The following is a 72089-nucleotide window of genomic DNA, read 5'->3' on the forward strand; positions in this document are numbered from 1 at the left end:
GGAGTAAGTTTTAAATCCCCCTTTTACATCCCGAGTCATTGTATTTCATTCTGTTGCATGGAGTGTAGTTCTCGCTTCCGCATGTGCTTATCATTTTAGGCTTAAGTTCGTTGCCGTTGGATCCTTGGGAAGTTTATAAATTTACGGCCCGTGCGGGGTGTTGGCGTGCTCGTAAGGTTCGGGGAGTGACAGGCTGGCTAAGCAAATTCTTGGTATGAGGATCACTCATGATAGATAGGCAAAGAGGTTATGGTTATTTCAAGAGAAGTACATAGAGACAATACTTCAAAGGTTCAAAATGGATAAAACTAAAGTGGTGAGTATGCCTCTTGCTATACACTATAAGCTTAGTCATAAATAATGTCCGTCTAGTGAGAAAGTTCTGAAAGACATGGAAAAAGTTCCTTACGCTTCTAAAATGGATAGTTTGATGTATACAATGGTTTGTACAAGGCCAAATATAGCTCGCACAGTTGGAGTAGTTAGCCTTTTTATGTCAAATCCAAATGGAGAGCATTGGAATGCATTGAAGTGGATCCTAAGGTATCTCCGAGGCACTTCCAGTTTGAGACTTTCATTTGGGAGTGAGAAGCTTATTCTTGTTAGGTATACTGATTCGGACATGGCAAGAGATGTTGACACATTGAAATGTACTTCAGGTTATTTGATTACTTTTTCAGAGGGAGCTATAGTGTGGCAATCAAGGTTGTAAAAATGTATTGCCTTGTCGACGACAGAGGCAAAATTCATCGCAGCATTCGAAGCATGCAAGGAATTGCTTTGGATGAAAGAGTTCACACGGGAACTTGGTTTCACTCAAGAAAGGTATATTTTACTTTGTGATAATCTAAGTACTATACATCTTACGAAGAATTTCATTTTTTATGCCAATTCAAAGCACATTGATGTGAGGTATCATTGGATACGAGAAACTTTAGAATCCAAAGGGTTAGGACTTAAGAAAGTACACACAGAAGATAATGCTTCAGATATGATGACAAAGGCTCTCACTAGAGAGAAGTATGAGTTTTTCCAGTTCCAGGCCAGCATGGATTTTTGTTGAGTTTCTTTTTGTATCAAAATCTCCCTCAATGGGCTGGAGGGGTGATTTGTTGGGCCGTTTAGGCCGGGCCAACCTATTTGAGTCTCTTTCTCCTTATTATTTTAGAAGTTGTGAGCTTGGTTTTGAAGCTCTCAGCTTCTTATTATATTGGAGAGTGGCTATCATACCTAGGGGTAGCAAAAGTGTGAAAAAGGCAGTAGTTTAAGCGTGAGAAAGCAGGATTTTTTTGGGAAAAATGAATCTGTCCAGCGATGATCAACTCGACGATCGGAAGGCCATCCATGATTTGATCGGGCTGAAATTTTATCAGCGGCTTCGAGACTTATTGGTCTTAATTCCGAATGGTTGGATCGTGTTTTGAAGGTGTCTACTGCATTTTTTGTGGGTGATTCATACCACGTTTTTGGAATTTTTTTTTTTCATCCATTTTCTCTCGTTAAATGTGATGTTGATGCTTGCTCTTCACTTATAGTTTTGGGATTTTAGTATTGTTAAAATCGGTGAGGTTTTGTACCTAAATTATCAATAGTGGAAATTTGGGTAGACTTCGTGAATAGTCCCGTGGTTTTATCATTCAAATTGGAGGAGTTTTCCACATAGAAAATTATTGTGTTATTTTTCTTTTGGTTCGTATATTTTCATTGGTTGTGCTCATTTACTCACTGGTTTAGTTAAAGAAGGAAATTTATCCACTATTTTTCCCAACAAGAAGGAGTTCCACATCGAATGCCTAGCATGGATAAAAAGTAAAATGGCATTTTAAGATACCAAGGATGAGACATGGATGGTTACTTCTCTTGGCTATTTGGCTAAAGATGAAGTGAAAAGTTAGTTTTTTTTAGTGAAAGGCTTTTTAAAATGGCCGTCACGTGTGTCGCCCATGTGTCGCATGTGTCTCGTGTCCGCGCCTGTCGAGTGCATCGGTGACTCTTAGGTTATAGGTGATTTTACCAATATGATGTATTTCAATTTCCTCTTTGATGGAAATACTCCTTTTGGTAACTAATGGATATCTCAATACTTAGATTATTATAGATAATTATGATATTTTCCTATGTTAAAGATAAATATGATATTTGATTTGATTCTCCATATCTCTCGGATTACACATACGTCAGCGTCAGTTGGTTTTCTCTAGTTAGCTCTATTCAAGTCAATATAAACTTTTAACTGATGTATGAGATTATCCGAGTAGCGGCCAATGTACACAAAAGGCCTCGTGCCTCAAATGTTTGTTTCTGAGCTATTCCCTACGTTTCGCCTCTCTTTGCCGGGAAATCGAGGACGTGGCAGTCAAATCCGAGCAACGGAGTGCGATCTAACTCGTGATCGTTTCTATACTTTCCACTTTGCTCCCATTGCGGATCATTTGAGCCTTTGGTTGAGGGAACTCATCTTGTGGCTTCTCGACTGGTCACGTCTGTAGACTCATCTTTTTTGCAAAATTGATGCAATCAATCGCAGCTCATTGAGAGGAAAGCTAATATTTGTAACCTCACGAATCATTTTGTATCTTTTCAAATCGACGGGAATGCAGATCTCTTAAATATTTCACGCGTAGATCTCTTTATCTTTTTATTTTTTTTGTTTTTTTTTTTTTTTGGTGGAAGCGTAGATCTCTTATCAAGATCACATTTTTATTCATCATCTCCTCCTTCTCTTTACGTCATTCTCATTACCGTTCATCGAGTTCTCTCGAGCAGCAATCCTTTCATGAGTTCATGTCGTTCTCGAAGCTCGATCTCATATTTTTCCTCGAAATAATGTCGGACCTGTTCCTCATAAACTAATATTCCTTCTTTCTCTCCCTTTAACTTTTGGAAACACGGCTCGAAATCCTGAACTTTTCAACCTATGTCCGAGACCTTAATTACTCTGATTAAGCCATCCTCGAACTGAGGTCGTTGAGAGCATATATCAAAGTTACCCCTTTCTAAATTGAGAAGATATTCGTCCGACGAAAATTGGCATTGATTGCTATGGGAAAAACAGCTCAACCCTTTGCAGAGGAAAATGGAGTTTCTAAACTTGCAGGGACCACACTCCGTTTGGCGGTGCACACCTCACATAGGATCATTGCACATGTTCCTTCCATGTTTCGTGCCTTGTGTTCGGGTTTCTACGTTGCTCCTTAGTTAGTTGTTTAGTACGGGACGAGACCTATAAGAATTTTAAGCAAGTCAGCAGGTCAAATTAGAGAATTGTAAAGCCATGGACATTTCTCTCCCCGAGAGAATATGCACAACTCAGCCTTAGCGATTCTTTCTTCTTCCTCATTAGGGATCAACTTCTTCCGGTGATATTACGGGTGGTGTGATGGTTACATGGAGAGCCATTTTATGAAAATCTCTCGTGAAATGTCCTAAATTGCAAGATATACTTTCTAAAATTACTCAAAACACCCAAGTGTCGGTCCCTACTGGCCCCTCTTCTTGCATTATGACCCTAGGATGAGTTCGTCGATAAGTGGGGATATGCCCGGTACACGTGTACCATGAATTAGTGGAACCAACTGTCTTATAAAATTCGAAATAGTTAGGTGGCACTTCAATTGGAGTGCTTAGTTTACAACAATCCCGAAATAAGCCTTCGATAATTAGCTCAACGAGAAAGAGCTCCAACATCTTCCCTTCATCTCCTGCGATACGGTCAGACCCTGCCGGTTAATTTCCATTGCACCTGTTGACTTTTTCTCCCTTGAGGCAGCTCTATACCTTCTCCTAAAGTGGCGTAGGAACAACCAAAACACATGATTGCCAAATGATTGGCCTTCTCGTGTTTCAGTGCAGGCATCAAATCGCGTTGACCTTGTACCCCCCACCACAGAAGAATTGGAAAAATAGAGAAAAAAAAAATCATTGGAACGCCAAAAATGTGCAATGAGAAATTTCTTTCGCGAGAGATTACAATTCGTGTAGGATGAAAGGTTGCGTTATTCCCAAGCTTCACAAGTGGAAAATGAAAGAAAGAAAACCCCCCAAAATGTCTAAGTTTTGATAGAATGGAATGAGGATAAATAGCCAGCTTTGCCCTTGCATCTGCTCTCTCTCTCTCTCTCTTTCTCTGTGGACTGCACCAAACGAATGACTGTAGTCTGTGGCTAGGCTTCATGAATGATGATGGCAACGAAAGACTAGGTCGACGAACTTACTTCTCTTTTTGTTCTTTTGCCCTTTTTTTTGGTAAAATTTAGGACGACGATGGAGTCTACGATGAAGCTGTCCGATTGTGGCCACAGAACTGGAAGCTATTGGCGTCCATCCTCTCCAGCACGAAATGGCCGATCATGTCCGTTGATCCGACCCTGTTCTCTCTGCACAAGAACTCGTCCCCGCAGATCTTCTCCACGTTCCTGTAATAGTCGTGCAGGATCACGTGGGTCTTCGGGTTCCCGCCCTTCTTGCTCCGGGCCAACACCCCGGCCGTGAATATTGCCGACATCCTCCCCGGTGCCTCCGGCCAGTCCCCACGCGGCCCGTCTACCAGGATCACATCCCAGCTGACCTCGTACACGTGGTTCGGGAGGTCGTTGATCCCAAGCCGGCACTCCGAGAAGAGCAGGTTCTGCACGGGCCGGCACTCGCCCCTGACCTGCTCCTTGGCCGACGCGATCAGCTCCTTCATCTCGCTCATCTTTGTCGTGTACTGCACGTCGTACGCGTCAATCTCCGGGTGCCGCTCCTCGACATAGGCCGCATAGTACCGGTTCTCGTCGACGAACACGGTGCGGCCGCCATGGTTCAGGGCTTTCCACAGGAGGGTCTCGTGGGTGAGGCCAAAGACGAGGAGGTTGCACGGGGCGGCGCACTTCCGGAGCACGTCCGATATGACTTTGACGTCCTTGTGGGACATGTGGTAGGTGTCATTCGATCTTGAGGCATAGTGGACGAGGGCGTTGATGACCGTGGTCGGCAAGGGCACATTGGCAGCGGTGGCGGAGGCAACGGAGGAGCCGGCCTGGTTGTTAACCGAGGCAACTCGTGAGGCGGCGCCGGCAACGATGGATTCCCGGGAGTAGATTAGGGTTCCAAGGAAGGCGAGCGTGAAGAAGGAGATGAGGGCGAGGAGCCATAGCCGGTTGGAGCCGCCTTGCTTTTGGATGTAGGGATGGAGGAGGATGAGCTTTGTGTTGTTGGTGTGGTTGCTCTTCATTCTTGCACAGAGAGAGAGAGAGAGAGAGAGAGAGAGAGAGAGAGAGGCGACAAGGTTGATAGAACACTATGCGATAGCTCTGGAGGACTCAGGATGGAGATTCTTGAATCCTGGGGGAGAGGTAAAGGCTGAAGAAGGTTGGGGTTTGTGAATTTAAAGAATAGGGGGGAAAGCTAAGAAACCGAAGAAAGTGTGGAAGCAATGTGGAAATGAAAACATATGTTGGAGGTGACACCACAATCAACTTCCATATTATATTCTTCATGAATGAACATGGCCCTTTTAATATATGATTGGAATAGTCAAGATTGGCTTGGCAGGGCCGGATTTTACAATAAAATAAAATAAAATAAAGACAAAAAAATTTTTAAAATTAAATTGGTGTTTGCATTTATGTGTAGAACAGGGGGAATTAATATAATCTTTGCCCTAGAAAATTTGAGAAGGGAATACTCTTTTTTTTTTTTTTTTTTTGGGGGTGGGGCCAAAAGGGGTGGGTTGGGAGAAGACCAACAAAGGGGTGGTTGGACAGGAGCTGGTGTTGGCATATGCGCTCGAGCGACCCGATAACTAATTACAGGCCACGGGTCGCTTTTCCTTTTGTCCATTCGAGCTTTATTACACGCCAAAACCAAATGGAAACATTTCCTACTTTTTCGACCGAAAAATAATATATGTATGAGGAATTTTTTCCCAATTTCTTATTTCGAGTGGTTGCATTCGAAGAGGGACAAGCCACCTACAGCTTGATTCCAATTGGCAGAGCCCGGATTGACTGGGGTCATTATTACGGCGATAACTTAGCAATCGCATGGACTTTTTCTAGAAAGAAAATTGGCAGGGTTGCTTTTGTTACGATTCGGCGCACAATCACAATAAAATAGAGCGTAAAAGCTAGAAATGGAAACGGAAACGCAAAATCTTATCCCAATTCACCCTTAAATTAGAATCGTATCCAGCAGATAATTAATACCCTGCCACTTACATCTCTTTGTTACATTATAATTATAAACGAAAAAGAGTACATATAACAATAATTATTTATGGGTTCAAGCACAAACTATCAATAAAATATGAACTTAAACTACAAAAATTATCTGGTGGCTCGAAGGCTCTGCCCCCATGACCATGCTGGGGTTGCCCCTGGACCGAGTGGAATCCCATATTTTCTTGTCGATGGAGAATATGAAAACGCCTTATCAGCTTTGGGAGTTAAAGAGTCCGACCAGGTCTCAAGATCAAGACCTACAAATTATCTATTTCGTTTGTCGTAAGTTGTGGTAGTAATTGGCGATGTGTCGGCTTGATTTTGGCTCCTTGTTGTTGAAGGCAAGACCCGTTCCTCGGATGCCTTTTTACAGCTCATGGTGAAACTTGATCTTTGCAGATTCATTTGTTAGAGATGAAATCAGCAGAATTTAACAGTGTTGAGGTGACTTTCGATTTACTTAATTTGTTTAGTTCCGTAAGCATCTTGTGTAAGTTCGATTGACATCCTTAAAGTTTAAGCAACCCAATTCAAAGCTTCGGACGCTTATCGTTATAGGACCAGTTAATTGTTTTAGCTTCTCTAGGGTGGGGCACATAAATAGCTCAGCCCCCCAAATGTTTTTTTTTTTAATCATTTTAGGATTTATTGTTTTCTTCTTACTTCTTTTTAACTCATTTCATTATTTGTTGGTTCCTAATGAACACAAGTAAATAAAATGATTAATTAATTTTTCGCAATGAGGAATAGAGAGAGAACAATCGTAAATATAATCGGCATCGAGAAGATGTCAAGGCATGTAATGAATTAATTTCTCATTTTTCAAGTTAAATAGTACAATCAAAAATATTTTTTTGAAGTCCTTAAAAGAATAAAATTCACAAGACTCCATCTAAGAGCTCCGTTTCCTTATTGCAGTAATACTCTTTATTACATGTGTCTTGGTAAAAATTTATCATAGTGTTCTTCGTTTCACTTTTTTGTATGATTTGAAGTAATGCTTATTTCATACATATGTATAACAAGAACACGATATTAGTTAAATTTTTAAGGGGAGAAGAATACAAGGAGTGTCGACAGTTGCATACAGCACTCACTTTAGTCCAAAAGTTTACTTTCGGTTCACTTAAATGCCAAATTTTTTTTTTTAAAAGATCACTTAAGTGACAACTTCAATCTGCTTGACCACAAAATTGATGTGGCCTTTGTTTATTAATATTTGATGCTGATATGAGTGGCTGGAGGTCCTGTCGCCTATTAAAAAAAAAGCTAAAAGTTGAAAAAAGTAGAATAAAAATTAAAAAAAATGCAATCTTAATTAGGTTAAAAGAATAAAAAAAGATAAAATTCCAAAAAAAGGACATATATATTAAAGGTCCTAAAACTTATTACGGAAGTGCGATTGAATTCTAAAAATATAAAACCGCATTTAAGTCCTAAACCTTGTCAAATTAATGCAATTGAGTCTTTCATTTAACTCGGCCAATATGGAATAAGGGAAAATACCTATTTTTTTGTAATTCAAATTCTAAAACTTGTCAAATTAGTGTTAAGAACACGTCATTTTTGTTCAAATTCAATTTGCAATACAAAATTTATTTAAAATAAATTTAAAATAAGCTCAAAATTTAATTAAAAAAAACATAATGTTGGAAATCAAGCGCCGAGGGTCGCCGGGCACCTACCGGTGGCCGATGACCCCCGCCGAAGTAGGCAAGGGCCTTGCCGGTGGGGGCCCTCGACCCAAGCTAGGTGATCGGCCAAGGCTGGGGAGTCGCTATGCCCCTCCCTCGTTGCCTGGTTCTCCACCCCCCCCACAAGAAAACTCCAACCCCACTTTAAATTTTAAGCATTTTTTTTTTAAATGTAAGCTTGATTTTAAATTTATTTTGAATAAATTTATATTTTAAAAATTTTAGTTTTTAGATTATTTTTAAATCTATTTTATTTTTTTTAAGAGTAGAAGTCCACGTTGACTTAATTTTTTTTTTAAAGTGTCACTTTATATTAAAAATTCAATTATTAATAGCACATATTATTTTTGGCCGGAATACCTCACCGAAAGCACTTAAGTGATTGTTTTTATCTGATTTCGCACCTAAGTGATTTGCCAAAAATTTTTGACACTAAAGTGAGCGTCGTACATAACTTTTTGCATTTTTGATGTTTTCTCCTAATTTTTAAGTGTTGTGCCTTGAAAATGCTGCTCCTCCTCCTTTGAAATTCATCAGTAGCTCTCTTAGTGAGGGATAAGACACATAAAACACTCAAAGGAAGAATAAATAAGAATTTTAAGGCCATACTATCTTCTTCACAATGATGAATTTAAAGGGAAAAATATCTTGCACGGTGTAGTAGTTAGCCCACATGATCTCGCTTCGCGCCCATTAGATTATGCGAGCTCCACAAGGTGTGCGTGATTCAACAGTCAATACAAGTTCAAGCTCAAGTGCACCAGGCGCGCGCGTGAACTTCTCATTAGATTGTATTAATTTATGTAAGATTTATCATCATGTGAGAAGAAAGGGTCAAGTCGCAAAGCACACGGTAGTTTTATTCCACAATTAGGAAGATGGACGATTTAGACGGGGTGATTTTAAGGATCCACAGAGAACGGATATCCAATCCCTTGATGTCTGTCACATAAAAAGACGAGAAAATCTTGTTCGGACCACAAAATCAAGTTTTCGTGTGCCATGGCATTTCGTATAGGAGTTACGAAAAAACTGGCAGGAGTTACAACACATTACGATTAGACGATCCGTCCCACCGAGACCGTGGAATTGCCCACTGAGACAAGAAAACAGCAATGCATTTGAGTGCGTGATCTAGAGTTTGAGTCGGTCTATAGATCTCGAAGGAGGAAAGAGAATGTTTATTTAAAAAAAAATTGAAATCAGCAAGGCCTAGAGTGATCCATAGAGCGTATGCAACACAACCTCAATTCACCATAGCGTCGCACCGACGGAGGATGACAGAGAAAGTAGAGAAGTTGATCACCATCACAAGTCAAAGCACACACCAAACGTGAGAAAACAACCACCCCGGGCTCGATTAGTCAGCAAGAAGCAGACACGTGCGCTCGGTTTGCAAAGGATGACGTCGTATTTCTGAATTATTACAGGGTGGTTTGGTAACTTGTCCTTCTCATCAATGTCGACCCTTCGAAGAAGCAGGTTTTAACCGAGAGATAAACAGTTTTTTTTTTTTTTTCCTTATTTTGTTCTTTGAAAGTGAAAGTCTCGGGATTACCTGCCCCCAATAGCAGAAGTCAAGAATTCTTATCCGGCAGTTATCCAAAGACTTTTTCTAACGACAAGGAACATCAATCCGTCACAATTTGCCCTAAGTGCATTAAGGTTTTATGACAATAATTGGAGGGCTCTGTTCAATGGACAAACTACAAAGTTTTGTCAATTTATTTAGTTCGTAATAACAATCGCAACGCATGGTCAAATTAGTATATAGGCTCAAGCTCAAGCACAAGCTCGAACTAGAGGCCCAACCTCGACTTCTTCGTAATTTGATCGCATAAACTCTAAAACTTAGAGCACTAAAAGTTTACGAGTTTTTACTACACAAGTGAAAACCCTAAGTACTACAGGTTGTAATTTTGGTTTCCAAGTCGACCTTTTTATTTACGTGGACAAAGTATTCCAACCCGGTATTTCAAGTTTATTTTTTAATGCAGTACATGCCTAAACTATATATTGTTTTGTTTGAGCGGGTACTTCTATCGAAGTTTATGGATGGAAATGCTGACGTGGCAGACCACGTCAGCGCCCCATCAGCATATTCTACAGCGTCACCCAAGTAGATTTTTTTATAAGAAAAACAAGATAAAAGAAATATCTACAGCAACCCACCATCATGCTTTCATGAATTAATCTGAACCAAAATTGTACGGGCACAAGAGTCGGAAAATCAGAAAGAAATAACTCTAGGACTGGCGAGACCCAACGCTGCGGCTTCCGTCTATGTGACTGGAGATAGAGCTGACCACCACCGTGGAGGACTGGCGAGGCCAAAGATGGTCTTTGCATCGCCTGCCTCGATCGGTTGGCCGCCGAGAATCCCCTTCTCTCATTGGTTGTGTTTGAGAACGGCGGCGGCAGCGACGGCAGCTCATTAGTGTTGCCGCCTTACCTGCAGTACTTCTCCCCTCTTGTGATCTTTTTTTGTTACTTTTGTCCAAATTGTTATCTTCAAAAGTTGGAAGAACAATTTTTAAAATTTTAGGTGTTACATATGATGATATGTCAATATCGAGTTACAACTTAATGGTCACCTCACGAAATCTTTTTTTTTTATTTAATGGCTAACTTGAATATATAAAAAAAAGTACATAATTTAAAGATACAATTGCACGAAAACATCAAGGGATCTTATTTAACATTCCGCAATAACTCTAGGACTTGGTGCGTGTTTAAAACTCTACTAGTGAATGTGGACTGAGTTCGCACCGTGAATGTCCATCGTACGAATCGGCAGAGGCACGTCTATGATCTCTTTAATTCCACCTTTACCAGATTCTCTTTATGCAACTAAACTTCAACGAATTCGAGACACCAAAGAGATAAAGAAAGACGATGACTCCAAGATCCGAGAGAATCTTGAAGGGCGACCAACTCTTTAACGAACATTTGGAGGGATGGTGTTGAGCTACTACCGACTTCCGGCACTTTTCTGTGGATTAATTCCCTAAACAACCCAAGAAAGTAAACCGAAAAATAGTTTGCAAAATGTACTGTCAAACGAATGGATCAGGTCAAAGTGGTTAGATACAAATAGACTCATTTAACCATCTTTTGGCTTTTTTTTTGCAATGTAAATTCAGTGACTCATACCCGATCCGACATATGTTCCTAAAATATTTTCATATTTAGCCATATCTAAGGAAACTCATACCTAAACTGATATGACAGTGCGGAGTACGTGAACACGAGATCAAGTGAGGGCGGAAGAAAATGAAGAGAAAATCATGGAGATGGGTTGGGTCTAAGTAAATTATAAACGCATTTGTGACTCATTTATGACCCATTATGGCCCATTCAACACTCATATAATATTTATAACTTATTTATTGAATATGACTAACCTATTATAACAATGCACCATCTCATGTATGAGTTAGGAAATGATTTATGACCCATTTTGCATGTCTAATATTGACATGACACAAGTTTATAATGATTTTTCGGCCAAGTAGCCACAATTTTGCATAAATGACGAGAAATCTAAATGTATTAAAACTGTCGACGGCCATGTAGTACAAGAAATGTGAAGACAAATTGAAAGTGGCAAAAGTACACTTTTAGTGTCAAAAGTTGTGCACAAAGATCATTTTAGTGTCAAAAGTTTCAAACGGATCACTTTAGTGCCAAGTTTTTTTTTTTTAAATGATCGGTTTAGTGTTAAGTCTGATTTGGTCCGCCGGAAAACCGATGCGGCCTTATTTTATGAATAAAATATGTCGATGTAGCCGCCGAAGAGTCCAGTCAACAGCCGCAACCATAACGACATCATTTTGGAGATGGTTCTTCAAATAAGAACCCTAAATCAGCCGATTAAATAGCAAATCCCAAAATTTCGAACCTTAGCCCCCAATTTCGGTTTGGCTGAAGAAATCACTCCTCACACTTGCAAATGGAGGGCTTCACTAGCGGCTTCAACAGTGCCACAAACCCTAAATCAGCCAATTTAAGAAAATCCTCAATTTCAAAGCCTAACCACAATTTCGGTTTGCCCAAAAGAAATGACAGGTCAAACTTGGAAATAGGGGCTTCACGAGCAGCACCAGCGGCTTCAGAAGTGCCTCAAACCCTAGCCACAATTCTTCTTGACGCGGAGAAGGCGAGTTTATTGTTATTGTGGGTTACCGAATCCAATAAGAACATCTTGGACTTGGTTGAATCTGGGTAGACGATTCAATAGATGCGCCAGGTATAGAGAAGGCTTGAAGTGCAAATATTTCAAATGGGTCGATGCGAAATTCTCCGAACAAGTGACTGAGGTGATATTATAGCTTCTTGAATGATGACATCAATCTTTACAGACATTACTAGAAGAGTTGGAGGACGTCAATGTTCAAACAATGCAACTGAAAATAAGGCTTTAGCATCTTTGGCCAACCATTTGAAGAAGGAAGTTTTAAGCATGAAAATTGAAAGAATTTGTTCTCGAGCGTTGATTATGTTATTGTTTTGTTGTGTAGCCTATTTCATAGGCAAATGTAAAGGGACCAATGAGAATATGTTTATCAATTTACCATAGTTGAACATGAATGAAATGTGTAGTTGTAAAGGGTAATTTGTAGCTGTGTTATTGGTTTGATGTTTGCCAAGAGTTTGCTACCTACTTTTGGTTGAAGTCGAGGTTGGAATTCATTGAGTGTGCACATTTACATGTTTTGTTGAGATTAGTTGTTATGCATTGTCAACTTCATTTGCTTTGTTTGTGAATGAAATATTAGTTGTTGGTGATTGAGTTTGCTGCAAACGTAGTGAAATGAAAGAGTAGTGGTCCGCTAAAGGTGATCACTTCAGTGCCGATCAAGGTTAAAAAAATTATACTTCAGTGCCAACTTTTTACTAAAGTGATCGATTAAGTGTCAATTTTTGTTAAAATGATCACTTCATTACCAAGTTTAAGTGAAAATGGCCATTTCGGTGCCGGTAGTGGTTAGATTATGACAACTTCAGTGCCGGTCGAACCTGGTACAATAGCAACAACTCGGACCTAGCAGCAGCTACTGGTGGTGCAAGCTAGTGCACGCTTGCACCAGCAGCGGCTCGTGCACGCTTGCACCACATACAACAACTACTGCTGGTGCACAAGCAACTTGCACCACATGCGACTACAGCAGCAGCTTCAAGTGCTGCTGCTCACACCTTCTAACTTGTGCTTACTCTGAGCGGTTATTGGTGCATGTGCAGCTTGCACCAGCAATCGCTTAGAGTAAGTATAACCCAACATGCACAAACAAATACTCTAGTAACATCGTCCCAATGACATAACACCAGCAACCTCATATCATCCAATAACAACACGACAACGAAAAAGGTAAGGTAACGATGAAAATATCATTGCCATTGACATTCAACCGATAATTCCAAAACAAAAACTTCCATCAGTCATGCTAAATGATTCTTCACAAACAAAAACATCCATCAGAAATACTTTCCATCATCATTGTTCATCTCCCACTATACATGTGAAAAAGCAACAAAAAAAAAAAAACATAACAACATCAAACTCGGTCGACATCCACTCCCTAGATTTTTTTCCCTTTCGATGACTTTTTCACTTAATTCATAATCCTTGCACTCGTTCTAACCCATCATTGAGGCTCTTCGGTTGGGCTTGCGGGTGGTTCATCATCATCATGTGGAGGTTCTTCAACTGGTGTAGGTACTTGAACTGCTGTTGGTGTTCCATGCACCTTCTTCGTACGAACTCTAGTAGTTGGTGGCTGTTTTGGAGCTACGGTAGCTTTTTTCTCCTTTAGAACACTCTTCCTTTGCACAAGACTGGACACTTGAGTTAGGCTGCGTTGAGTGATAAGAAGCTCGGTACTCAGCCCAAGCTACAACAACAATGACATGGTGAACAATATGAAATACAATTGACAATAATTGAAATTCATGAATCCTACAAAACTTACATTCAATATAATTAATCCAATATGTTTGTATACATAGATACCATAACCGCATTGCTTGATCCTTTTCCCGAGAGCTCCTCTTATCCGTTGTGGTACCTCACTTTCAGGAATTTCAGTAGTTTGTCCTCTTCTCACCTAAGAAATACATCAAAAAGTAACAAATTCAATGTCACGTCTCGATCCCCGGGTACGCAACATCCTACCAAATTACCTCAAGTCATAAAAGCACCACATCACAGGCATATCATCGATACATTAATTTTATCTTTTTATTAGGCGTATGCGGAACGTACTGCCCCTAGACATCAAATCAAATAGCAAGAATAGAATAGTAGGCTATTAAATCACACATCAACAGAAGATTACTTTTATTTATTTATATCGTTAACCTTGGAAAGTATATATGTACACAAGCATTACCTCGGGACCACTTCCTACGACCAAACAAAAAATACCAAGTCGGAGTTTGGGTTAACACTATTTCAAGCTACCTCAAAAAGAAACCAACATCCACGTGCTCCACTCAAATTCAGTAAACCGCTACTCCAAAGCTAAGGACCCGAAAAGGGGTTAACAATGACAAATGAGATATAAAATTTTCGTGAGTCAACGCATAAGTCCAAGTAAGGCACTAATTCGCTCGGATGGCCTAAACACACGAGGTAACTGTCGATAACAAACCAATAGCGTGCGACTAGCACCACGCTCTAACTACAATAGGTTCGGGCACAAACCTCACAATCAATTATTAATTGCATACAATCTTACCTCACCTTGGCTCACACATTGAACAGTCTAGCATGGCAATCCATTGCACACAATCCAAGGCACACTACCATAACACTTATCACGGTTTGCATGCACAATGTACCACACGTGTTTCGGCAATAAAAAACTCACCCACGGGACACCTCCGAGTGATATATTACCCTCGAGACACCATCAAGTGATGTTTCGCCTACGGGACACCCCCGAGTGACGTTTTACCCCAGGATACCCCCGAGTGATGTTTCGCCTACAAGACACCCCCAACTAACGTTTTACCCCCGGGACATCCCCTAGCGACGTTTTCTCCCCCATGTGACCACCCAAGCACACCAGGCGACCAACCCATTTTTATATCATTGCATTTAATTCAATACTCACACGGTCGTGCTCAAAACTCGGCCCCATGCCATTTTTCATGCTCAAATAAGCTCTTTGATTCCATAAATGGTCACATGAATATACAATTTATCCACCAAACTTTGTATTTGATACAGAGTGATTAATTCTCACATATATATACAAATATATATACACACATCCAATGCACACGACAGTCAACCAATAATCACCCAATAGCCACTCAGTAATAATAATTAATTATCCCGATCATGGTTAACTAGCCCGACTGTAATTAATTAATATGATTATAGTTAATTTAGCTCATTTTAATTAATCGGCAAGACAATTCATAGTTCACTCGGCATCGGCTAATTAACTCGATTGCGATCAATCAAACACGGTCCATCAAACAAACACAGTATACCATCAACTAACCACAGTCCACTTAAAGCTAACCAGGGTTAACTTAACTAACTGTGGTCATTTAACCTAACCAGGGTTAATAACCTAACCTAGCCTAACCACAGTTAACTAATTAATCTATAATTAACACTAATTAAACTAATCCTAAGCGCAATTAACAACCTAATTAGAGATTAAGGGTTAACTCACAAGGTAAACGAGTTCGGTGATGACTCGGGTATGTCAACGATGATCCCGACAAACGCACGGTTACGAGCAATTCGGAGCGACCACAAGGGTTGTGGGTCCTCGGCGACACCCGGATGACGGCGGCTCGTGACAACGCACGACAGATAGGCTCGGTGGGGTGGCGGACCACGGCGCTCAATTGGAGGGGCTCTCGGCTACCCTTGCTATCGGCTCAACACGATGTAGCTGGACTGCGCGGTTAAAGGGAAAGTTCAAGCTATCGGCGCAGTTGGAGGCTGTCCGCAAGTCTCTCCGGTCACTAACTAGCGGCCAACAAAGGCGCGTGAGGGTGGAGTAGCTCATACCTGGAGGTCGCGGGTCCGGCGAAGGGGTTGGCGACGAGTTGGCTGAAGTGGTTCGGTCTCACGGGTGGCGGCTGGAACATAGCTAGCGGAGGAAGGGGCCGTGGGTTATCGGGTCCGGGGCTACTAGGTCACGAGGATAGGGTAGAGGCCATGGGTCACGGAGCTCGGGATTATAGGTCAGGTGAGCTCTCGCGGTCTCAACCGTGGGCGATAAGACGACGGCTGGCGAGCTCGGCTATTGACGGGCTATGGCAAGGTGGAGGACAGCGGGGCCGTGGGTCTCTGGTGCTGGGGGTGGCTGCCGGGTCATGAGTTACTTGCTGGAGGTCGAAAGCGTAACGACATCGGGGGGTGGGTGGCCAGCATAGCGCAAGCCGAGGACCGGTGGGCGATGTGGCGGAGCGGCGATGGAGGATGGAGGTGGCTGGTGGTGGTTGGATGAACAGAGGGGAGGAGAGATAGGGGTGTTGTCGGGTTGAAGGGGGTACAGCAGGAGAGAGAGAAGAGAGAGAGAGAGAGAAAAAAAAAGAAAGTGAAAAAGAAAAGAGAGAGAGAGAGAGAGAGAGAGAGAGAGAGAGAGAGAGAGAAATGACATGATGGGGAGCCGGCTGACAAGATAAGAGGGGCCCACCACTAGTTAACTCAAAATTTTAAATTTCGCCATGTAGTATATAATATCTAGGGGCAAAACGATCATTGATAAATAGGTACCGGTTAATCATTTGGCTCAACCAACTAAGGGTAAATTTGAAATTTTCACATTTAGGGCTCTGTCAAGGCTAGGTTCAAGCGCGAAGGTCTTGTTATAATGACGTGATGGCTCGACTAATCTAGCTTTACTTTCTCCGATCGAGGTATCAGAACAATCCAATGATTGTCTCTTAAATCCTCAAAAATTCAAATTTATTTTTCAGACTAAAATTCATGATTTAAAATTTATCGAATTCAGTTTTCTTACAAATGTCAAAATTCCAAAACGTCACGGTCAAAGTGAAGTCCAGCAAATAAAACTAACACAAATAATTGTACAACTTCTTGGATATTTTTACCTGTCGTGCGTTGAACTGTTAACTCGGTGGTTGAACACATAAATGCTCTCCATTAGGCCTACCAATAGGCGCAATAGTAGACCCCTCAATAGACCCAAGTATTGACCCATGAGTAGGCCCAACTATTGGCCCTACGGCTAGCCCATCAATAGGCCCTTCAGCTACTGTTGCCCGTACACTTGCTCCATTACTAGGCTGTTCTTGATGTTGCTTCTTCAATTGACAATCTTTCTTATTGTGCCCTTCTATATGGCAATATAAGCACTTCATCTTTGCACTAGTTCTACTCATCCTCTTACTTAACACCTTCCCCGTGTCTATTCCTTGTTTCTGTTTTGCCCAACCTCCCCCATTAGTTATCTCAAGATCGGTGATCAAATTCTTTAAGAACCAAGACCAAGTGTCCTTATTCTCTACCTTGACAATAACCCAAGCTATGAGATACATTTGATTATTGGCATCTCTTCCAATGGCAGTCAACAACTTCCCCTTATATAACCCCTTCAAAAAACATCAATCCAATCTAACTACTCTTCTACAACCAGCCAAAAATTTTCGTTTGCATGCATCAAAGTAAACATAAAATCTATCAAACTTGGTCCCGAGTCGAGCAAGTGGCCTCTCGACAACATCTACATAAATTCTAATGGGTGAATTTTGAAGCCTACACTCAGGCATACTCTTCCTTGTACCAACCCATCAATGCCTTCATCACTTTCTTCTTGGCTCTTTTGCATTGATTACTAGACACATTAACCCCTACCTGCTCCTTCACTAACAGTTTCAACTTAGGACTCTTCATCTCGAGCATCGCCTTAATAGTGTCGAAAAAAGGCTTCAACAATCATGCACTTGTTATCATTTTGTTATCAAATATAATGGGACAATTATGTTCTTCCTGTAATGACCTAATTTGGAATAACCCGGTCCTCTTACTCAATGCGCCATAAATCTTCCAAGGACAATTTAATTGCGAACACTTAGCTCTGAAAAAGTCCTTAGTGTGTCCATAAAATTCCACACACCTTTGTTCAGAAATTGAGCTCTTGACAATACCTTCTTTTAACTGCTTGACATTATCAAACCTCAATCCTATAGACAAAATTGGACATGCAACAGTAGGATCATAACGATAGTACTTACTTTTCCTTCTTCTACATAAGGGTACTTGATCACCTTCAAGTTCACTCCCAAAACTAGCATTGATGTCGTCACCGCCACTTTCTTCATATTCAGTTTTATTACTAGCAGCTGCACCTCCTACGTTCCTATTTTCTGCTTGAAGCCGATGCGACTTTCCAAATGCTGCAACTTTGTTTCTCGGAAAATCCATTTGCCTTTGCTTTGAACATGCAAGTTCATCATCATCATCATCACTTGCATCATTGGCAATGCCAAAGCTTCATCTTCTTCTGATTCGCTGCCTTCCGCAAATTTCCAAGCTAATATAGTCAATCTTTCATCATCTATGTCTTCCCGAGATACTTCCGGACATCTACCCTTTTGCTGAGCTTTGTCAACATTACTTGCTCCCCGCTTTTGCCTTTCAAATTGCCCTTGGTCTAAAATAGATTCTTCTCTTACTTCTACTATTTGCATGCCTTCATCATTGTCACGCCCCGGACCGCCGGGCGCTTGAGCATCCCGTGTGGGTTGCCGTTTCGGTGCAAATATCTCCTAGGATCAACGGCATCAACTTACGTGTGGATATGAAACATACATGCAGAAGTGAGAAGTAAAACTCCACTTACACACATAAATAAGATGACTTGGGACAACAACCTCACATACATACATACATACATACATACATACATACATACATACATACATACATACATACATACATACATACATACATACACGATATAATATAACAACTTAGTCGGCTACAACATAGGTTTTAACATCATAGAGACGATGACATAAAAGGATAGGTTTCAAAAGACAACCTACTTATCCTACTACATAATCAAAGGACATCACATAGACAGGTGACGACTACTACTAAACATCGGACTCATCACTCTCGTCTTCGTCATTCTTGTCTCCTGGCTCGTATAGGGAATGAGTAACTAAATCTTTGGCATCCATCATGTCCTCATCATCGAGTTGGATTCGAGAGATCTCGATAACCTCTATCTCCTTCTCTTCCTCTTTTACGATCGGAGACTTAGGTGGGGTATTCTTCTACTCGGCGGCGGGGGTACTACCTTCACCCTCAACAGGTCTAGGGTAACACCAAGTCAAGATCTCATCCCTAGGAACTCGGTCGGGTTTTAGAGGACCGGAAGTCTCACCCTCTTGACGGACATACGATGACTTAAAAAGATGGGGTATCCAGCTATCATTTCCCTCATCGACCCAAACCGTACTCCCGTACCTAATATATATTGTACCCTGCCCTACGGGAAACTCCTTAATGGATGTGTCAATATCCTTGGGGATACCAAAATGCTTAGGCAACATTCTTCAAGGTTTATGATCTAAAAAAGTAAACCCACGATGGGGTGAGATATAATATCAGCAAGTTGAACCTAAACCTAACCTAGGCCATTAGTACGTCCGGACAATTTTTTTTTTTTTTTTAAACAAAGTCCACAATGAAGTAAACAAGTCCAGTATAAAACAAAATAGAAACCAACTGAATCTCAAGGCATTGGCATAACAAGAAATCACAAATTCATTCGGACTTGGCAATCGGACTAAGCTTATATTCTATCAATTTTAACCTTTCTCCATTCCATAACTCATAGATCTAGCTTGGTCCGGGCTCGGACAATTAATGAACACAACCCCAACTAATCGCGGTCTCGGACAATCAATGAACACAACCCGATTTAGTCTCGGACAATTAAACGAACACGGCATACATATAGCATCGGACGAATTAATTGAACACGACTTTCAATGAGAATTATAACTGAAACAAATATAGGACAAACGTGCCCTTGTCGTAACACTTCACAACTTCAAAGCTAACAAGCAATCAAGGTTATCTAACCTTTAACCATCTCAAACCATGATTAATCGATTCGAGTACAACTTTTGCATTCGATTAGAGCATCTATTAGGCCATTCAAAATAGTGAATTCAATCCACGAATCCCAAGCATTCGTTTGAACATCAAGGCCCTCAATTAAACGAAAATTAGTTCATCATGGCCTAATATCTCACACGACGCACCATCCTCATTTCATCACCACTTTGGACTAACATAAGTCAAGCACAAGAGCATGGTCTTCGAGTCAAGGGCAATCAAGCAAACACAACTTTACCAAAGACAGATTTGGGTTTCACAAGTATTGGGCCAAAACAACCCCCAAAATAACATCAATCAAGTCATAGCATGATCTCTTAGTAGCCTAACCTCCTAGTAAGGGTTTAGGAGCAACTTACCATATGATTGGACTAAGGAAAACCACGAAACAAGCGATGCAAGCCTTTCTCTTAATCTGGTCGTCGATGGTGCCGGGAGCGACATCGGTTTTCTAGTAAGTTTCACCCATAATCAACCATGAAAATCCATTATAGTCTAATCTCAAGCTCATACATAAGTTGTTAAACATCTTAACTAGGTCTAGGAGGAGTCTTACCGAAGATTGGAGCCAAAACAAGCCCCCAAAAGCTTAAGTCATTCTCGGACTCAAACTAGTCAGCAATGACCTTTGTTGCTTAAAAAGGCTCTACATGACAAATGACTGGGCGGATATGGACTCACGAATACACGTTGGAAAGCCAAGACGATAAGCTTTCCAACGGTATGTGCCTCGCTGGAATCCGATAACGGAGGACGGAGTTAAGGGCAATACAACGAGACCGGGTTCGAGTTATCTGCATAGAGAGAGAGAGAGAGAGAGAGAGAGAGAGAGAGAGAGAGAGAACGAGCGAGTGAGGGAGATGGAGAGAGAGAGCTGGTCGGCCGAAGAAGATGAAGTGGAGAGAGAAATGTCATTCCATAAAGATCTTCCAAGATCAAGGTAAAAGGATGAGATCTTGGGGACAAGAGTACAAGTCTAGGAAGGCTAGAAAAGGCTAGTTTGTTAAGTCAAAAAGGGCCCCCTACCCCAAATCTCTCTCTTGTCTCATTTCAAATAATTGAATACAACAAAGAACAATATTGCCCCTCCAAGAATTCGGCCAACTAGGGGTTAGGGAGCCCTAATCGCACTTTAATCTAATCCCAAGCGGTTAAGCGCTAAAGAGCGAAATTAAGGAAACGCTAATTTCTAACCCTAATATTAAAATATTATGAACATTTAGGAAAACTTAACAACCTATTAGACCACAACGAGGGGACGTCCAAACTCAACTATTGGAATTCTCGAATCCCAATTCCCAATTTCAAATTCTAATTCACGTCTGAATTCCGTCGATCTTGATTCCGGTTTATCTCAAACTAGCGGGCGGCTCATTAGACATTACGCGTATCGACTTCGTGATTCTCACCACATTTAGGATTACTCAAGTAGCGGCGACTTTGGTTGGCATGTAATTGCAAGGGCTTATCACTAGTTTCGACGGTCACGATCGTCAGAATTCGATTTAGGAAAGGTTCACAAATCATACGTTGGTTAACGGAATCACCTGCGATCCAATCGTATAATGCTAGCAACACATTCCACCATTGCTCTTAGATCAGCCTTTAATGGCCCAAGATAATCCCTCGACAATCTTTATGGTCAAAGCACCATTTCTTATTCGAGTTCCTAAATTCACGTATCGGTTTCCTTGTCATCCTTATCCCTTCGGTTAGTTAACCCATGAGTCATCAATTCGGGTGAGATATAACTGAAATATATCGTTGGACATTTATTCATTTATAAGTCTCGAATTGGGTCGAAATTTAGAATGTCACAATCATCATCTTCATCTTCATCACTATTGTCATGCTCAACATACACCGTCGCTTCCCACCATGTAGATAATGGTAAATAATATCCCTAAGACCATTATCATCCTCCAAGAATCGTAACTAGCCAAACAAGGCCTTCCCAAGAACATAGTAATGCAACTTATCTACTTTGCATCTATAGTAATTGAATATAAGATGCCTTGCTTGCATCGACAAAGATGGTATCTTCAAGCCTACCTTCATATCCTAACTCATTGGTGCCAGTAACAAATTCCCCACCATACCATACAATGATGGCTACAAAATGTTGCTTGTCCCCTATGCTAATACTACAACCAAGGAAGACAAAATTTATTGTGTGTTGGGACCACAATGCAACATCTCTAAGCAATAGACAACAAAGCAAACAAAGACGAAAGGAATTATAACATGCGGGTCCCCACCGAGTAACTTCTATGAACCAATGCACTTGTCGAGGTCCCCACCGATCCTTTTTTATACACAACAGAGACCAAATGCAAGAGACACTCAATTTTTTTTACATAGAGGTCCCTACCAAGTAGAAAATCCCCAATAATTTATCACAAAAGCAACAAAATTCATCTTGAGGCCCCACTGCATCCTATTATTTTGACATTGATGTCCTACCAACCCCAAACAGCGTCCAAATACAAAAAACACCCACTTTTTTTTCACATGGAGGTCCCTACCGAGTAGCAAATCCCCAATAATTTATCACAAATGCCACAAAAGTTATGTTGAGGTCCCGATTGGGCCCTATCTTTTCTACGCAATAGCTTGGGGTACCATCGAGCCCCTTTTTTTGCATCAAGGTCCTACCGAGCCCTACTTTTATGCGCAATTCCCCTAGCGCCCAATCATTCCCTCTCAATCTATCACAGAGATGGAGAAAGCCATACGGGGCCCTAATTTTGCTCTATTTCTGAAAGCCCTCATTTTTCAATTCAATCGGAGCCCCAATTTTCCATTTCCAATGAAATTTGCGAGCAATGGAGGTAGCTACATACCGACGATGGAGTGCAACTGAGTGATACGCCCAGCAACGGCTAGTAACGGCGGCGATGGCTGGCTTGGCAACGAAACTGTGAAGGGGAACCTTGCGAGCGAAATGGAACTGTGAAGTGTGCATGCCCAAATGTTTTGTGATGGAGAAGATGGCTACAAGATGAAGCGACATCGTTTGATGTAAAATTTTCTCTTTTTTTTTTAATCTGCTCATGAAACGACGCTGTTTTTTAATGTCGCGCCACGTCGGATGAAACGGTGTCATTTCTTAATGTCCACATGGATTGGGCATTTCCACTATTTGACAGGTCAGCAATTATTTTTAATTCAAAAAGCCATGTATTTTTTTTTTTTTGCTGGAAATTCTTGCCAGAGGCACCAAAGTAATTCTTTTTTCTCCAAATTGGCACCAAAGTAATCTGTTTGAAACTTTTAGCACCAAAGTGATCTCCGTACATAACTTTTGGCACTAAAATTGTACTTTTTCCAATTTAAAGTACATATGGACAGCGTGTATTCATGGATAGATTGGCGGTCATTTAAGAAGAGGATACTTGGGGTTCTTGTAACTCACAATCAACAGTTCAACAAATATTTACTAAATTTAAATCTAGGAATAATTCCATAATCCTATATGCGGTTACAAGAAGTTGCAATATATCCACTATCTTAAAGGTTATGTCAACTTCGGTACCCTAATGATTGCATGTCTTTGTGGATGTCCCGGCTTTGCTTCTAATCAATAGGTTTGCAAGCTCAAACTTGGTCGAAATCTTGGACAGCTTGTTGTCGATGGCTTCATCGATCAATTTCTAGTCCGATGCGTGGACTCATATTGATAATTTCCACTCTATCTTGATGGTTTCCTTTGCTATCGATAAGATCAACTTGATTTTTGCCTAACTAAATTTCCTTCTTGTTGATTGAGTGTGACATTCTGAAATCCGACTCTTTTGAAGTAATGAAATGTCATCGATGTATTTCGGTGAGTCTCGCTCGGAATTGATCACTCTTGAGTTAACTAACCAAAGGGGAATGGCTAATTGGGAAATTGGTACGTGGACCTAAGAACTTGATCATGGATCGACAATTTGGCCATAAGGGTTGTCGAGGGAAGGTTTAGAACTATTATAGGCCGATCCAAGAACGACTAAGGAACAAATTGCTAACGTTATATAATTGGGTCGCGGGTGATTCCGTTTGACCACAGTATAATTTGTGAACGTTCCTAAACCGTTTCCTGACGATCGCGTCCTTTAGAACTAATGATCGACCCTCGCAATCACATGACAACCAAGGTTGCCATAGCTTGAGTATGATACGAATCATAAGGTCGATACGCGTAACTCCTAAAGAGCCGCCCGTTAGTTTGAGATAAACCGAGTTGCAATCGATTGGGATTAGCCATTAAATTGGACTTTGAACTTGGGCATCGGACTTTTAAGGATCACAATATGAATATTTTGGATGTCGCCTCACCAAAGTCAATTAAGTTTACGGTTCGTCCCAAAATGATTAGAAAAGTGAGATATTGATGGAATTAGAAATTACTCTTTTACCGTTAGATTAGAGCTCATTCCTCAAGTTAGATTAATGGCAAAGTAGTTTTTAGACTTGAGTTGGATTTACAAGATTGCCCCTCTTGTTGTTATTTGCAAAAAGCCAAAAGTTTGAATTATTGATGTGACTCCCTAGACAACTCTCCTTAAAAGCCTCAACCACCTAGTCTACTAAGCCCCCTCAAGTCAAAAGCTTAATCTAAGACAACCCATCACCTCAATCTCTCACTCTTTCTCTTGGCTTTGGGAACAAGCTCTTGAGAAGCAAGAGCTCATTTTCACTCTCCCTTTCTCACCACCATCTCCTTCTTGTTACCTTGTCCATTGGTCATCGGGATGCCTCACCACCACCACCATCGACCACCCTCCTCCGCAAGAGCACCGTGAGCCTTGAACCGCCGTCCGCGAGCCGTTGAGAGCCCCCAAAGCCAAGCCAAAACAACTGCTACCCTTCATTGGAACTGTGGACTTGTAGGGCTGTTCTAAGGAGTTTCTTGAGTGGTTTCAAGGTAAGAAACTCCATATACCTCGCTTAGTATGTTAGACAAGTTGTGGAAGAAGTTTGGAGTGGATTAAGAGGATTTAAGTGGCTGACTTCAAGCGTTTTCCTTGGACTGAATCAGCCCTCAAATCTGCTCCAGATCTGATCGTGAAGTCTTGCCGCCCCTTGGTTGGCTTTTCAAGCTTGAATCTTGTGGTAAGTTACTCTTAAACTTAGTCTAGGACTCTAGGTTACTAATGGATGGTTTAGAATTGGATTGGTAGGATTTTAGGGTAGTTTTGTATGAAGAATGTGTGAAACCCGAGAGACCCGTTAATCCCGTTTTTCAGCGCGCGTCGAAATTGAAATGGCTCGTTCGAGGTCGTCTGGAGTCTGAATTGAGCTCCATTTTCTCCCACACGACCGTAAGATCATGAGAAACATGATTCTGAGTTTAGATTGCTCAAAAAGAAATTAGAAAGATGTCAGTTTTTTTCTGAGAGTAGGTCTAGATATAGAAATCAGTAAGTGGATACCGCCGAGGATGCATGGACGCGGCTAAATTAACTTGTTTGCCCTATATGTGTTTGGTCTTGAGGTGCCCTTGTGGATTGATTACTTATCGTTATTATGTTTGGCTATGGTTTGCCAATGTGAATTGAGCATTTGGAATTGGCTAGCTAAGTACCTTGTATTCGGTCATGAGGGATTGAAATGATCGATTGGCTAAATGGATAAATTGCTCCTAGTATGTTTGACCTTATGATGAGGAACATGAATGAATTGATGTGTTTGGGGCATAGTAGATGAACCATGAGATGTCCTTTGTGATTGTATAATTCATGCTTGCTCGAACAAGTGCTATGGTTAGTTGGCATGGCTTGTGTTGTTTAGGTCATGATTGACCTTGAATTCAAATTTGGCTAAGCGAACGAATTGATTATATATATGAGATCACATAATACCCTGAAGCGTGATACGCGGGGAATTGAATTTATCTTGAGGCGTTAAACGCGAGATAACGACTTGATGCGTGTTTACGCGAGTCTTAATATTTATAATGACTTGATGCGTGATTACGCGAGTCTTAATGCTTAAAATGGCCTAAAGCGTTATGACGCGAGCACTTGGCAATCCGATATCAATGATTGGTATGTGATTGAAATATGCGATAGGAAACACCCTTTATGATTCTGTGATTTGTGAAATGTCCAAGTACGAAGCTCGACCTTAAAGCTGTAAAGCATGACTTGAATTGTGAACTTCTATCTTATGTTTGTAGTGTGCTTTTGTCGTTTTGCTTGCTGAGCAATTGTCCCTTTGAGTAGAATTACATGTTTTAGGAATTGTCTGGAGGTACTACTGGCCTGGTCTAGGTTTAGGAACAACTTGCTGAGATTTATTCTCACCCCGTCATGGGATAACAATTTTCGGGTCCCAAATGATGAAGTCCCATGATCGCCATGGATTGGCTTTTGAAGATGCCCTTTTGAAGTAGATGAACCGTTAACCTTACTTGACTATACTTCTTTTTGTAGTCTTAGAGAGCTATTTTTATATTTAGGGTTGTGTTCGCCCGTATAGCTCTGTAAGGTTAAACTTCATCTACCTTGTTTTATTAAGAGAAGTTGTATTTTGAAAATTATCAAGTAGTAACTTTTGAAGTCAATTTGACGTTTTTAAGAAATGTATGGAGTAAGTTTTAAATCTCTCTTTTACATTCTAGGTCATTGTATTTAATTCTGTTGTATGGAGTGTAGTTCTCGCTTCCGCATGTGCTTATCATTTCATGCTTAAGTTCGTTGCCGTTGGATCCCCGGGAAGTTTATAAACTTACGGCCTGTGCGGGGTGTTGGCGTGCTCGTAAGGTTTGGCGCATGACATTGAGCCAAGTACTTGTCGATTCCAAAAGTTTGTCATTTCTTTTTTTTTGTAAAGGTAAGACATGTATTGAGTAAAGTGCAGATTACAAACAAACCTCCACCGTACACTACCGAAGTGTCGCTAACAGCGTAAGCGTAGCTCGGGTAGAAAAGGTGTAACTAAACAAAAACCACAGAGAGGCCAGCAACTAGACCAAGCTGTGGAACTATAGAAGGACCTGTACAAGATTAACGCACCATGTAAGGAGCGATGCAAGATAAAGCAGACCAAACACGACGGTCCAAAATGAAAATGGGAAGGTCAAACCTCCACCAAAATCAATCAAAACTCATCGAGGAGATGTCCCAAGAAATTTGCATTCTTCGGTTTCTGGGGGTGTCGTCAACAAGTGTCACACCTCGCGTCCTTGTGAGCACGTGAACATCCCTTGGGTCACCATTTTAATCTCGAATAATTCCCAAGAACAATTGACGAACAATAAGTACGCGAGATGTAATACACATGCAGAAGATGATAAATAATAAACCTCATACAATAAAATAAGAGGACTCAGAAGGCATAAACAACCACACACACTTAATCATCACATAGCATAATACTTAATTTTACACATAGGTATAAAAACACAAAATACATTAGTGGGTCCGGACTAAGGCGATACATGACATCAAAAGAAGACAACGACTATCCCTAGTCAAACTCCCCCGTATCTAAGAGGGTACCAAAAGGTGGATGTCTAAACTACATCTAAGGGTTCGACTCGTCATCAGTAGAGTCGTCAATAGAGGGAGCGCACATAGGACAAACGCTCATCTCATGAAAATCCTCAACCTATTCGGTTTCCAACTCATCGACCTCCTCGGGCTCCAATTCCTCGAGATCCTCAAGCTCTAGCTCCTCGGCCTCCACGGGCTCTATCTCGGCCTCTAACTTATGGTCTAGTTAGTCGGCATCCATAGGGTCCTCTATGGCGGCTCCCGGCTCCTCAAGTCCTCTGTCCATATCAAGATGTCCGACTACGGGAATCTCTAGTCCAGGTATCGGCTCGACTACAAGCTCCGCCTCGATAGCTCCTACGGCGGAGGCATCGGGTCCCATGAGTCCGACGGCTTTGAGTACATCGTCAAGAATGACCTCATCCCTAAGGGGTCCAAAATATGTGGCTCTGTCTCTATATGTCCACGACACAAAGGTAAAGAGTTTCCAATGCTTGCCTCCGTCATCGACCCGGAAAGTACTTGCTCTCCGACAATATGTCTGATTCGGTCCTACTCGGTACTCAGTAATGACAGGCTCAAACTCCTTCGGGAACCCAAAAATCTTCGGCATCTTAACAAGTCAAGGTTTAGGGTCCGGGGAAAAAAAAAAATGGATCCCGCGATGGAGTGAAATTTACATCTCAGTGAATCAAACCCAACCATAACCTAGTCCATTATTACCTCCGAACAATTCTAATCATGCCAAGCGAGGTAATGCAACACATGTGATGAACAAGGCAATTATCATGGCAAATACAATAACGGAGCATGGCATGGCACTCAAGCGTTTTAACTTCAATTCAAGTCAAACACAATTCATAATTAAGGCAAAGCTTCGTACTAAGGTATACCAATAAACAATTTGGGCATTACAAGCCCATTCGTTCAACTGTCTTGATTTCACATATTAAAGCGAAATGATTCGGTCAAATATCGACTCTCGACCCTTCAACTCCTTCGAGATGATTCGGTCGATATAAGATTCTCGCGTCCAAACCTCGAGATGATTCGGTCAATGTAGTGACTCTCAACTCTCCAACTTCTCGAGATGATTCGATCGACTACAAGACTCTCGAGCTGCAAGACCTCATCAAGTCAATCGGGATCAAATACCCTCAACGCAATACATTGGCCATTTAATCATGTTTTTCCCTTAATGGTCGAACACACACAAGTCACTAGCCAAACAACCATTCGATTCACAATCACTAATTCGCGCCGCACACAACTAGTACACATTCAAGTCGATTGGTTTATTTAACCTCATTACGAAACAAGCAAGATATTTTTGGTTCATAGAAGTTCATGGTGCTCTAAATGCCAATTTACGCCATTACCACTTTTAATCCAAAATCAAACATTACAAACTCAAGCTTCAATCGAGGCAAGCCTACACATATTAAGCATCAACTCGGCCTTAGCATATCACGCATAACCGACCACATTTCATCACGTAAGGACCATTGAACCAACACACAAGCTCGAGCACAAGTTCATCATATCCATCCCCCAAAAATCAGATTTTTGGCACCATCAAATCCTCCATAAAAACAGCCCACAATCTCTAGTTAAACTAATCCTAAATGAACTCTAGTAACCTAACGTACTAGGGAAAGGTTAGGAACAACTCACCGAAGCTTGAGCTAGCCAAAATCAGTCCAAAGAGGGCAGCAAGGCTTGTGGTTCGACTTGGTCCGACGGTGGGCAAATTCGGTTCTAGGGAGAGCATGCCGAAGTCAGTCAACAAAACCCACTAAAATTCATCTTCAACCTTAAATACATGTTGCCCCATGTCTAAATTAGGTTCAAGGAGTGTCTTACCAAAGAATAAAGCCAAGACAAGCTCCCAAATAGCCTAAAATCTCTTCGAGTTCGAACCAGATCTGGGTAGTGACCTTTGTTGCTTGAAGAGGCTCTACAGGACAAACGGTTAAGCGAATTTGGGCGTGTAATATATCATTAGAATGGCAAGAGAGAGAGCTTTCCAATGAGTGGTGGTTCGCCAGAATCGGACAACAGACGACGGAGATATGGCCGAAACAATGGGCAGCGACGGGACCGGTCCGACAGGTAGCGAAAGGAAAAAAAAAGAAATGAGGGAGAGAGAAATCTTGGTCGGCCAAAGGAGGGAAAATGGAGGGGAGGAGTGAAGTGTTCCAAGGCCTTCTTCATGTTAAGAGAGTGTGTAAAGAGTGAGTGGGAGTTGGTCTTGGGATTTTATGACATGTGATGGATTTGATTGAATGAAAGACACTTGAAATGGTTAGTTGATATGAATAGTGATAGTGGTTGAAGGGGTTCCAATCTTGGTCAACTCTTGTCATCTTTTGTCTTTTGCTCATAAAATCTCAAGCTTGTATGGCCATTGAATAACATGAATAGTAAGAATGGATGGTAATTGTTATTGTTGTACTTTGATGGACAACTAGATTGCATTGGGAAAGACAAAGTTGAATGATAAGGGGGTTGACTTGTAAGAGGAAATCTAGTCTTGTCATCTTTTCCAAAAAGTCAAGAGCACATGGGGAAATGATCTTCCTCACTTTTCGGCCATTAGGGGTTAGGGGTAAAATCGTCATTGTACACTTCCAATTAAATTTGCATCTTTCCAGATTCTTCGAAACGACCCCTAGTCTAATTCACCCCGACGAGACGACGTCCAATTTATTTTACGTTGGGATTCTCGAATTTTCAACGACCGATTCCAAAGTCCAATTAATGCTCGAACTCAATCGATTTTCGATTTCGGAGCGTCTCAAACTAACGGGCGGCTTTTTGGGAGTAATGCTTATCGACCCGTGAAAATGTCACGTTTAAAAGTTATTCGATCCATGGCGACCTTGGTTGTCATGTAATTGCGAGGATCAATCGCTAGCTCCAAAGGACGCGATCATCGGGAATTGGTTCAGGTTAAATTCGTAAATTATACAATGGTCATACAGAATCCCGTGTACCAATTGCATAACGCCAGCAAACCGTTCTAAGACCAATTTCAGATCAGCCTGTAATGGTTCAAGATATTCCCTCGGCAATCCTTATGGTCAAAGAACTATCCAACATCGGGCTCTTTAGTCCACGTATATAATCCCGATTAGCCTTTCCCCTTCGGTTAGTTAACTCATAGTGATCGGATCCGAGCGAGATTTAGCTGAAATACATCGATAGATACTTCTTTCATTTATAAGCTTCGAAATGGGGTCGAAATTCAGAATGTCACAACACGCCTAAAGGTAGCAGCCTTATCCTTAACCACCTTCTGAAGATGTTCCTTGATGGCAGTAAAATTGAGTTGCTTGTTGCGGAAAAGGATGTGATTCCGTTCCGTCCAAATCATGTGGCAAAGAGTGCCAAAGGAGAATCTTGCAATGCATTGGTGAAAAAGGTGGCCCCGAATGTGTTTCATCACCCACCTAAGGTTGTCTTGCTAAGAAGCATTATGCCAAGCGAAGTTGCACTCAGCCGACCAAAACAGAGCAAGGGCAATTGTAATGCGACAATCGAAGAATAAATGATCAACAGAATCATGTCATCAATCATCCAACAAATTTGTTTTGAAAACAACGCAATTAATAATGTTATGGCTTCCTAAATGGTGTCAATTGCTATATCTTTGGTTTACTAATTCTTCTCTACTTGGAGTTACTTGGCCTTCATATAATTTAATTAAGCCATCTTTCAAAAGCAAGTCGGAAGATATTATCCACAAAACAAGTAAACCCGAACTATGAATAAATTAACATGCTCGACAATCAATTGTTCATCTTATCTAATGAAACTGGTAAAATCAAAAAAATTTAGAACCCTTAGAAAAAAGGCTGATTATCGACCCATTTACGATAAGCTTTCCTATAAACAGGCTTAATAACTTCCCCATTTAAACCCAATTCTTATCGAACCTCTTTCGTAAATTGGGCTACATGGAAGGGTAGGTTAAATTTGGCCATCTTTCCCCGTACGCGAATATACCGGTCTTTCTGAATTACATATGTTGACGTTAAACTATAAGTTAGGCCTAACATGGACATTTGCATTTTGAGGTTCTACAACAAATGCTGGCCTCACATTGTCCACTTCTGGCATCCGACCAATCTGTCAACTAGTCCGGATTGCCAACTTACTACTACCGACATGATTATTTTGACCAACGTTTACATTGTTTTGGCCTTAATTTGAGGATTCATGCCTCTGCAAGATTCTAATAGAGGACTTGCTTGATCTGACATTATTATATAAAGGACTTGGAACATACCCCGGTGCCATAGAGTTCCCCCCGCAATGGTTAGTCGGAAGATCCTAACCTTGACAGGTCATCGCTTATAGCATTGATAGTCATTGGCTTGATCACATTGGACATGTGACCTGCAATGTAATTAGCCATCTCACCTTGCTATTTCTTGAGAAACCTCCTCATAGTTGCCGTTACATTGAAATTTTGTGCCATCTCCCTTAAATGTTCTTTATTAAGATGGATGGGAAAACTATTTTCCTCGCATCGGCCTTCTTTCGCCGCTCCGTTAGCATATGAAGATTCGGAAGTTGCAACAACATCATCTATAGTTGTCGTACTAGACTGTTGTTGCTAGCAACATTGTTTATCTCTTGCTGGTTTCCAGTTCTCGCTGTGAAAGCTTCCTTGGATCATCAAATGTGTCCCACTAGGCGTATCCAAGAAGATGTTTTCACCAAAAGGTTGATGCAACCCTCCCAACATAGGGTTATCTATGAAGTTCAACCTAACTGGGAGTTGTCACTAACTTATTGAGATCGGCTAGGAGCCAAATGAAGCATGGGAGATACCTCACTTTTGTGCATACAGAACTCTAAGACCGAGAACATTCATTATCCTAATTCTATAAATAGTGCCTTTTTCGGTACCCATGCTTCATTGTATTGTCGCCTAAGTGATTCACACGATCCTTATGCATTTTATGACTCAATGCCACTAAACATTGATAATGTATGAGCACGCGAAAAAAAAAAAAGTAGACAATGATAATTGACGATCCGTATTTCAAGAATAACATGGGGAAGTAAATTTAATGGAGTGACAAACAAAGAACGTACATTGCCTCGTTATCAAACTCTAGGATAGCAAACCCCTTGAGCTAAGTTTGAGTTAAACCAATTTTTCATCTAAACTAAACTTGTGAAAGGCATTTGCCAAAATGTCCGAACTACATATAGTAACTAAAAGAAACTGAAATAAAATTAATGCTAAAATCTAACAACTAAACAAGACCTATTTTTCTAACCTTTTCCTATTTTTTATTTTAATATTTTTCTTCTTTATTTTATTCTGAAAATGGGGTCTCGGGCTGAGCCCTTAGGCCGGGTCGGAATGTGGGTTGTTGACTCTCGGGCCGAGGCTAGGGACACAAATGGGCTCTTGCACCGGGCTCTCTCAATTGAACTCCTAAACCTAAGTCACTTGAAAATCAAACTCAGCCCAAACCAACAAAGTCAAACCCAATAGAAGCCCACTACACTAAAAGCACTTAGGCCATTTTCTCATATAACCAATGTTGAGCCCATTTTCAATCATCACCTCGTTCTTTTTCCTTTTTTGAATGCATCTTCACTAAATCTCCACCATCGTTTGCCTCAAATCACCAAACCACACTACTGTCAGCCACCACCTTGAATCGCCGGTTGCAACTGACACTTCAAACATTCACAGCGCACCAGTAATGGAAATAGACAGAAGAAAACCAACGTGGACACCTCAAAGGATCAACACCCAGTCTAGTAATCGGAATCCATTTGCTCTCCGGTAACAGACACCGATGACCGCATTGTTATGTAAAACAAAGAACAATTGTTGTTTATACACTTTGATTAAACAGGAATCTTCTTAAGTAAATGGACTATGTTAGGGTTTTAATATTTTTCCTCTTCCTAGTTGGAATGGGATCATATTGTTTCCTAGTTGTATTAGGATATATTGGGTTTCCTACTTTGACTTGTAGTAGAACTTTAGAGAGTCTTGTATATGGTTGTAATTCTTTCTTTTGAATATAGTTGATGAACATTTAAATTTGGCAATTCTTTGCTTTTGGATTGTGTGATGCAATGCTTCTCTTGGTGCGACGCTTGGAAAGCTTTAGGTGTGAAGCCAAAAGATATATTCTTTGTTGTGAGTCATGTCTACATCGAGGAAAAATTATCAAAAAAATCCTAAATATATAGCAATTGTGTCAATTCAGTCTTAGACCTTTTGCATTTGTGTCAATTTAGTCATTCCGACTCACTTTAGTCAGGTGGCGCTAAATTAGCAATTTTTAATAATATTGTAACATTTTTTTGAATTATTCTTTTTTCTTTTTCTTTTTTTTCCTTCTTCTTCCTTCAGCGGGTCGTCGGATTGGCCATTGGCTAGAGGCGAGAGTTGGCGAGGTCAAGCTTTGCCATATCTAGCGGGGTTTGACCTCGCCATGGCTAGGTTATCTAGCTAGCCCTCGCCTCCGGCCTATCACCAATTTCGATGATCGGCTAGAAGAAGAAGATGAAGAAAAGATAAATAAATAAATCGAAAAATATTAAAATAGTATTAAAAATCAACGCATCAACGCGGGCGGCATCAAAGTTAGCCGGAAGGACTAAATTGGTACAAACACAAAAGTTTAGAAATGAAATGGCACAATTGTAATAGTTTTAAGACTTTTTTGATAATTTTTCCTCTATATCACTAAGCACGTTGGACTACAATAGTTGATGAAGAGATGACAGCTAGCTATGGTGTTTTTTTTTTTTTTTTTCCATAAAACTGTGGCATGGAGGTCATGAGTGGTGTTGGAAATTCCAAGGATGATGTCCGTTTGGTGATTACTATGACATCATGTAGGGTACATATGTTATGTTCGCTCACCGATGTCTATTTATCATGTAGTTGTAGAAATAGCAAATATTAGATCGAATTGTAAACTGAAAAGAATGATTTGTACAATTTAGACCTTTCATCACCACTTTGTAGAAAATTATTCGGTATGAGAATGTTAAATGCCTCTGACACGATTGGCGAAATAGAATGCATGTCCTCATCTACAATGTGCAAGAGTGACTTCAGCTTGAGACCTGACTTTAGATATTTCTGTCTTCACTATGAATGCCTCGGCTGTTCTTCTTCCCTACTTTCAGTTTAATTCTGATGATTCGTTGGTTGTACTCAGGAGAGTTCTCATGCCCACCGTGTTTGTTGTATCTCACACGCCAAGTGCTCGGCAAATTGCACTCTTTTTCTGTTTGTACACTTCTGTAGTTGCTGCAACTTTGGAATCGACTATGCTGTAACACTGAACTTGCGGGAGAGATGTTCATGTGATAGAAAAGGAAGATGCATGTGAAACATTCTTTGAACCCAACATACTGTGAAAAACATTCTTTGACATCTCATAGCACCTCTGTTGTCTTGTCCATTTGTAGTGTTCTTTCATCCCGGGTCACACCACATTCTTTGAAATGCGACTTCTTTGTTGTTGGCTCTGTAACAGGGCCTGAAAAGCAGTTTTGGTTGGATGGACAACATGATCACGAGGCATATTCACACGCCGTGCTCGTCACAATTGCGCAAAGATAGTGTTGTGTAGAAGTGGGCTTCTGGTCCGGCAATTTCTTTTCTTCATACTGACGTGCTAAAGGGGGACAATATGGTAGCATAAGAGAGGTATGGAAGTGTTTGATGCCCCATTGCCACTATCAAGATCCAAGGATTTCGCATATGGCACCGAAGTTAATTGAGTCAGCCCTTCAGTCTGGTGTAGTTAAATTTGCAGTTAATGGAATTCACAAGAAAGACTGGCATCTGGTGAAGCAGATGAACGAGGATTATCCTTGTGCCATCCCGAACTTTGGACTCCACCCGTGGTTTGTTGCAGATAGAAGCCCTAATTGGTTCCAGACATGAAGAGAATTTTTTGAGGCAACTCCTGCTGTGGCGCCGGGAATGATGGGTTTTGACAAAGGGTCTCATGGAAGGAAGATAGATTTCAATGATCAGGACAAAGTGCTCCAGAAACTGCTCAAACTCACGAAAGAGTTGAATAAGCTGGCATCGATCCACTATGTCCGTGCATTTGGCGATCTTCTTCGGATATTGAAACAGACGGGGCCTTTTCCTGCTGGTGTCATTCTCCACTCCTGTTTAGGTTCAGCTGAAATGGTTTCTCAGTTGGTCGAAGTAGAAGCTTATTTTTCGTTCTCAGGATTTCTCAAGTCAATGAAACAGCAGAAGGCAAAGAAGACGTTGAACACAATTCATGTTGATAGAATCTCATTAAAAACAGTCGTACCTGGTGCGTTGCCAATGAACCCCACATTTGTCGTCGATGACGATGCCCGTTCTAGCATGAGTCACACCGATGAAAGAACCTCCAAGTCTACGTCTCTGACTGAATCTATGAATCATCCGGCAAACATTTGTGCGGTTCTTAATTATGTCACATCTTTGTTAGACATGCCTCCAGAAGATCTTGCAGAGCTCAGCTGTAAAAATGCGGCCCGGTTGTTCTCTTATGAAGGTTCAAAGATACTATTGGACAAGTTATGGTTAATTGATTGGTGAGTTAGCCGCCATAATTGCCCTTGATTGAATTCAGTTAGTGTTCTTGTATCTAAATATAGATTATCCACGGTAGTTTAATAACGATTATGATTAAGACAATGTTCTCTTTGCTTCTCCGTGCTTTACATTTTTTTGCCGTTTCTGACTGGCTGAGTGATGTAGTGCGTTAAGCAGTTCAAGTTAGTGTATGCTGACGTTTCTCTCTGAGTATTCAATGGAAAATGCCGGTTTTGGAAGGATTCATGCGTGAAAAAATGGATTTTATACTAGAGTTTGCGACTGAAATCCGAGAAGCTCTTAAGGTTAGTTCAGCATTAAATTAAATCGGGATTAGGACACGGAAATTTAATCGCTTTCTGGTTGTGTTCTGGTTTGACAAACTTGTAAGTGAAATAATGGAATGATCTTATTATTATGGGCCTCGCCCTTGGATCTGTGAGCAGCAGTTCCTTCAGAAGAAGTGGCTGCTGATATCCACTGGAGAATGTTGTAAACACTAAACAGTAGACTGCAGTCATGTGAAATTCCTCAATCGACAGTTTTTGTAATCGTCGAGACACGGGTATTTCTTAAAGTGAAAATAAGTTGTGAATGTTGCACAGTTGAAATGTTTCTGTTTGGATAGGCTTTGCAAATGTTGGTGATGAAGTCCTTCAAGTCTGCCTGTACTAGCGTGTGTAGTTCATCCATATCTGAAGAAGAGGAGCCTAGTGTGGCAGCAATGTAACGGCAGATGAGCGATATCAGATGCTGCTGTCGACAAGCAAAGGCCTCTCTTTAGATGGGGGTCTTGCGGATGCGGCGAGATCTCCTTGTGCTGGCGGGCCATGCGCTCGACCAACTTGCATTCTTACTCTTAGTATTCCAACAGCATTAACCGTAGGAACATTTGCTCCGCCCTTCGACTAGGCGGAGAAATACGGAGGAACATCATTTGAAGTGGTTGGAGTGTGCATATTGAGGGCATGTCTGGTTTGTGCTTGGGATCATACTGGGAGCACCTTAGCCGTTCGGCCTCCATGCACCTACTAGGCATAGGACTTGTCGCCGAATGCCGCCATTTGAATGAAGTCGATCAAGCTTAGCCTTAAGTGGCTTCTTGGTTCAAGCACAAGGAACAAACAGTTATAAAATAGTTAAATACTAAATAATGTCTTCGTATGACAGTTTAAACTTTTAAAACAGCTGACAACGATCTCATAAAATTTCACGTACTATCGGAGCGAGATGTCTTAAGTTCACGTCATTTAAGGCCTCGTTGGCTTTCTCAATTAAATATTTCCACGCTTAGTACTGAATAAAAGAATGAGATTAAGTGTGAGGGAGAGTGATAGAATAATTAAATATTAAATTACACTTTTATCTAATAGTTAAGCTTTCCGCCATTGGCATGCTTCGATAGGTTGCAACTACAATTAAGACCTCAACGCCACACACTTTCATTTCTCTAACCGCGGGCAAATCTATCGACTTACCAGCAAAGTTACGATTGGTTACATATTTATTAACTCAACCAATTTGTAGTTTTCTTATACACGTTTATCGAGATAGTCAGCAGTTCGATTCTAAACCTATTATATAGACGCCAATTCCTTCTTAAATTTTTCAATTTTGCGAATAAATAGTCCTAACACGGTTGATAAATGTTCTAAATTGTCGCACTTTTACCTCCCATACTCTACCACTGTCCTCTTTGAGAAAACATTCGTTTTCTTATCTAACTTGTTGCGCTTGATCTCAAAGTGGACGAGGCTAGGAGTGGGGGTTAACTTCCACTGTTGCTCTTATGGTCACCGGTCGAGTTCTACTAACATCATCTCAGCTGTCCAACATTGGTCTAAATAACGTTGTTGCTCAGCTCAGTGTTCGGCTCATAAACGTCACTTGCCGGCATTTATCGCCCGTTAACCAATTTTGACTTTCTATGCGCTTTTGTTTTATCTTTAAAACCCAGTGCCTGGTCGGCGAAGAAGCTTCACAAGTTGACAGTGTCCTTTTCTAGGTTGAGCTACGGCAGCAAGCGAAGCCCCGAAAAAGATCCAATTATGCGTGACCCGTCGACAGTGACATTGATCCCAATGCAATTGTCAATTCGTCCCCCCAATCTGTACGCGCGACTGCTCGAAAGTTCTTATCGTTTTGACATATGCAACCTCTCATAACCTCGGTTCAGCTGGCCACAAGGAAAAAACAGGCTCTCCATCATCTTTTTTTTTTTTTTTTCCTCCCGCCTGAAATATCTCCCCTTCTTTGGTGGGGAAAGTTGTCGGATCGGTCCTAAACTTATTGTACAGTTATCAATTCACTTTTATGACGTGGCGGTTTTGCCATTGTTGGCCGCCGTGCATGGCACACTGCCACGTAGATGATTTTCATTTTAAAATTAGCCGAGTGGGCTACATTAGAGTTTCACGTAAAGATCTAGAATTCAGTTGGCAAAATTGAAAAAGTCATGACAAAATTGATAGCTGAATAATAAGTTTATGACTGAATAAAATCAATTAGCCTTAGTAAAATCAAAGAGCGTGTTTTCGTGTAGGGTCTTGATAAAAAGTGGCACTTTATATTTCCTAAGTAAATTGTTTAAATCCCCAATCCAAGTTTGCCGCCACCACCCTTGCCGCCTTGGACTGACTGGTCGACACTAACAATGCCACTTGTTGCCGTCTCGTGCTGCCTCAACCCCCTTCCGTTTTCCCAAAGTTGATCCCTTGCTTGTTGCGCGCCTCGACCTCGACCTCGAGCGCCCATGGCCGCGAACCCATATCGTATCATAGCAGTCGGCCTAGATATGGTCCTATTGGCCACCAGATTTTGTGGTTGTGGCCGAGATCCCAAAGCTGAAGCGGCCATGGAACTTTCACCCGATTGCTATAAGGCACGTCGGACTCAATGCATCAATTATTTCATGCATAGATAGCGGCAAACAAGACTAAGTTATCACTAAACTAATCAACAAATTAATCAATAAATTAATCGTAGGGTTTGCTTAACAAACGTGAAGGGAAATCTAGTGATTGGTTGTCCATTACCTTGGAGGCCATTCGTCTTCACAATTATCGACGACTGAGGAAGTCATTATCATTTATAATCGAAATTCTACGTCGTTATCTACTATTTTAGAACACTTTCGGAATTGTATTTATAGAAATTAAACAAAGATCAATCGATGTAGAACATGCTTGCGCTCACGGAGTTTGCAACTTGGTGTATTTAACCACTAGAATCATACTTCAGTGGGAACGGGCGTCTAATTGGGGTTTCCATATACAGAAACCACCCCCCGCCGCCCCAACGCCCCCCAAAAAAAAAAACACTAGGGCATCAATATGAAATTGCTACCCTAAATCTGTCCTAGATTTCCCTTATCAATGCTAAAATTCGTATTATATATGTTAATATTTTTTTAATGCACATACTATGATTTATGTCTCTAAAGCTTAATTAATGCAAGCATCAACTGGCAAAGTTTCATCATAGATGGATATGTTAAGGCATAGGACTCATGAGGTAGCCCTCCTTTTGTTCGTTGTGAGTTTTCTAACGGGAAAATTGTCGAGAAAGTCCTAAACTTATTACATTTTTGTCAATTCAGTCATAAACCTTTTAATTTTATCAATTCAGTACTAAACATTTTTCTTTTATGCCAATTCGGTTCTAAACTTTTTTTTTTCGTGCCAATTCCACCTTAAACCTTTTGTATTTATGTTAATTCAGTCTATCCAACGAACTTTGGTCGGTCAACACCGATATGGATAACGGGCGGCGCTGACATGGATAATTTTTAATAACATTTTAATATTTTTTATTTTATTTCATTTTTTCTTTTCTTTTTCTTTCATTTTTTTTCCTTTCTTCTACCTCTAGTCTCGCCATTAGAAAAAAATTAAAAATGTATTAAAAATTATCCATATCAGCACCGGCTTGCATCCGTGTTAGCATCGACCGGCCAAAGTTGGTTGGATGGAATGAATTGATACAAATGCAACAAATTTAGGACAGAATTATCATAAATACAAAAGGTTTAGGAATGAATTGGCAAAATTAAAAAATTTAGGACTGAATTGGCAAAAATACAATAGATTTATGACTTTTTTTGACAAGTTTTTGGCTTTCTAACAATAGCCACTAAAGGCCATCCAAAAAAGTTATTCTTATTAGAATCATATTTTCCGATTCTGTTTCATAGATAATTTTTAGAGAATCGGAATGTATTTGATAATCGCACAAAATTTCTATTCCCCGAATAGAATTTTATTTGGTAATTGCACAAAAAAATTTGTTCCAAGGAACAACTAGGTGGTGAGAATTTTTTTTTTAAATCTTTTTGAAATTTTTTTAACTTTTGTAATTTTAAAAAAAAATTAGCTCTTTTAATTTCCCCCTTTTTATATTTTTTTGTTGAATTTTCATTTTTTTTATTTTTGCATATTTTATTTTTAAATTTTTTCAATTCCCCCCTTTTAAAAATTTTAACTTTTTTTGTTAAATTTTGATGCTTATTTTTAAATTTAATTTTTAAAATATTTTATTTAAAAAAAATTAGTTGTTAGTAAATTTTCAAATTCGATTTTAAGTTTTTTTAAAGTTCAGAAGTGACTTAATCTTTTTTTAAAAATTGAGACTTTATTCTTTTTTGTGATACTCAAAAATGATTCTTTTTTCCATAATCAAAATTTTTTTTTTTTATTTTTGCTCCAAAACTGCTTTTCGGGAATAGAATCGAATTATAATCATTTACATTACCAAATATTTTTCTCATCATTTTTTGTTCCAAGAAATATAATCAGAGAATTAGAATCGTTGTTAAACATGCCTTAATTAAATTTACATGATGTAATTTCATCTCTCGACTTTTATGGCATGAATCGGTTGGAACGTCTAAAAGGGTCACAAACCGGTCTCAACTAGATACCCCAAAATATTTAAAAAGCAAAACATCTCTAGGACACTTGAACCGCCGTCAAATGGCGTATTGGGGAATACATATGCAGAAGCGTGGAAAACATTAGGCAGAAGACAACCTTTTTTATCACGATAATAAATTTAATACGACCTTTCAAATGTATCAAAAAAGCACCACATTTTTACTACTGTGCCAAAGTTCAACACGAACTTTCAAATGCACAACTAGTGTTGACTAATATTACCACATTCTCAACTCTCCCGAATGTAGTCCACTTTCATCTTAGCCCCTATTTATTTAGCAGAAAATAACTTCTAGAAAAAAGTTTTTCGAATTTTTCAGCTTTTGGTTCGCGGAAAATAAGCTAGTCTTGACTTAGAAAAGACTCCTTCAAAAGTGAAAAAAAATATTTTCTTCTTTTTGAGAAAATAAAAATATTTTTCCTCATCTTTGCTCCCTCAATTCCTTTACATTCATTTTCTATACTATTTTTATTTTTTTATTTTATTTTTTATTCTTTATTCTTTTCTTTTCTTTTCTCCTTCTTCCTCCTTCCTCTGCCTGCGGCTCCTTCCTCCTTCTTCCTCCGCCGAACGAGGAACTCTGCGACGATCGATAGCTTGGAGATCAACCATGACGCTAGTTGGCGGACTCGAGGCTCGGCTGGTCCTGGCCTATCCCGGCAAGCTACGGCCTCGCCTTCAAGGCATGCCTTGAACTCACCAATTGTGGCAAGGCTGAGGTTGGAGAGGCTCGGCCACTAGAATCTGGCAAGGATCGGTGGTCGATCGTTGACCGCCGGCCGTGGTCGTGGCCGGGCTCCAAATTTGAGAGATGACTCCTCCAGGTGGTGGCCATAAAAAAGCTCTCTTCTCTGCATGCTCAAGAAGAAGAAGAAGAAGAAGAAGAAGAAGATGATGATGATGATGATGATGATGATGATGATGGATGGAAGAGGGAGATGAGTGATTAGTGCAATGGCCAATCGAAGAAGAAAGGAAAAAGAAAACAAAAAAATAAAAATAAAAGATGAAAAGATGAAATAAAATAATTTAAAAATGTTTTAAAAAATAAAAATATTTATTGAAAGGTGTGTACAACGAAAATTGCTTTTCCCTACTAAACGGCGGAAAATATTTTCCAGTTCATTTTTAGGTTTCAGCTAAACACCAAAAAATATCTCATTTCTTGAAAAACGACTTTTTGAAAAATATTTTCCAAAAACGCAACATTTTTGCAAAACAAATGAATCCTTAGCTTTCCTCTCATTTTTTTTTAAATTTGTGGATTTCTCTATACTCATTTTAAAGTTTAAATATGAAATAACATTTTTTTTTCAAACTAATACCAAGCAACCCTCGCCTCGGATCGGAGCGAGAGTGGATGTGTGGTGCCTGACAAGAGTTGCGTTCGTTGTTCCAATCAACCTTAACTTTATGCCAACATCTTTTCCTATTTTTAATGAAACTACCACATATATATGAGAAGAAAAAAAATTATAATTTAGGTAGTCGATAGAAGGAAAAAGAAAATCATGACTGCTATAAAGCAAATTCAGAGATGTATAATCTCTTCACTGATAATGTCCTTTTTTATCGCCAGAAAGCAATAAAGATAAAGTTACAAGCAAGACAAGAAAAGCTGAACAGAAAGTAGAGAGATTTTGGGAAGATTCTCACACGACACCTTCGGGAGTTTCAAGGTTAAAAGGCGTGATAAATAGAAAACAACTTGACTCCATCAACGGCAAGAGCATGCCATGGTCACACTTTAATCATTCCAACAATATTTCTTTCCCATTTTCTTTTATGTATAATTATTGGCTTCATCTTGCGTTACCACAATCAATTTTAATTCATTGTTCAAATTAACATATTGCTAGACCCAAAAAAAAGGTTGAAAATAAAAAGTTCTTTCATATTTCACAAAAAATCATTCTAATTGCCACGTCGGTCTTGGCCAGCGAAATGGACTGAATTGACATAATTACAAAATGTTTAGGATTCAATTGACAAAAAAAAAACATTTTGGACTAAATTGGCACAATAAGAAGAGGTCTATAACTGTTTTGGTAATTTTTCTCTGACCATTTTTCATTCATTATAATTTCCACAATTGAAATTAAAAATTCGTTCCATTTATAAAAAAAAATGAAAGAAGCATCATTCTATGTTTTCTAACATAGGATGACGAAGTTGCTAAGGGAAAATAACATTATTAGTCACATGTCATCCTTTAATTTTTAACTCGTTTAATTGATCTAAACGGCTCGTAAATGTTTAATTTTATTTCTTTAATTAACAATGGATAAAGTCATCACATGTCTCTAAATTTTGTGAAATCTAGTCCCTAAATCTTTAATCTATCTAATCTAGTCCCTCAACTTTTGTTGGCTATTATATCGTTGGGACAATTATGGAAATTCATCACATGCACTTTCTAAGTGGAACAGAATTGACTAAGTGGTAGAGTCGTGGAAACACTTCTTTCTTCCCTATTTTGGACCTTAGCTCCACGGAACAATATGCTACTGCTGAAACACGGAAGAATTGAAATCTTAGATCAAAACACTATATATGGATGATATGAACTGCCTAAACAAGAATTTTTGAACAACGAATAACCAAAGCTATTACTCACTACATCCAAAAATTTCCATTAATGAAAGATGTAAATCCATTGGAAAATCAAAACTACACATATTGGATGAAATGGTTGTTGCTATCTGCTCTAATAACGAATCATTGGTTTAAGTTTAACTGAATAACTAAATAAAATAGGGAAGGTCCTCTTATCGCTCCTCTTATCGGTTTAGGCATGTCGTATCTTCTACATATTATTTTCTCGTTTAGCCTTGAGTACTTTAACACTATAATTGTAAAACAATTTAGTTTGAAGAAGAAGAAAAAGGTAAAATTTATGGTTTCTTTTCATGCACTACCGCTCGACTATAACTAGTATAATTTCTATGGCAAGTCAAACTGATAAATATAGATTGATCGATTCGGCCAGTAAAAATCAAGTCCATCATCAGCATAGAAATAATTTGCACACGCGAATGAATTGTCACATGCGAAACAATTCATGTTACGAAACTAACTCCAAAAACCCATGTTGTTTTTTTAAAGATAGAGTTATATTTTTACATTATCGGTGGATCTAATAACATTTTTGTCTCTGCTTTTTCCTCCCCTTTTTTGGATTAGTATCATGGAAAATCTCAAACTGCTACATACGTGACAAATTTACCTCAAATTATTTTTTTGATCACGAAAAATCTCAAATTGGTACACCTATGACATATTTATCCTAAACTAATTTTTTGACCACCAAAAATCATAAACCGGTACTTTTGTGACAAATTTATCCTAAAATAATATTTTTGACCAAGAAAAACTCTAAACTAGTACACCTGTAACAAATTTACCCTTTATTAAATTAGATTAATACCACAAAAAATCTCAAATTGATAAATCAGTGACAAATAGAGGGTAAAAATCTCAAACTAGTACATTCATAACCTGTCACATGCTATCCAACTTAGCAATTTGTCAGTTAGATTTAAAGAAAACTAACAAAGGATAAATTTGTCACAGATGTACCAAATTTGTTATAAGTGTACCGGTTTGGGATTTTTTGTGGTCAAAAAAATTTGAGGTAAATATGTCACGAGTGTACTTGTTTGGAATTTTTTGTAGTATTAACTTCTTCTTTTTTTTGTTTGTTCTTTTTCATCAGGGGAAGAGGGTCATTTTCCACTGACGTGACATCAAGAGTCAAGGCCACACTCCACTGGATTTCACAGATTTGAGGCACATCTCTGCGTCATTTTCCCTCCCCGTTGATTTCATACTGTCAAAACTTGGAAAGAAGAAGAAGAAGAAGAAGAAAAAGATCGAATGTCGTCCCAAACACGAAAGAGGAACAACCCCAAAAACCTGCTGGATCCTATGTTTCGGCGCAATTTATTAGGCCGCCCCCCACGGCAAACATTTTTTCTTTTCACTCTCTGCATCGAGGAGCGCGAGCGAGCGCGAAATCCCGGATTCGCCCCCTCCTGCGGTGGCCGCAGAACGAGCGCCGCGCCGAGGGCAATAAAGTCCAACTGCACGTATGGTTGCAGCGTGGTGGGGGAAAAGTCAATTCCTAACGGTATCCGTGCACCGACTACCGACCTACCCTTTGCAACCCCTTTTCCGAATCAATAAACAGATCATCATCTTCTTCTTCTTCTTCTTCTTCAATTTGATAATTACTGTATTGGGCTTACTATTAAGCAACAAGACGATAATTACACCTAATAGTGGACTTCTCTCTTCCTAAAAAGGAGTAATTAATATTATACTGCTTTCCTTTTTAAACGTGCTCAGCAAATCGATTTGGCGAGATTCGGATTAATTTCCTCTCGACACATGTTTGACGAACTTGAATTTGATATTTTCGTTCTTCCAAGACGTAAGAAGTTAAAGTCTCGCCTGCTTTGCTCCCTTTTCGACGAGGGAAACTAGCCCTGCTCGGAAAAATATCGATCTCGGAATATGTATACATAGTTTGTTCGTTAAGCATTCGAAAAGAACTCGTTAAAGAGGGCATATATATTGACTTGTTTGAGTATTTCATGAGTCGGGTTTTGAAATTTAAGAATACCCCATATTAAAAGGTTGTTGTTCAATACTCACTAGCAAGTGACATTCAAAGTTATGAATCAAGACAGAGCAGAATTAGTTAAACTTAAACCACCATTAATTAAGGCTCCCTATATATCTGGCTACAGCATTCCAAGTGACGTTTTCTTTATCAGCGTTTGAATTCCCTACTTCACTTGCCCCCATAGCACCACCACTGCCACCGCCGCCGCCACCACCACCACCGCCACCATGGGTCCATGACTTTTTTTTTCAATTTTATTAAATTATTATTTTTTTCCTCCTATTCGCCGGTATTAATTAATATTATATATAATCCTAAAGCCATTGTGTTTTTTTACTCACTTGCCAAACAGAGCCCCAACAAGAGACCCTTAGATGCAAACCCTGAAAATTCTCTTCTCCCCACAACTCCATTCATCATCATCATCATCATCAACGCCACCAAGTAGCCACCATAATTGAGGAAAGAAACACCAAACCCTCTATATTCATAGATTTGTCGGTGAATTTGGATTTTGTCCCTCCTCTCTCTCTCTCTCTCTCTCTCCATGGAATTCGACGACGGAGCTCGCGAAAGGTGACACCTTTCCTCTTCCTTCAGATTAGATGAACGCTCAATCAGACCAAGAACCACTCTGATTCGAGCTCCGTCACTTCCTCTGTTCTCACCTCCAGACAGAGAGAGAGAGAGAGAGAGATTTGTTGTCCCCCATCCTTTTTCTTGGTGGTTTAGATGATGGTGGAGGAGGAAGCGGTTTCAGGGATCGCCGGTGAAGAAAGCCCGGCGGCGAAGAAGAGGGGGTTGAACGGCAGGGAGAGGCCGTACAAGGGGATAAGAATGAGGAAATGGGGCAAATGGGTGGCCGAGATTCGGGAGCCCAACAAGAGGTCTAGGATTTGGCTCGGGTCCTACTCGACGCCGGTCGCCGCGGCGAGGGCCTATGACACGGCGGTGTTCTACCTCCGCGGCCCCACGGCTCGGCTCAACTTCCCGGAGTTCCTGGCGGCCGCGGCGGAGGGGGGCGGCGACGGCGGCTGCGGCGACATGACGGCTGCCTTCATAAGGAAGAAGGCGACCGAGGTCGGCGCGAGCGTGGACGCAGCGCTCAACGGTGGCGGCCACGGATCGGTGCTCAAGAATGGCGGGCCGGGTCTGGGTCACGAGTACAAGGGCTGTGGTGGGTTCTTGCAGAGGTTGGTGGATTTGAACAAGGTGCCGGAGCCTGAGGACTCGGATGGTGAATTCGAGAAAGTTTAGGGGGGAAATTGGGGATAAAAAAAAAGTGGTCCTGATCACGTCCTGTTTCTGTTTCTCTCTCTCTCCCTCTGGCGGTGTTTGGAGGAGGGTGGTGACGGTGGTGGCTGAAGAATGATGAGGCCTAAGTGGGGTTAGTCTTTACTGTCCTTTTTTGTTTAGCTTTTGATCTGTTTCTCTCTCTCTCTCTCTTTCCCCTCTCGAATTTTTGGATTTGGATCAAGAAATTTTGATGCTGTAAAAAAAGGGCCAATAGCTAATCAAATTGAATTATTATCAAAAACAGAACTTTCCCCCTTCGCTCCAATTAAATCTTGCCTTTCCTCGGCTCAATCTGTTCAAACCAAAAGAGGAAAAGACCAGCAAGGATCAACTCCACTTGTCCTGTTTGTTCAGAGCTTCTTTTGAATTTGTTCTATGGAAATGGATAATGCAATTTCATCTTTTCGGAGAGAGAGAGAGGGAGAGAGAGAGGAGGGAACAGCCATGGCCTACAAGGCAAGCAGTTGGTGCAAATGGCCAAGTGAACCAACTAAAGTTGTAACTACTAAAGTGATAAGATCTTGATTAGGTATTTTTCCTGGTTCACTGTTCCTCATCCTGAGCTGTGGGTACCCAGTGGCCAGAGAGAGAGAGACAGAGAGAGAGGCTCTGTCTCTTTGTACTACAGTGAGGGAGAGTGCTGGATGATGAGTGAGCATGATGAGGCCTCAAGTTGGTATCCTCTGGTTCCTTTGGGTGTTTCCTGAGATTCCCATCTTGTCAAATCCACCACCCTTTGTTTTGTTGCCACCCCTCCAGCATGTTAATCTGTCTGCAACTTCAGCACAAAGGGCGAGCAAGTTTCCTTGGGTACATGAGAGATCCGATGGGAGCTTTGACTGCTATTGTTTTGCAGTTTCCCAGGTCAAGGATTGGCAATTCCTATGCATATTTCATGTGGTGGGACAAACATCAGTCCCAAATTAACTGGAAAAAAAAAAAAAAGAAAGAAATTGATGTTAGGTGAGAGATCATCTGTCTGTCACCGCTTGATTAACCTTTTCCTCTCGTGGGTAACAGTGCCCTTTTCCATATTTTAAAGATCATTGGTAAGTGTGAGGAGAAGGGAAAGACATTCTTAAACAATTAGTTTAGTAAATATCAAGGATGAAATGTCCAAAAAGATTTGTGTTTTAGTGTTCTCTTTAAGTCCGTTTCTTCTTGCAAACGATAAATTGGATCGGTACCTTGGCGGACTCTTCCAAGCCTCTGCAGTCCGCACAGTGCTGCTCGTCGGTTTGTTTCTTGTCCTGTTTATGTGTTGCTTGTGTCGCCAGGCGATGGCAGATGATATTTGCTCAAACTTCATCTTGGTGAGAGGGAAAAAGTGGATTTGGACCTAAGTTATGCATTAATCTCACCTAGGACTCTGGGTTACATACAGTATTCGATGCTGATAAGGTCGCATCACACTAGAGAACATTCTCGATAGGGAGAAGCCGGACGGATGAGACGAGAAATAGGATGCGCGCACTGGGCAGACAGGAGTGATTGCACCTGTAATGCTAACTCCGATAGTATCCCCATTGGGAGTGCCTCTCTACCTGATCCAAATCGAGGAATCCATTTGAGATCGCTTTCAATAGTCCCCGTCAAGTTTCTTACCGACAATGTTGTCTCTTGAAGAGTCGTACGGAAATTGGACTCGGTCTCGATTCCAGTGCCTCAGTGGGGCGGACGGGAGTGACCGCACCTGTAATGCTAACTCCTATAGTAGTCCCGTTGGGAGTGCCTCTCTACCCGATCCAAATCGAGGAATCCACTTGAGATCGCTTTCAATAGTCCCCATCGAGTTTCTTACCGACATCGTTGTATCTTGAAGAATCGTACGGAAATTAGACTCGGTCTCGTTTCCAGTGCCTCAATGTGTGTGGCCAATGGCGCGGCATCGCTCTTTCGGGGAAAAAAAAGAGAGAGATTGATTGATTTTCAAACAAAGGATTTGAGTCACCATCAAAGTTAAACAGATGAATGTTGTCATGTCTTAGGAGTGGCGGTGCTTTTGCTTTTAACATCAAGGAACATGCTATCTTTTTGCATGTGATCACACAGGGTCTACTACACTGTGTGTGTGTGTGTGTGTAAAATTGTGCGGGCTTGGACATGATTAATTCAGATGATAATGCGTAGTTCCTTTTAATGTAAGAGGAACTTAATAACCAAAGAGGGAAAAAAGGGAGGTAGATTTCTGATGCTAGATTTGTCGGCACGTTCACAAGCCAATAATATGGAGAAAAGAAAAAAAAGGGAAAAAAAAAAAGGAAAATCCACCGGCAATGAAAGAAAGCCAGTGGACAGAGTCAGAATCAATTCAGTGCAGTGCAGGGTACGAATTTCACTTCAGGGACCATCATAAACAGAAACCTTCCCCATTTAAAGATTTTGCAGTCGCAGCAGACTGCCGACGAATTGGTTATAAGTTATAACTTCCCCAAGAAAAGAAAAACATTTCCTACATATGCTGGGGGGAAAAACTAGGTTCGTATGTGTCCTTTTTTGTTTTTGTTTTCCAGAATCTGTCATATCCTATCTTATTATATAAATCGTACTATGTGTGCTGGGAATCATGTACAAGTTGTGAAACTCTACTTCACGTATCCTCACCTCATTTTCCTTGAAGGTAGAGATTTGAATACCCCACTTCCCTCTTCTCATTTGGAAAGAGTGACCACTGGGGCATTCCTTCCGTGGTTAAAAAAATAATAATCATAAATCGACACATCAGACCCGATTGCCGTATATTAAATTACGTCTCACGAAGAACCCAAATCGATATTCGTGATCCGGATATCTACCAGTTGATCCGCATTTCATTTGATATCTCGTGAGAAATCGCATATACGTCGACACACGTGGCAGACGCCTGCAAGACGGACCTGTGCTAGATAATGATGGGTCCAATGTGGAAAATCAAAGCGCGAAACACATGCATTTTGAGGAAAGGTGGATCTAGATTGGGGGTAGTGTCGGTTTGGAAATTTTCACCGGTTCGAAAATTAGTTCTGGGCACATGCGCTATTGGGATGCCAGTTCGAGATTTTTGGTGAGACGAAAATATATGTATCACACGGGGTATCGGTGGAACTTTTAATTGTATCAATCCTTTCTAGTTTCTAGTAGTCTTGGGATTTTTTTACTTTAATTAAGAGGTCATGTGCCCATGGAACGAGATAAAGAAGAGAAGGATAAATAAAAAGTGGCAGTGGGATTAGTTCGACCACCAGTGCAGCGAAAAACGACGGAGGCCAGGGCGCTTCAGGTGTTGTTCAACTGATGGATCTCATCACTCGTGACTAGCAGAGAGATTGTGTCAACGGATATCACATAAGTGATTTGAGATTTGACAATGGTTTATTCGGGCACAATTGACTCGGACCGGGTTTGATGATGGATATCGTGCTCCGACCCGGAGGCTATTGCCGATAGAGATTGTATGCTGCCAACAGCGATGAAGGTACGCGCTCCCTTGCGTCGGGTGAGGCTCGTAATTTGTGGATTTAAAGGTGATTATGGAGTTGACCTCGTCCCTCAACTTACTCTTCCCGCACCATAATCGTTCACTTATTATATCGATGGTTTACTTTAGAAAGAAATTATATAGATCTTGATCGCCCCATCTTATCACTAGTAGCATTAGTCACGACTCACGAGTCAGCACAATGATTTTTTTTTTTTTTTCTCGTTACTTCTTGAAGGATAGTCTTGGATGCACAAGCTCCTTGGAATTAGAGATCGTCTCGAGGATTGAGATTACGGTGGAATGGAATAGTGGGTAGATTAGTGGCCTTTCCAAGATGGGCTTGCCCATTTGACCTTTTTCTTGGGCCCTAGAATCCGTTTTTTTTTTCCCCGGGTCTGAGGTTACTTTTGTTGGGTTTATTATTTCTTTGGGCCTAGCTAAATCAAATCAAAGGCTTCGACGCGATTTTTCCTTTTTTCTAATAGCGCAAATATCCGCGTCTTTTCGCTAGATCGATCGTGTGGGTGCGCGCAAACCATTATGCTCGCGTGCTCGAGCGGCCCTCAAGGTTGATATAAGTGGGAGACACCACGATTCCATAGGTATATATATTCATATCAGTTGCCACCTTGTAGGAAGAAAGCATTTTGTGAAGTTATTGCACCACGTAACATTGATGCACGGAGAAGCAATAACGGTTTGCTTCCATAGGTAGATAGCCATGGCAGGAAGTTTTGATAATCCAGTCACACTGCAAATTGAGATGATACCCGCGCGAAGACACCACTTCACATATCGGCCATGTAAACAACCAATGAGGAACTTTCCTTTTGCAAGATATTCTACCTCAATCTTCACTCTTCCTCGCTACTAATTATCTCAATCTACATTCTTGATCGTTGAGATCATGCATGATTGTGTTCGTTGTGCTTGCAACTTCATTGAGTGAGTCTCAACGTCAAACTTGTTCACCGTATCAAGTATGCAGATTTGCATGAGGCGATGCGAAAGAAGAATATTTGGCTGGTCATGCCCCGAAGAAGTGACATTTTCTAGTTGTTACAACGAATGGTGGAGACTAAGGTCATTATAAGAGAATCAACATTTCGCAGAGCATCGAGTTTGATTCAGACCAATCATTGGTATTGCAAGCAAAGACCAATTTCAGCTACAGTTTGATTCGCTGAGTCCAAGGTTGAAGATGTCCATTCAATGGATTAATAGTCAATTTTATGTTTGCTAATCGACTACCTATATGTTGACTTACAAGTTTATTGTCGATTTCGAGACTCCCAATCGACTATCTAGCAATTGGAGGCTGTTCTATTGACGCAAAAGCTGTTGCCAAAGACCACATGCAGCGACGCAAGCACCTGCAATACTTTGGTCCGGTCAACGGACTTTTCTCGCTCTCTTCCCTTTGATACTTTTTCTCCAACACTGGCTAACTAAGATTACCTATCGTAAGGTAATCTCAACTGAAGCCATGGTCGCCTCTGTGATTTGAGATTCCCCCGGTCAACACCCCAAGCCGGTCATCTGCACCACCTCTCTTTGCGAGCTCGAGGTAGGCCATCTATGACAGTCCAGATTTCGACGGTCCTTGAGCTCCATGGCCCTTGACTCAAGCACGGCGATGGAGGAGCTCCACATGTGGCTATGGAGCTCTTTTGTACCGAGACATAGTCGAGTTCCACACCTGAAGGAGAGGTCATGTTTAAGGTATATAACGATAGTCGAGTTTTGTTGCGATATCGTGCTAGTTAAAGAGAAATCAAAAGAACTACGTTCAATTGTCTGAAACTGATTTGGAAGTCATATTTTGCTTTATAAATGATAATTGACTTGTTTACAAATTAATTGACTAGGGAAAGGATAAGATATTAAGTTGATAAGTTAAAGCACTCTCACCTAGGATTTTATGGGGATAAGTACACCATGAGTGCCATAACTTGTGTACAGCGTTCACTTGAATGTCATAACTTTCAATGTTCATTTAAGTACCATAACTTTAAAAAATTGTTCACTTGAGTACCACATCGGAGTAAAATCGTTCATTTGAATGCTACAAGAACTTTTTCGTCTTGTCACGTCAGCTTTTCGGCGTGTTACGTCATCTTTCCGGCTAGCCACGTCGCCTTTCCGGCAAGCCACGTCAGCCTTTTGGCCGCCACATCAGTTTTTCCGGCGTCCATGTTAACATAACACTCAAGCGAACGATTTTTGAAAGTTATGGCACTTAAGTAAACGTTTTGAAAGTTATGGCACTCAAGTGAACATTGTACAAAAGTTATAGCACTTCTAATGTACTTTTCCCGATTTTATGGCATGCATTTTGTGCCTATATATTTCGTTTTACTTCAAAAGAATATGTACTTTTATCGTAAGTTCAGCAAATGTGCAAGAGACATAAATTTTGTTGAAAATGACATCCTAAGTACATCGTGTGCTAAGTGCAATTAGTTTACTAACAATGAAAAACAGAAAAAATGGAAAATGAAACGTCAACAACATTAGTCAACGCATCACTTGTTCCATTTTTCTTTGGGAAAATTCCAAAAAAGGGCCTCAAGTGCCTTGAATTTTTCAAATGAGGGCCTGAAGTGTATCTTATTTCAAATAAGGGCATGAAGTGTATCTTATTTCAAATAAGGGCCTGAAGTGCTTTCTTTGTTTCAAAAAAGGGCCTAATCAAGGGTGTTTTTTCGTCTTTTCATATATATATTTTTTTCCTTCTCTTTTTCCTTTTTTTTTCTCTTCCTCCCCGCTGGTTGCCAGCCATCATCGTTGTCTTCTTCTTTTCTTGAACCTTCAAACTTCTCTAAACTCTGTCTCTACCCCCTCGCTCCTCTAAAAACGACCGGTGCCGGTCCACCCCTTTGCCGGAAGCCGTCAAATTACGGTCGTGCCCTGACTAAGTAGCCGGCGATGAGCACCCTCTTCGCGGTGACTCTAAACGAGCAATTCGAGCTCACTCGAAGCCATCCACCAAGTGCGGGTAGGTCTTGAGGTCGTCTAGCTAGTTCATGTCTCGCTTCAAAGGCACATAGCATAAAAGCTTTCGTGGGTTCGGTACCATGGGCTACTCGGTGCCGGGTAGTTGTTCCCATGTGCTGATGGAATGAGTGAAACCATTGTAAAGGCACTTACGGTTGGTCAGAAGTAGAGTTGACTTCCTAGTTAAACTATTTTTTCTCGTTGTTCATACGCGTATCTCGCCGAGGTACATCAAGTCCCGATTGTTGCTGAGCCTCGGCTCCCTCCCCACCTTAGCATACTCCCACCGTGTGTCCACCACGCGCCTCCGAATCCAGCTTGGCAAACCCAGCACTCGGATGTCTCGGTCGCTCGGGACGCCGTCGCTGCTGTCGGCCCGGTCGATGACGAACCCGGCCACTTTGGTTATCATGTCATCCGAGTTGACGATGCACAAGACCTTGATCCTTGCTCCTCAAGGCAGCACCGGAAGCTCCGGTTGCCCATCCGTGGGGTCCCGAAGGAGATGACAGTGACAAGTGGGGTCACGCTCCCGAAGGCCATCTTCACGTCATATACGATGAGCATTGCCGGGGCCGCGCCCAAGCCGTGGCCGGCTCGTTGTAGTAGGACTACGGGAGCCGCGAGATCTCCTCGCACACCATCTCCTATGAGCTTGGGCAATTTGGGGTGCGTGATGTGCGTAGGCTTTGGAACCCACTCTCCACCATGGGCGCTTACGGGAGAGTGGGGATGGGAGCGAGCCACTGGGTCGGAGGCGCGCTTGCTGTAAGTCGACGACTTCCGGCGAGGGAGAGGGCCGGCCGTGGTCGTTTTTGTAAAGAGGAGCGAGGGGTAGAATGGAGTGGTAGTTCGGAGAAGTCTGAAGGTTCAAGAAAAGAAGAAAAGAAGAAGACAACGATGACGGTAACCAACGGGGAGGAAGAGAAAAAAAAAAAAGGGAAAAGAAGAAAAAAATCAGAAAATGTAAAAAGACAAAAACACCTTTGGTGGGGCCCTTTTTGAAACAAAAATGGCACACTCAGGCCCTTATTTGAAACAAGGTTCACTTTAGGCCTTTATTTGATAAATTCAAGGTACTTGGGGCCTTTTTTGAATTTTTCCCTTTTTCTTTTTTGCACTTGTTCATTTTCACTCGTTTCTTTTCTATTGCAGTTGCATATGGGCCGCAACAAGACGGGCCCAACCTAAAAACCAATATCTGACCATGACCACCCTACAAATGTTGCAGTTTTTGTTTGTTTGCTTTTTGAATTGTAATGGTGACATGTAATCTCTATATGAGGATATATCATCAGGAAAACTATATCAATTCCTAATAATAGCCGACACTTGACATGTTGAATATTTTGTAAGCCACCGGGTTACAAATGAAACTCTTATGTTGGAACTACCATGGGATAGGCACCTCCTTGACAGTCCAAGTGTTAAGGGCCATAGTGGCTCAAGATAGGCCCGGCGTGGTTTTCTTAATGGAAACCAAGAATCAGGAAGTGGTAATTCATAGAAATAGCAGAAGGTTAAAGTTCAAGAACTACTTTGTTGTAAATCCTATAGGGACTGGAGGGGGTTTGGCACTGATGTAGAATGATGGCTTTACTTTAAATGTGAATTCAGCTTCAAATGAGTATATTGATGTAACAATGGAGGACACCGAGCGGAGGAATATCTTCACAGTGATCTTTATCCATGGACAACTAATTTCCAGGAGAGATTGAGTATGGGAATAGATAAAGCTTTTGAGTACCCTCAAAGCCTTACCATGGGTTTGCATAGAGGATTTTAATGAGACTTTGTATCATTGGGAGAAAGTGAGAAGGAAAATGGTAGTACAGTACATGATGCAAGCATTTAGTGAGTTCCTTAATGATTGTGGACTAATGAACGTGGAAAGTAAGGGAAGAATCACGAAGGGAAGAATTTCGTGAAAAAGAGGCTAGATAGAGCAGTTTGCTGCACAAATTGGAGGGTTTTGTTCCCCGAGCCGAGGTCTTTGTGCTACCAGCCATTGAGTCAGACCACAGCCCTCTTTTATTATTGCTATCATCTGAAAAGGTAAGGAGGAAGAAAGCTTTTAAATTTGAAGCTTTTTGGCTGGAACATGAGAAATGTCGAGAAATTATCAAGAGATTCTAGAATCAACCCAGCTTGGAGGATGCAGATTTAATGCAGAAAATAAAAAAAAATAACTGCCGAGTTAGCTAGATGGAGCAAACAGAACTTTCAAAACAGCAGTAAAAAAATTCTGCAGTTAAAAGAGGAACTTCAAGGGATAACAAACTCCTCCATGATACATTCTAACTTGAATAGAGAAAAAGAACTTGTTGTAGAAATGGAGAGAATATGACATCAAGAAGAAATGTATTGGGAATTGAGATCAAGAAGTAGCTGGCCAAAATGGGGGATAAGAACATCAGATTTTTTCATGTTACAACAATCCAAAGAAAGCATAGGAATAGAATTTCAATCATTAAAAATGATGAAGATTTCTGGGTTAGAGATACCAAAAGCTTGAAAGGGATGACAATGGAGTTCTTTTTCGATAAAAAAAAACATAAAAACTATATCAATTCCTATCAATTCCCAAATTGGTGTACCATGAGAAATTGTCTAAAAAGTTTTAAACTTATTGCACTTTTGTCAATTCAATCTCGAACCTTTTAATCGTGTCAATTGAATCCTAAATATTTTCAAGTTTTATTAATTGAGTCCATTAGGCCAATTTTGGCCAAAAATCGCCGACGTGGATGCTGGTTATCCTACGTGGCACGCATATTAAGAATCTGAAGCCATTTGTCTTGGAGGAAGTCTCAATGCTTGGTGCTTGTTCTTGTGTATGATAGTATGTCAACACATATATCTCAAGGGCGGTACCATACCATATTGGTGAGATTCCTACTACATGCTCATATGGGCCATAGAGGAGGGGGGGGGAGGATCTTGCCAATTTTGCAAGGAATCCTACTATTGGTTATCTTGCCAATTTTCGACATGGCAATGTGCTACATAGGATGACAAATGATAACTGGATCACCACGCTAGCGAATTCTAGAGAAAATTAATAAGAAAGACTATATTGAAATTTTGTAAAAAGGTGTAGGATTAAATTGGCTAAATTGAAAAGTTTAGGACTGAAATGACATTCATACACTAGGTTTTAGTACCGATTAGGTAATTTTTCCGGCACAAGGGTTTCTATGACTATTTTTGAAGAATCGGGTTGCATACGAAAATAATACCACATGTGTCATAACTTTTATCCGATGTTCACTTGAATGCCATGATGTTTTTTTGGATCACTTGAACATCATATAATTTTTCAATCGATCATTTGAGTGCCAAAACTTTTAAAAAATGTTCATTACAAATGTCATGACACGTTAGATTTCCGATACTTGGATGGATTTTTTTTTAAAAGTTACGGCATTCAAGTAATCGACCAAAAGTTATGCCGTTCAAATGAATTTTTTTTAGAAGTTATGGCACTTAAGTGACTGCCGTATGAAAATTACGGCACTAATGATGGCCTTATTCCCATGTTACATTGAAATAATAGGATTGCCCGACTTGGAGATAACATTAATTTGCATAACGTGAAGAGAAGTTATCTTCTGCTGCACTATTATATTGACTAGTATGGTAGAAGTGATTAGCATTTGTGATCTTGGTTGTGTATGATCGGTGAGAGATGTTCCGATGGATATGGATGGGTCGGAATTGGTAATTTTGTTGGTCGGGATTATCTTTTAGATGTTGTCTCTAGGTGGTCAATACAGTTCAAATTTTAACAGCCTGCAAGTTGTCTTATAAAATTTTGATTTCCTAAAGATCCTTTTGCAATTAACGTCGCCCAAGTGGAATTTTGGAAATTTCAAAAAAAGATGAGTGAGATTAATTTGCATAATAATATTGTAATTTGTATGAAATAGGCGGTTGTAAAGATTTTTTCTTTGGTCGGATAGACAGTTGTAAAATGAATAGAAATATATGAGACGACACATGCATGGTTAGGTGTTCAAATAATATTTAGAATTTTCACATCTTGGTTTAGTAGTAACGCGGTTAGACAATTGGTGTAGGCCAGGTTTGGCATTAACCTATGATGAATATGCGTACTAGGATATGCTCTATAATTAGGCTATGGTCCTCTCTTTGGCATTAACCTATGGTGAATCTGCGTACTAGGATATGCTCTATAATTAGGCTATGGTCCTCTCTTCGGCATTAACCTATGATGCATCTGCGTACTAGGATATGCTCTATAATTAGGGTATGGTCCTCTCTTCACTGAGGGAGGAGAAGGATAGGAAGATCAAGACACAATTTTCGTTTAGCTTTGTCCCTATGGATCGATTCAGCAGTGGTAACTATAACTAGCGTGGCTAAATCGGGAATGTGATCTCCATTCAAACCTAGTGTTGAAAATTGATAGCTGGTCTTAGATTGGTGAAATTTACTATTATATACATGCTAAGAAGTTGTGGCTGGATGTCATGCTCAGGTCCAACTCGTCAACAACAGTGTCTGTTTTGGGCCGGAGCTCGCACGGCTTTGTTCTTTTGGGCTTCGCCTAGAAAAGGCTTTGTTGCAAGTTTAGGACAAGTATCAGAGACACACACACACACACACACACACACACACACACACACACACACACACACACACACATATATATAGCATTTTACCTCACCATATTTAGGCAATGGGGGATTTGGTTCATTCTTATCCCCATTGCCATTCCAGAAGCTTGCCAGAAATTGCTCTTTGTCTAGGCTCTCTAGCCCCGATGACCACCACTCGCTCAGGTCGTGACACCGGATCCCATACGAACTCGAAACCTAAAACGAAATTACTCATTCGCGAATATGACTCAATGTTGATTGTAAACGAATCGCAACCGATCTGAGCCCTCGGTTTGCCGCCTCTTCTAAACCAAGAATGGGAATAGACATGTATCCGAAACCCAAGACTAGGAGTGGCATGAGTCCTGAGCGATATCTAGAAATCAGACTCCCCAACTCAATCTATACTGAAACGGTCTAATACCAACTCGGCTTGCAACCGAAATTGTAAGTTGAGACGGCCCGAATATGAATATGGCGTAAAGTCCAAGTTGAATTGAAATTCCGACCAAACCCACCCATTTACCACACTAATTACAGATATCATTAGTTTAACGCTGTGAAAGTTTATTTGTATTTTTTTTTTCTTGTGTGTGCCGGCAACAATGCAGGGGTGTGCCTTCCTCACAACACACTGAAGAGCGAACTAGCCTGTTTAAAATAAGTCCCAGCCCACAAAACTCTGCAGTCCTACCTCACAAAAGCTGGTTAAAAGCCCAATTAGTACAATGGGCTCCAATCATCTGGACCTTCTCTCGCTTTTTTCTTTAGGTTACTAACAGCTGGTATAGAAAAATCGTTTTGTTGCCGCTCGAACATGATATCACTATTTATTAACCTAGTTATTACAGTTAAGTGTTCTGAATTCCCTTCCTCTTTTCCGTGAAATTTGCGGAGAAAGTGATTGATTTGAACGACCGGTCCGTGGTCTAAAAAACACATTAAAATTTTCCGCACATGGGGGAAGTAGACTAGACTCTTGCCCACAGAATGTTTAAAGCAAGCATGCCATTTCCATTTCCATGGAAAGCAAGTGCCTGTATAGCAAGGATCAGATTTTCCATATCGATGTGTTTTGCGGTAGGTAAATGACTTGAAAAATGTTTTTCAAATAATTATTGTTCGTATCTCTTGAAAAGATTAATTAACAGAAAGAACCCCCTTTTTTTTTTTTATGAATAATAATTTATATCTACGCAAATCCACGGATAAAGAAAAGAAATACTTCGTTATTTATGAGCAATGTAAATAGTTATTTTTTCTAAATTGTAAATTTTCCGTGAAATAACTGTACCCTTTTAACTTTGGTGCCATGCGCGTTCTGACAGCAATTTATTGTGTCAAGCCATTCGGATCCAGACCAACCAAAGCAACGGTCCACAATATGCACCATTTTTAAATCAGTGTGCCAATTTGTTGTGGTCAGCATTTTACATATCGATGCTTGGTGTGTGAGGACAAAAGGCGAATTCGAAAGATAGAAGAAAAATGGAAATTTAAAACATCATTTAAAAAAAAAAAAAAGAGAGGATACAAACAGAAGATTGCCCTTTAATAATATCAAAAGTTTGTTGGTTTTATTTAACCTTTTTTTGTTATATAGTCCAGAGGTACGAACACAAAGACTCGGTTATCTAGAGAAACAATTTGTAAATACAATGAGTAGGTTAAGTTTAGTTCACGACTTGGCTTTGCGTGTATGGCCCCGGCCGAGAGCAGTTTTAATTAGCTTAATGGGTGGGATTTAAAACAGTGAATGTTGCCACTGATAAATACTTGTCTAAATACCAGAAAAATAACATTTTGCTCTCATCTGCGTCCACTGAAGTGTTAAAGAAGAGTGTAAGTCATTCAAAACTGCCAAAAACAGAGAGATCGTTCTTCCTTGTTTTAACCCGCAAGCATCTGAAGATCACATCCGTGTAGCTAATGATACCGCTGCCAATACAGAACCCTAAGCTTGCTATTGGGACTTGCTCTTATCTTATTAAGGGTGCTTACTCAAAATTTGGAAAACATTTGCTGAAAGTAATTACTTATGTTGCTTACAAAAACGAATGAATGCAAAATATTTGTATTACTCATGAAAATAATTAGACATAAATTGTTATCGATAATGAAAATATTTTTCGCAAATTAATTTTTCTTGAAGATATAACTAATCATTTTTTAATATATATTTTTTTAAATTTTAAGCTTTTCATAAAAAAAACGCACCATATTGAAAAAACGCCAAGAGAGTTGGTATTAATCAGAAGTCTGCCAAGCCTCTTTTGGATACGTGTCTCGCAGACCCAATACACTTCTCAGGTCCCCCACAAGAAGTGCCCAGAAATCTCTCTCTCTCTCTCTCCGGAACTAAAGAGAAGTGGATTTTGAGCAATCAGGGTCATGTCTGTTTGAAGGGGAAAAAAGGTTGGATGAGCTGTTGTTTTTGGGGGGTCAAGGAAAATGGTGGATGGGACTGTGAGAGCGACAAGTGGATCGTCCATTGCAGAACTGAGAGGGCCTGCATTGTACTCTCTCTCTCTCTCTCTCTCTCTCTGTTTTGGCTAATTGGCAATTGTGTACTTTCGTAGTGGAAAGTGCCACTGCAATCAGTTCCTTCACGTGCGATTGCTGCTGCTGCTGCTGCTGCCGCTTCATGGTTGGAATTGCACTTGAACCCACTGAAATGATGAAGGGTTGGTTGGTCGGTTCTTTGCTTGGACTGGTGATGTCGACGACGACTACGATGATGATGATTGGGGTGGTTGAAGAGTTCAAGGAGTTTTAATTGATGTGTTGAACCCAAGGAGCATGTAAGGAAAGTTGTGTCCGAACCATTGGGTTTTTCCACGATTGCATACACAATGTAGACAGAATTCATATAAAGCGTGGATCATGGGAACCCCATAAAAGTAATATTGATCCCCATGATTTCACGTCTCCCTCTCTCGGAATTGGAATTGGTGCACGTTATTTTGTTTCCATTTTCTCTCTTCGCCGAGCAATGAGGATAGCATGGGAAGGGAACTATAGAGGAAAGACTGGCGTACTGCAAATTCTTCAACTACTATACAGAGTACAGATGAGTCGCGAGACTTTTTCATCAATCATCTAAGCCACATGCGAATATCGATAAGAGAATTCACGAGAATTCGTACTTGATCAAACAGTTTCAAGAACCTTTTGTACTTTAGTACTTGGTCAAAAAGTTTGAGGACGCATCCACGATTTGTGCAGAGGTTCCCAGATTTTTAGGGTTTGTTTAGTAATTTTTCTGATTTTCTATTCTTTTGTTCCTCAAAACAGAAAAATAATAAAAAAAACCTGTTTGGTGTACATTAATTGATTTTTTGCTCCGGGAAATGAATTTCTGCTCCTGAGAGTAGAAATAAGGAGTAAAAAAAAATAAAAAAAATAGCTTCTTTGTTCTTGTGAACAAAAAGAAAAACAATATCATTTTAGAAAAACAAGCTCGGTGTAACTTAATGCTTGTCTTTACAATTATGTGTCCATCGTCTCTGCTGTTGGTAGTCGATTGCCGCCGCCCCCATATGCTGTCTGTTGGTCTCCGCCGCTAGTTGCTAGTCGCTGCTGCAGCTCGCCGGTCCTCGCCGCCACCACCGAAAGTTTTATAATTAAATAAAAAAATTGGGAATATAAATTTTAGGGTCTTACTAAATGCATTTCCGTTCAATTTGGAAAATAGAAATCTTATGCGATTCTTGAACGCGTTTTTCTACTTAGAAACTGTTCTCGCAAACATAATCATAAAAAATATTTCCTCTAAAAAATTCTTTCCGAAAATATAAACGTTACCATACGCACCCATGGTATACTTTTCCAAACTTATGCCATTTTCTCTAGATTTGCTCATTGGATTGTCTACTTGTTAGGAAATGAATATGTCGGGAGAATATCAAATGATTGGATCAATTTCTTAGTTACTCAATTTTCTTAAATGCATGTTTGGTTAACAAGAAATAGCCATTCTATTCTCAGCCTATTCCTAAGGAATAATTATCCAAAAAGTCCTAAACTTTTTAAAATTTTGCTAATTTAGTCATAATTCTTTTAATTATGCCGATATAGTCCTAAACTTTTTGGCGATTTGCCAATTTAGTAATAAATATTTCAATTTTGTCAATTTAATCCTAAACATTTTGATAATTTTTCGATTTAGTCCTAAATCTTTTGATAATTTGTCAACGCAGTTCTTTTTGTCAGTAATAGGTTTATGACTAAATTGGTAAAATTTCGAAAGGTTTAGGATAAAATTTACAAAAGTTTAGAAGATTTAGGACTAAACTGACACAATTCAAAGGTTTAGGACTAAATTAACAAATCATAAAAAATTTTAGGACTAAATTAGCACAATTGAAAGGTTTAGGGTTGAATTGGAAAATCGTCAAAATATTTAGGACTTTTTGGACAATTTCCCCCTATTCCTAACGTAACAGCTACTCCTTCCATTAGATAATTAGGAAATGCATGAAGAATAACCAATCGTTCAAACCCCTAGGAAATTTGGCAAGCAAACATCCCACCCAAAATCAGATTCTCCTTGTGGCAAGTATGCCAAAATGCTCTAGCAACAAAAGAGAACTCGTATAAACGAAGGATGTTACCTGAGGCTACATGTGCGATTTGCCAACGACACCCATAATCCGTTGAGCATATTTTCCTCTTGTGCCCTTGGATAGAGGAAATCTACAAAGACTCATCTGTTAACATCAAGGTCGATCCTTTCGGTCCAACCCATATAGAGGAATGGCTAGTCAAGTTCAAACATACCTTAGTCTCCTTCGAACTCCTTGCTTTGATACTTTGGCAGATTTGGAAAGCCTGCAAAAATCTGGTGTTTAGAGCTCGAACCATGAACCCCGAGTACATAATCGACTCGGTGATGGCCCTGTTATCGGCTAAGTTCGTATATAAGAAATTGCAATTGAACGACGAACAACTAACCTGAAGCCAATGTAGATGAGTATGCAGAAAGTTGATCCGAGCCCAACGTATTGTCGTTGTGTCCTTAAGACAAAATTCGCCCCCTCAATTAGTACCCGAGGAAATTGGACGATTGTCTCCCAGGATAGAACGGATCTCGTTCCTCTGAAGTGGTACGTGTTCGGAGGATTCTACCGAACGCAATTTTGCAGAAATAATCGCAGCAAATGAATGTAATGAAAGAGAGCGAAGAGAAATGATGATGAAGTATGTTTTCGGAAAAACCGACAGTTATATATATAGTCACAAACAATTGAAGAGTCACGAGTAAATCAAATAGATGAAGAGTCACGAAACCGTACGGTTTCGCTTATGAAGGATTACGAATCGAAACACCTCCTTTCGAACAAACATATTCGTTCAAAGAAGTGTTTAGAAATTTTCAATAGTGTATGTTCGAATTATGTCTATTCGGTTTAAAAAGAGTAGAGCAAAATAAAAAATAATGGAACGCGCGGACCCGGGCCCGAACCGAGCGGAGCGGGCGGCGGCGCCGCGCGCGTGTGGGTCGACCTAGCTTTGCGTAGGTCCTCTCCCTTCCACAAAAGTGGGGTGCCCCTTGGGGCCCAAACCCATTTGTGAGGTTCCAATATTTAAACCCATCTTCCATCTACTCTTTTTCCCATGTGGGACTATTCATCCTTCATTCTCATTCACTTATTATGGGATTTCTTGCAACCAAATCCCAACAGGCCCTTGGAAAGAATTTTAGCACGTGCTCTGAGAAAACAAAGAAAAAACCACTTTAGGGAACAGATTTACCTCGGGGCTGGACTCCTCCTCCCCCCGGCGTACTGAAGATTAACGTTGATGAATTTTTTGTAGAAGAAACAGGGCAAGGAGCCATAGCATGCGTGTGCCAAGACAGCCAAGGGCGGTTGATTGACGGTTTTGCTCATTCGGTGAGAGTTTCCTCGGCGATTCAAGTGGAGGCATTAGCAGTACTTGAAACCCTAAGATTTTTCAAGACACAAAAGGAACGGAAGCTTGAACTTAAAAGTGACCGAACTGATATGGTGTGGACGATCAACGAAGGTATAGATCAAGTTAGCTGGGAAAAGCGCGCGATTATAACTGAAGTCCAAGCTCGTGCAAAGCTATTTCGAAATTTGAATATGGCATATTGCAGGAGAGAATGTATTAAGATTGCGGATAGGGTTGCCGAGGCCAACCGCAACAAAAATTTGCCTTCCAACTAGGTTGCTTATCCCCCTACTTGTCTTTTGGAATTGTTATGCTCTGAAGTATGTATCTTGTCTACTCAAACTTTTACTTAATGAGAATGCAAATCCTTATTCGACCAACAAACAAAAGGTCAGGAATAATTTGATTTCAAATTAAAAAGATGACCTTGTACTTTTAGTAACCAGTAATATTTTAAAAAATCAGAACCTTAACAAATTTATTTAAACTTACAATATCGATGATCATTTGTCATAACTCATAACTATATCATTATATTGTAAAGTGCCAAACATGATAGGATAATGACATGGTCCACAAAGGGGTGGACTCTAATGCAGCACTTTGATATACACACGACCTTCAATTCCCTCCGAACTGCACAGTTCATACAATCGACAACAAGAAGATGTACTCTAGCATGAAGTTATCCACAACCAGAACCGTAATTGCCTAGTTTCAGACTTACGATTCAAAACGATTACTGCAACGATATGACGACAGGCATAATGCCTAGCAGACATGCGGATTAATTCTAAGACTAGAGATTTCAATTTGACATTACGACGACCTAGAAACATGTGTTTTTGATTTTGTAAATGGGAAGCATAAATACGTATCAATAGACTCCAATCTGGGAAACCATTCTATTGTCAGAGGAAAAAGGTCGTATGGACGATTTGAACCTCACCAATTGCTCCAATCAATTCCCTGTTAAATATATCCTCTAAAGCAAACAATGTAATAGTTACATGTTAGGGATTTCAGTTGAATTTTCCATTTCTATTTAATTAATGATAAAGACGTGTTTGTTCATTTGTGCAATTATTTATATATATGTATATATGAATGATTCCAAAAGATCAGTTGTGACTAACCATATTATTGAGATATTAAGAATATGTGTGATAGGATCATAGTTAGATGGAATCTTTAAATTGTTCCTAATCGATAGATCATTGAATGGATATTAATGATCTTGTTGAGACCGATGTGTTCTTAACTTCACTATTAAGTATTATATACTTGAGGAAATGACGAGTCACAAGTCATTGGGTATTGTGATGCTCTAGTTAGAATACGGGTGCTCGTACTAGATAAGTTCACTGAACTTGACAAGCATTGAATGATTAGCAGCATGAAAGCTTTTAGCAAGGTCAACATTTAATCGTTCGTGCTTTGGTTTTGTGTAAGTAATCTTAGACTTGAGGTACAGTGTTGATTTGTGTGTTGGATGGCTATAGTTCACAGGCTCACATATTGCCGGTTTGTTGATCCGTCTCTATATTTAATGGTCATAGTTTGTTCACATACGAAGTTACACGTGGGCGCAAAATGGAATCTGTCTCCTTGTTACATGCAAGGTACAATAACGATGTCCTCTGCGATCTAATCGTGACACTGCATTGAAATCCTTGGCCGTGATTGTAACCGAGAATGAAATGTTTATATCTCGTATAAATGCATGTAGATTAGATTTGTGCGTATAATTGAATTGGTGGCTTGACAAATATTCCATGATATTTGTTCGATCGGGACATAGTAAGCCGGAGAGATTACATTACACTGTAGTCAAAATTGATAGGTTTATTTTGTTCTTAAAGCATTCACATTGTCTAGGTAGTTATTATATATTGCTAGATGTTATTCTTAGCTTGTAGGACCTGGAGATTAATCGGGACAATTAATTCTTTTAGATGTCACACACCATAACCAATTCAAGATGACATTGAATGGGAGAGACAATATTGTAAATTTGTTTGCAATTACGAATTATTGAATTGAGCAAAATGAAATGAAATTAAATGAGATTTAATTTAATTGTTATTTTTGGTCATTGACATACGTGCATATGATGCACACGTAAGTCCAAAATGAACACATATTGATGTGCCCAAATTGCACACATACTGATTATAATTTGTTTTGTTTTAATATATACATTGATATACTTATATAAATATATATATAAAACTAAAAAAAGGGGGTCCACCCACACACGGTCAGCAAATGCTATTGACCATGTGAGTGATACATGGTCAGTAACTCCTGATCGTCTGCACGTTATGCACAACGTTGTATGTTGTGCGATTAGCAACTGTTGCTGATTGCACATGTAAATGGAATCAGCGACAGTTGCTGAAAAAGAGAGTTAATGTGTGCAAGAGAACAGAAAAAATTTCTCTCTCATTTTTTGAGTGCCGTGACCAAAATACAAGAGAGTTCGGAGAATTGATTCCACAAGATTGCTAGCACGATTAAAGTGGTGATCCTCATGAGTTCGTTCTTCCGTTCAACATTGCGATTAATGGTGTGTCTGAACTAGAGGTTAGATATTTGTGAGACTCGAATTGAAGAACATCTGAATCAAATTGTTTCAAGCATGCTACAAGAGGTAATCCGTTAAACCCCCTTTCATTTAATTTGATTTTTTCTATTGAAACACACGAACAACTCCTCTAGAGATATATGTATGAGTTTTATTTCTGCCGCGTTTATATTTGTTATTTGCTTATGCATGTTATGAGGATCCCAACACTCCCAATATCTTTGAACTCTTCAGAAGCATTTCCAACGATTGGATTGGAGGATGAATATCCATATAAAAAGGAACAAAGCAGTTTGAAGGGGTTAGATGGAAAATTTGAGAAAGATACTATGATATTATCATCTGTTTTTCTATTTGAACAAGCTTTGTTGTATGTTTGATGTTCTCTCTATTGTAGAGTCCTTGTTACGCTATAATACGTGATAAGATATTTGTACAAGTGTGATAGCAATACTTACGGTGATCTATTATGGGATTGAGGTAGTACTTGCTAATTGTGATATCTCTTGAAGATTAATAGTGATTCTAGCTACTGTTACAATTATTAGTATGGAAAATGGATGTAGGCTTGGGGATAAAATTAAACCACTTATCCGTGTGCTATTTTCTGTCTACTCGTTATTGCCTATTACTATCTGATGCAAGAAAGTGCATGCTTGATACTTCCAATCTATTTCTGCAATTGTCAAAGTACATGCTTATGTGAAAATTGTTTAATTTTACAAACAACTTATTCATCCTCCCCTCTTTAGGTTGTGTTGTTAGCCCTAACAATTGATATCGGAACTCTGTTGCTTGTTAATGGAGTGTTATACTTTTGAGCATAAGAGTCTGTATCTATGGCTAATATTATTGGTTTGGTGCTCCTAATGGACAAGCTCCTAGCAAACTATCCTACTTTAATGGCACCAACTATAGATACTGGAAACAAAAGATGAAAGTATTTGTTCAAGCAACCGAATTTCGTATGTAAGTTGTGATAGAGAATGGAACAGAAATTCCTATGCCCGTAAGGGCACCTGGTCTAGCAACTGGAGATGAAACTCCAACTCACTTCCTTATGAAGAAATTGAAAGAAGATTTGCACTATCTTTCCTGTTGTGCAATGTCTCTATTTGAGTTTAATCGAATTTCAACGTGTACTACAACATTATTTACATTTGAAGGAACATATAGAGTGATAGAAACAAAGATGAACATCTTGCTTGGAAATTATGAGATGTTTAAGATGAAGTCTAAAGAGACGGTGACTCAAATGTGCACAGGATTCATTGAAATTGTGAATGGCTTTGCCAATCAAGGAAAGCTGATCACAAACGTTGAAAAGTTGAACAAGCTCCTAAGAGCTCTTCTAAAGGAGTGGAGTCATGTGAAGTCTTCAATCCATGAGACCATGAGAATCCAGCTCATATCAATGGATGGAATTGACAGGGACATCTAATGTCTTACGAAGCTGAGCATGTAAGTGAGGAAAATGCAAGTGAGGAAAACAACAATAGATGTAAGAGAGCTATTGCTTTTAAGCTGACAATGATGATGATGAAAGAAATGAAACCTTATTGGAAAATGAAAGTGATGAAGACTCGGTGTTGCTCAAGAGAAAGTTCTAACTCATCATGAGAAATGGAAGGAATTTCCAAAGGAAAAGACCAATGTGACACGGTGCTTCTCTAAGAGGAGGTTTCAAAAATCAATATAAAGTTTTCTCTTGGTTCTATGGGGCTTATGGTGTGTGCCCAAGCGGGCAATCATACCCACCCGCTAGAGATAACTGCAAGCGGTTAACAGACGTCGTTATTTCGAACGTGAAGAATCACTGATTTTCAGCAGGCGTAAAATAAAAAAAAACGTCATCTCTCTCCCTTTCATTGTGATCAAGCGATACGTAAGAGAAAACAACAATGACACGCTCTCCTTCTCGCGGTTGAATAGCGTTTGACACGAAGAAACTCTTGAGATCGCAAAGAGGCGTCTAGTTTGTGGCAATTATGGTATGTCCTTATGATATACTCATTCTGATCAGTGTAAGTGATGAATTGGGAATGTTTTAACAAATTTGATTTTAGATAGATAGGATTTAGTATCCAACATTGGTATTAGAGCTAAATTCCTTGTTTCCTGATCGTTTTCCTATTTTGTAGTTTTTTGAGTGAGAAAACCCTAATTACGTCATTACTGTTCATTAGGAATTGTTTATGTTCTATGATTTTTTTTTGAATATACCATGACAACGGGCTTGAGGAAACAAAAATTTTGAGTGGTCGCCCGTCGCAAGGCGACGCTGGCAGCGGCTGTACGTGCTCCATGTATTGCTAGGGGACGGGCTCCCTTGAAGCTACGGTGTTTCGTCATTTTTTCGTCAATTTTTGTTCAACAAAAGTTAGTTTTGTATATATCATTACGTTCATTTCGACGAGACGAACAATTTGAGGGGTGGCTCATCGCCGGAAGCTGTCGGGCTTGCTCGCATCGGCCGAAGGGGTTCGATGTACATGGATCTCACCCGTATACATGCGTGGCGTGTGCGGGGTGCTCGGTTTCCCGTTTTTACCCTATCCCGAGCCCGATTTATACTATTCCAACCCTATTTTAGAATATTCCTAAACTTGGTTCGGGACGTTCTAGATCCGGTAGTTGGACCCGATCCATGACTCGACTATAACCCGGTGTAGGACTCGACACGAGATTTGATCCTACTTGTTGACTATTGAAGGTTGATCGTGGACAGTTGACCATTGAAAAAAAAACGTCGTTCAATCTATGGGGGCTTATATGGTATTTGATTTGGATGTCCTTGGTTACGATTTGTTTGTAATTATTACATAATTGATGGATTTTAATAATCCACTCTGTTCTACATTCGTTGCGGGAACAACTTCATTGAGGCTGAGACCTAAGAATATATGGAAGGTGCAAAATGTAAAAACACCTTCAAGGCCAAGGAGATCCGAACAAGACGAGTCCTTGATGTGAAAATTGAGGCATTGGGCAATTATCGATGGGATAATGTTTGTGACATTATAATCCATGTGAAAACGGTCAACAATAAGATCCAAGAGATCATTTGGGATGGACAAGAAGTGACCCCGGAATATACATTTTATGCCTCGAGGAACTCCATGCTTGAGAAATGGCATGAATTGATCACTCGTACATGGCCTAATCACATCACATACAAGAAGTTCGTGCTACATTTCTTGCATGAATTCATAAGGATCGGGGTGACAAAGACGTCATTGCTTGGAATGAATGGGTCTTGGCACGGGTAGAATGTGCCTTGACGTAAAACCAAGGGTCCTCGGAGGGTTTTTCCTAAGGCGTCAATATGGGTTCCTAATTTAATAAAAAATCCTCCTAGAGACCTTGAGGATTCTCTTCCTCGTACGAGGGAAGTTACATGGGTTAATCTTCAAACCGAAGATAGAGTGATAACGCGATATTATCTTTAATTTTTTTTTCTTTGATAGTTTTATTCCTATGTATGTATACGAGACTTTTAGGAATTTATTTTTGTTGAATTGATTATCTGTTTTGAACTTGGAATTTCCTTATTTAATGTAATGATTTATATATATTTGTTATATATTTGCGTGGGAGTGTTAATAAGTTTTAGTAACTTTATGATGAACACGGTTGAATAATTGTATTGATATTAGTTTCAGAGTAGAATTCCTAAAAGATGATAGAGAACTTAGTGATTTGTTGATTCGGGGGACTATTATGAAAGCGTAAGTTAATACAATTAAAATGCATGAATATGATACATTTGTTGCATTCAAATAGACTTAAATAATTCATGGAAAATGTCTAAATTACCTCATATTTAGATATAATGGCAACGTTTTCAAAGAATATTGTGACTGAGCTCAATAAGGGCGAGAAGTTAAATAATGAAAATTATGAGATTTGGAATATGAAAATCCATTATTTGCTAGAAGAGCTAGAGGCATTGGAAGCTCTTAACCTGATTATGACCGAGCTAGAGGATGGAACTATTGCACAACACAAGAGGGATAAGGAAGCCTTCACTGCTTGGAGGAAAAAGAACTTAACTACTCACATTACGATGTTGAGTTGTATGGATAATGATATCATGCGAGAGTTCGGGTATCATGAGAATGTAAAAGATATGTGGGACACATTAAAGGCTAGATTTGGATAGACTTCGATCACCAAGCTGAGACAGTTTATAATCATATTTGACACATATAAGATGCTACATAGGTATAATATTAAGCAGCGGTTGAGGAAAATATTGAACATGTTTAGTGAGCTGAAGGATGCAAGTCATACTTTCTCCGATGAATAACAGGTGCAGGCAATGATCCGCTCTTTACCCTATAGTTAGGAGCACATGAAAGTTAACTTGTCCCATAATGAGAATGTCAAGACCTTTGAGGATGCTATGCGCGACTTGGAGCTGGAGGAGGGCCGCCTTCTGGCGGCTAAGATACAATCCGATGTATATTTTGCTGGCTCTAGCTCTTATGGAGCTTCGGGCTCCAAGCACAAACACCCCGACGGGTTCATAAAGAAGACAGGCAAATGAGCGTAACCATCCGGCAAGAAATCGAAGTTTGATAAGCATGGCAAAGGGAAGCGTCCCTTTGAGAGAGGCATTTCAAGGGTGAAGTGTTATAATTGTGGCAAGAAGGGTCACTTCGCTTGCGACTATAGCGAGCTGAAAAAGGTAGAAACCCTTAATACACTTAAAAGTGCTAGTTATGTATCAAGTTTTATATTTCTAATCGAATCTCATCTTTTGTAAAGCGTAGACTCGGGCACTACGGACTATGTAGTCGAGACGAGAAATACTTTTGTAGAATTTCGACGAATTCCACGTGGAGCGAAGTGGATCTATGTGGGCAATAACTTCAGAGTGGAAATTAAAGGAATTAGCACCTACCAACTAATCATGCGCGGTGGTCGCACTTTATCCCTGTACAATGTCCTATATCCTCCAAAGATTTGTCGGAATCTTGTTTATGTGTTGGTTTTAGTCAAACATGATTTTTGTATGAATTTCCCCGACAATAGTGTGGATTTGTTGTTGGGTACAACTTTCTATGGTTCAGGTTATTTTGTTGATGGCGTTATTGTGTTGGATGTTAAAAACACTAATGTGAACGTTTGTTATTCTTTGTTTACATCTTCCTATTCTAGTGATAATGATGTGATCGTGTGGCATGCTAGGCTTGATCATATTGACCAACAACGTATGAGCAGATTAGCCAAATAGGGCTTAATGGGCAATATTGATGTAACATCCTGTCCCACATCGCCTAGGGAGTGAGGTCTTAGATGGTTTATATGGCTAGGTCCTCCTTAGACTTGCAAGACGTGTTTTACGGGGGTTGTATGGGCGACTCTCGGAGAAACAAAATCGTGAGGAGTTGGCGAGCCTTGTGCTACGCTCCAAAGCGGATAATTTCTTGCAAGTGACGCAGTGGAAGCGTGTGGGCCTAGGCCATTACAATTGGTATCAGAACTAATTCCCGACGGTGTGTGGGCCGCAGCGGGTGCTTGCTAGTGCTACTAAGGGCACAATAGGGACGCT

General features: G+C 40.1%; 2 protein-coding genes and 2 pseudogenes across 2 annotated transcripts; 2 read left to right on the forward strand and 2 right to left on the reverse strand.

Moving 5' to 3' along the window:
* Nucleotides 1–3940: 3940 nt before the first annotated feature.
* On the reverse strand, nucleotides 3941–5348 carry LOC115756309 (protein IRX15-LIKE-like). The gene has a single exon (XM_030696023.2). It carries the CDS (start codon nucleotides 5213–5215, stop codon nucleotides 4271–4273), a length of 945 nt encoding a protein of 314 aa, XP_030551883.1. The 5' UTR covers nucleotides 5216–5348; the 3' UTR covers nucleotides 3941–4270.
* Nucleotides 5349–35216: 29868 nt separating this feature from the next.
* On the forward strand, nucleotides 35217–36098 carry LOC115756300 (annotated as a pseudogene).
* A 9884-nt stretch (nucleotides 36099–45982) lies between these two features.
* LOC115756312 (ethylene-responsive transcription factor ERF008-like) lies at nucleotides 45983–47259 on the forward strand. Its single transcript, XM_030696028.2, has one exon. The coding sequence runs from the start codon at nucleotides 46387–46389 to the stop codon at nucleotides 46909–46911; it is 525 nt and encodes a 174-aa protein (XP_030551888.1). The 5' UTR covers nucleotides 45983–46386; the 3' UTR covers nucleotides 46912–47259.
* Nucleotides 47260–53307: 6048 nt separating this feature from the next.
* On the reverse strand, nucleotides 53308–54117 carry LOC125312925 (annotated as a pseudogene).
* Between the last annotated feature and the right edge of the window lie 17972 nt (nucleotides 54118–72089).

This window comes from Rhodamnia argentea, chromosome 11 (genome assembly GCF_020921035.1).
Source record: "Rhodamnia argentea isolate NSW1041297 chromosome 11, ASM2092103v1, whole genome shotgun sequence".
Classification (NCBI taxonomy): Eukaryota; Viridiplantae; Streptophyta; class Magnoliopsida; order Myrtales; family Myrtaceae; genus Rhodamnia; species Rhodamnia argentea.

Bases quoted from the DNA above. Each gene is read 5' to 3' on its own strand.
- LOC115756312 (XM_030696028.2), top strand. From the start codon at position 46,387: ATGATGGTGGAGGAGGAAGCGGTTTCAGGGATCGCCGGTGAAGAAAGC.
- LOC115756309 (XM_030696023.2), bottom strand. From the start codon at position 5,215: ATGAAGAGCAACCACACCAACAACACAAAGCTCATCCTCCTCCATCCC.